Source organism: Hoplias malabaricus, chromosome 17 (genome assembly GCF_029633855.1).
Source record: "Hoplias malabaricus isolate fHopMal1 chromosome 17, fHopMal1.hap1, whole genome shotgun sequence".
NCBI classification, from domain to species: Eukaryota; Metazoa; Chordata; class Actinopteri; order Characiformes; family Erythrinidae; genus Hoplias; species Hoplias malabaricus.
This window is the reverse complement of record NC_089816.1, coordinates 21,206,776-21,278,864: the sequence shown is the minus strand read 5'-3', so window position 1 is coordinate 21,278,864 and position 72,089 is coordinate 21,206,776.

The window sequence follows — 72,089 nt, the reverse complement described above, 5'->3', positions numbered from 1 at the left end:
TTCCTGCCCACATCCAAATGTTCAATAATGTGTTTTTTTGCAGTGCCTAGTTCAGAGTAGCAGCGGCAGAGACTCTAATCTCCCGAAGTATATCAGAGTGAAGTATCTCAATGATTTTGAATCTATAATTCTAATGTAAAATTACAATTTTGTCACTTTAAATTGGTATTTTGTCTGGCACGGAAATATACCATGTAACTTCTGTCTTTACTAAAGCATTTATTTATTTTTTCAATGTGAATAGATATTAAATGATGAATGAGAGGTTTTGAAAGCACTTGGAGCATCCAGGCTTCATCTCCTTTGTCATTAACACATGCACACCTTAATAAAGCTTTTTGGAATAACATGTTAATGGTCTGAGTGTGTGATGCTGACATTTTCAAAAAACCTGGCGAAACCCAAGGGAAGTGTTCCACAAAGACCTGGTCACAAAGATAAACACGTTCAAAGATGTGTGCAATTACATTGCCCACATCTCATGGCTGGAACAGCGTCAGATTGAAGTTATTTCTCATTTGGATTGAGGTCCAGGGTTCCACCGTGTTCCACATTTCCCCGAAGAGTCAGAGGAGTGAGGAACATGCGCTTTTTAAAGCTCCTTAAAACCCCAGAGGTCAGGCCGAGGTCACAGCTGGTGAAATGAGATCCGAGACGAGAGGGAAGCACATCCGTCTCCGTGGCTTTTTATCGGATATCCGGATATTTCTTCCTCCTCTCTGTCCGTGATATCCACGCGTCTGCTGAGAATTAGCGGCTCTTATGAATTTTGAACATAATTTCCATTCGCTCTCTTTCATTGTCCTCTTGACACATGATTAATGCAGCTGTGCCCACTTTGCCAAGCAACTTTTTTGTCAATTTTGCAGGAATAATGGACGTGTAATTAAGCGGTAAAATGACCCTTTGTGAAGGCTGGGGATGCGGTGATTGCGAGTGGTGTTGGGTCCATTGTCATCTGGACACGTTAGAAGTTAGTGATTAGTGCTCAGCCATTCTCTGACTCTGTTTTAAAGCGGCTCCAGAAAACGGCTCCAAATATCCAATGACAGCAAAAGAACAAAACACTGAAAGAGATTAGCAAACAAACAATGAGTAAACAAAAACAAGTTAAAACAAAAAACAATTATCTTGTTACCTTGTCTGAGCTCAGACGCTGCCAGAACAAGGGCCAGTGATGAAACTTAGAAAGAACTAAACATAGTATAAGTGCAATACACAGAATCTAGTCAGTCCTCAAACTTATAAAGAATAGTTAAGTGCAGTATAAGCGCAGTACAGTCTGTCTCGGTGTGCACTTAGATTAGTGCTCACTTAAGTGGGTCACAAAAGGATGGGGCTTCAGTCTGGACTCTTCGGACAGCCAGTGGAGGTTTGCTTCACCATCTAGGAACCAGGACTGAGAAGAATCTTGATGCTAGTGTTTAATGTTTTGAGATTAGACAAAAATTAGACTTAACATTTAGTCATCAGTAAATACACAAACACACACACACATGGATTAATGATTGGGGCAGTAAACACACATTCACTAGAGATTAGGGGCAGTAAACTAACACACACTAGTGTTTAGGGCCAGTGAGCCAGAGCTACACTCTGAATCCTGACGGCTGGCCCACATCTGGACAAGCCAAAATGGACTCTACAATCACATTTATTAAAGTTGATGTGATTCTGGACATGGACCATATGTTTTTAGTTTGGTATGTAATTTAACCCCCACCCCATGTTGGGTAGATGTGTTAATTATTTAATTGTCATCAGACTTGGTGCAGAACCAAATCAGATCCAATCAGAAATAACTCAGTGGCGATCTCTGTAAGTGAAGAACATATCTACCCTGTAGTTCAGTTTTACACAAAGTAGATTTTCAAAATTCTGACAACTGACCCATTAAGTATCGTCAAAAATCCCCTCTGAACAACAGGAAGAACCACTGCGAGAAGCCTAGACCTAAAAGAACAATTCCAAGGAACAGTGATCTAATACAAAGGCTTAGAGGAACTCAAAGAACCACTGAGTAGAAGCAAGACTCAAAATGAGAACCTCCTTCAGAAAGGGAGTGCAAACAATTTTGTGGTTTGATGCAGATAAAGACCAACATTTTAATGGATGGATCTTTACTAGAACTTTATGTTCAGGCAAAGAATTACATAACTGTACTGTAACTGTTTCTTTTCATGAGATTGAAGTCTGAAAGTGAAGATCTCTTTGGAACATTAAGAATCATCTTTGAAGAGAACTTAGAATGAAAGGATATTTGTCCTGGGTGCAGCAAATTAAATATGAAACGTGACAGAGTCCAGCGCAATGTTGTGATGTTAGTAAATTCTCAGGGAAAGGAACTGAAGGGAAGGTTGCTGCATTTAATGAATTAAGAATCACAGAGTCAACCAGCTTCAAAGTTCTCGCCTACAACAGCAATAATATCCCATGGCTGCTTTCCACAGTGAACCATTACAGAGACCATGTCTCTAGCGAATGAATAAACCTTTCTAAAGCTCCCAGCAGAGATCACTGTGCAAAGCCTCAGAAGGAACTAAAGTTTCTCAAAGTGTTATTCGTACATCTCTCACCTTTACACCTCCCCTTCCTTCACTCCCAATTCTTCCAAACCAAGTTTACCACTACAAATGAAATCCTTATTAGGTCGATTATGAAATGCATCATAATGCTGATGTTATTCCGACTCTGCTGTTGCTCAGAACAGCAGATGGATCCATCGCTCAGATGGAAATTCATGCTCGGCTGCGTCTCTGAGATGAGGTTATTACTCTTCAGTTCCATAACAACCACACAACACTTTCTTAATCAACAGGAAGAGTGACAGCAAGCTAGAGGCGGTGATTATTTACTGCTCTGAGCTCCTGGGGAATAAAATATAAAATTTAAAACTCTTCCTGACAGACTTCCTGTTTCTTAACAGCGTTCCTTACATTCGCAGTTCTGAGAACCAAAAAAAATAAAAAATAAATAAAAAACAACGAACAGTGGAAAGCAAACGCTGTACAGTTCACTGTCTGTTTTCATTCTTCACACAACTTGGAGGATGATTCTCCATGTTTTGTTAACTACTGCTACCCCAAAACAAGCAAGACGTCAGGTCAACATGCTTTGTTTGTTGAAGCTGAACACATCTAACCAGGGATCCCAAGCTGGGGTGGAATGATCTAAACTAAAAGGGCAGAAAATCAATGAGACAAAATTAAGGGGATCAGCTGGAGACATATAGGCCCCATTGAGCTAAGCCCTGAAATTCACCCAGAAACATATCCAGACAATTAGGGATGAGGACGGGGGTTTATTTGATCTAAAGAACTCCAGTGGAGTTTTGTGAGTAGATGTGTGTCCATGCTGAAGTCCTGTGGTCATTCTGGAGTGGGTGTCATGCCCGTGTAAGGACTTAAGTGCCCTGGATTTTTCTTTGACAGACAAACAGTTCCCATATTCGTCCGAAATTATACCCATTTAAATAGGTTACAGAACTGGAATCAAAAAACTGTAGGTTTCCTCTGTGCAAAACATAATGGATAACATATTCATAACATTTACAGTGCCTTGTGAAAGTATTCGGCCCCCTTGAACTTTTCAACCTTTTGCCACATTTCAGGCTTCAAACATAAAAATATAAAATTAATTTTTTGGGGAAGAATCAACAAGTGGGACACAATCATGAAGTGGAATGAAATTTATTGGATGTTAACAAGTAAAAAACTGAAACGTGGGGCATGCAATATTATTCGACCCCCTTGCATTAATACTTTGTAGCGCCACCTATTGCTGCAATTACAGCTGCAATTACAAAGGTCATCTGGCCAGAGCACTTTCTTCCACATGTTTGGTGTGTCTCCCAGGTGGCTTGTGGCAAACTTTAAATGAGACTTTTTAAGGATATCTTTGAGAAATGGCTTTCTTCTTGCCACTCTTCCATAAAGCCCAGATTTGTGCAGTGTATGACTGATTGTTGTCCTATGGACAGATTCTCCCACCTCAGCTGTACATCTCTGTAGTTCATCCAGAGTGATCATGGGCCTCTTGGCTGCATCTCTGATCAGTCTTCTCCTTGTTCAAGATGAAAGTTTAGAGGGACGGCCTGGTCTTGGTAGACTTGCAGTGGTCTGATAATCCTTCCATTTCAATATGATTGCTTGCACAGTGCTCATTGGGATGTTTAAAGCTTGGGATATCTTTTTTGTATCCAAATCCGGCTTTAAACTTCTCCACAACAGTATCTCAGCCCTCCCTGGTGTGTTCCTTGGTCTTCATGTTGCTCTCTGCACTTTGAACAGGACCCTGAGACTATCACAGAGCAGGTGCATTTATACGGAGACTTGATTACACACAGGTGGATTCTATTTGTCATCATCAGTCATTTGGGACAACATTGGATCATTCAGAGATCCTCACTGAACTTCTGGAGTGAGTTTGCTGCACTGAAAGTAAAAAGGGCCGAATAATATTGCACGCCCCACTTTTCAGTTTTTTATTTGTTAAAATATTTTGACACATCCAATAAATTTCATCCAGCTTCACGATTGTGTCCCACCTGTTGATTCTTCACAAAAAAAATTCATTTTATATATTTATGTTTGAAGCCTGAAATGTGGCAAAAGGTTGAACAGTTCAAGGGGGCCGAATACTTTCACATGTGTGTCTTAAGCTAGTGGAGCTACAGAAAGAGCTCAGAGCCTCAAATAAAGCACTATCATGTAGTGGAGTTGGAGTGTTATGTTGTCCTGAAAGTTGTTCTGAGTAACAGACCAGCCAAGCAAGTGGAAAATGGAAAACAGGAAATTAAATGAAATAAAAAAAAGCATGAAATTGCTGTGTCTGTGTGTTATCTGGGGCTGTGGTCAGCACAACTCAAGGCACATTCACCTTTAGGCCCCTTTCCTACACTGTTCTCACAGTTCACAAACTCAGCAAGTCTGCTCTGGAACCATACTCCCAAAAACTTTAACAGAACCCTTATATGTGGTTCTCTGCTGGTGCTGTGTTCCACTCTGGAACATTTCAGAGAATGTCATGTATTGGCTCTTCAAATCTGGACCTTGGATCCAGCCAAGATTTTAAAATGACTGACATTGCTATACCTGCCACTGATAATGCACTTGACAGGCCAGGTGTAGGGTCATACCGGTCTGCCATTTTAAAATCCTGGAACTGACTTGGAAATTAGATCCAGTGATGATCTGAGGATAACTGTAGAAGATGAGTATACTCATTTTGCTATAAAGAGTATCAGCTTACTCCCAGACATATATGGCCATGATGGCCACTGTAGAATGACAACATGACTTTGGGTCTATGAGCACTGTTAAAGAACAGAATGGAAAAATTACAAAACAGCGTGATCAAATATTGTGCCTGGTTCCTTGGCTTGTGTCATGGTGTGTTTGTAAGTCCCTGGGGATTTTCTTTTCTTTTCCAAACAAATTAATTACACTTTGAATAAAGATATGACCCTGGTGTTAGCGTGGGTGGAAGATCTGTATGGGATGGCTAATGGCTAATAGCAAAGCTGAAGTTATAAATGTGAAAAGAAGGGATTTAAATTAATGGAAGGAAGGAAGAAAAAACAGTAGCTCTCAAATGAATGAGAAGAACAGATTTAGAAGCAGGGAGCCTTGTTTACACTCTGACAGAATACGTTTGTATATGAGCTCAGAAATAACCTGTAAACTCTTCAGGGCTGAAATGAACAGGGATGACTTGCAAATACAGCACCTTCAGTTTCGAGTTCATTCGAGCTGGAGATGTGTAAGAGTTGGGCTGGAAATGAAGTGAGACACAAGAGCTGCTTTGTCTTTTATAGGACGCTCCAAATCTGAAGAACTATGTTTATCACACTCTCAGAAAAGTGCATTCTAGACTCTGATAGGAAAAGGGCAAGGGTCTCTCTCTTTCTCTCTCAGCCCCCCACCCCTCTTATGGAATGTACACGGGCAGAACAAGTCCACTACACCAGCAAATATTCCTTTTCTCCTTCACCATTTATACTGCTCTCTCTCTCTCTCTCTCTCTCTCTCTCTCTCTCTCTCTCTCTCTCTCTCTCATCCTCTCAAACATCCAAATTTCACGCTGTTCTCAGAGAAGCTGAACATGGCACAATTACTGTCACTCAGCCCAGTTTGACTCGACTCGACTCAGCTCAGCTCAGGTTCAGCTCAGTTCGGCTCCACGTACAGGTCTGAGATACTCCTGAGAAACATGCACCTGAGAATAGAATCTCTACCTGCTTTAATTCGAGTTTAGTTTGCAATGAGAGTCAGATTAAAGATGAGTCGAGTCTGATTCTTCCAAATAAAATAAAATGCAAATATCACAAAGCCTTTCTTGAATTAAAAACTTCATCAGGGCTCAGACTGATGAACAACAGTTTGACTATTATGATTTAGGATAGTAATACAATCCGGATTCCAAAAAAGTTGGGACACTAAATAAATTGTGAATAAAAACTGAATGCAATGATGTAGAGATGGCAAATGTCAATATTTTATTCGTAATAGAACATAGATGACAGATCAAAAGTTTAATCTGAGTAAATGTAACATTTTAAAGGAAAAATATGTTGATTCAAAACTTCACAGTGTCAACAAATCCCAAAAAAGTTGGGACAAGTAGCAATAAGTGGCTGGAAAAAGGAAATCGAGCATATAACGAACAGCTGGAAAACCAATTAACATTAATTAGGTCAATTGACAACATGATTGGGTATAAAAAGAGATTCTCAGAGTGTCAGTGTCTCTCTGAAGCCAAGATGGTAAGAGGATCACCAATTCCACCATTATTGCGCAGAAAGATAGTGCAGCAATACCAGAATGGTGTTACCCAGCGTAAAATAGCAAAGACTTTTAAGTTATCATCATCAACCGTGCATAACATCATCAAAAGACTCAGAGAGTCTGGAACAATTGCTGTGAGTAAGGGTCAAGGCCATAAAACTCTACTGGATGCTTGTGATCTCTGGGCCCTTAAACATCACTGCACCTCAAACAGGAATGCCACTGTCAAGGAGATAACAGAATTGGCTCAGGAATAATTCCAGAAAGCATTGTCAGTGAACACAAGCCATCTGCCGTCACGATTCACGTTTTGAAGTTCTTTATGGAACACTGGGACGCCATGTCATCCGGACCAGACAGGACAAGGATAACCCAAGTTGTTATCAACACTCCATTCAGAAGCCTGCATCACTGATGGTATGGGGTTGCATGAGTGCTTGTGGCATGGGCAGCTTGCATGTCTGGAAAGGCACCATTAATGCAGAGAACTATGTTCAGGTTCTAGAACAACATATGCTCCCATCTAGACGTCATCTCTTTCAGGGAAGACCCTGCATTTTTCAACAAGATACTGCCAGACCACATTCTGCAGCAATTGTAAGAAGGGGGGATGTCACACAGTGGTAAAAAATGGCCTTGTCCCAACTTTTTTGGGATTTGTTGACGCCATGACATTTTGAAACAACATATTTTTCCCTTAAAATGATACATTCTCTCAGTTTAAACTTTTGATCTGTGATTTGTGTTCTGTTATCAATATAATATTAGATGTTGGCACCTCCACATCATTGCATTCAGTTTTTATTCACAATTTGTTTAGTGTCCCAACTTTTTTGGAATCCGGTTTGTAATAATACATTACTATTTTGCTCATTCTGTGTTATCTGCTGCTGTAATGGTCAGGGCTCAGCAAGACCCTTTGTCTTAGTACATAATGTTATTGAAATAGTGTATGAGTGTGTATCAACACTGGAGTCAGTTTGTGAATTCGGTGCTGGTCTGAGGGCCTGACTTCTTCTGAACACACAAACAAACAAACTTTGCATATAATCCGCTGAGAGGAAATTTCTTTTGTACAGATTCACATCGAGAGAACACCAGGATCAAATACTTTTCCAGAGAAACATTCATGAACACCCAACAGATGTTTCTTCTGACACTCTCCATCTCTCTCTTTCTGTCCTACTTTGCCTGTGGATATTTGAAGTCCAGAAATGATGCAGCGAGCTCTCCTTTATTTTCTGGAAGGGGATGATTCTGTTTAAAGGCTGTAATTGACAATGAACTGTCCACTCCCTGTGAACGGGGGCGGGGGATTTATTTGTATTCTACAGATTAAAGACCATCTGAGCTGGAGCAATATTTCATCAAAGAGGGAAATTACCTTATTGCATTAAAAGTCACTGTTTCTAACATTGCAGTCAATGGCCCTGAGGTAAGTGCTGCTGTGAGAGAGAGCCTTAATCTTTCTTACAGACAGTTTCTTTTACAGTCTCTAAAGTTCTAGGTAATAACACACACTTTATTTCTTAGAAGTTTCAATATGTAGGTATTCCAAACCCCAGAGTAGTGTGTACATATGTTGGGTACACTGACTTCTGGTGAAAAGAGCAAAGCAAATGCATGTTGTACCTGTTTATTACTGAGAAACTAAGCTAATAGACGAGGTAATGGTTTTAGTCTTTACATTTTCATTTACCCATTTTAGTGTGATTATTAAGATCATCCTGGTATTTGTCACTTTGTAACTCACACTTACTCGTACAATACCTACAACTGCAGCAGCACCACCACACGTCACAACTCTGCACAGTAGGAACTAATAGTGCTAGTGTTCAATAGCCTTTAAACCCTTTAAATGAGTGTTTGATATTTAATGTGGATGTGACTTTGTGCCACATGCAGCAGTGAAAATGCAAAGCTCTGTGCTCAGAATATCTGTGTCGGCCTGTGCCTCCGTGTGCTTGTGTTTGTGTTGTGTTCCGTGTCACTAACAACGCTGTATATTTTTGTTTTTATTTTTTTTTACTTTGAGTCTCCAGCAGCGACGCGGTGCCCTCTTCACTCTGCTCAGCTTCACGGAGCACAACCCGCTGAGAAGTGACAGCCAAACATTGTTAACAGGGTAATGTTCAAATAAAATCACACCAGAGTGGATGCGTCTGAGAAGCAGAACTCTACGAGAGCAGCTCGACTAAACTTAGACGACTTCGGAGCCAAGTTTTGTGCAGAGCTTAACAGAAACTTTTCACACAGGAAGAAAGTTTACAACAAATTGGAAACTATAGTAGCATGTTTTTAACATGTACTTGTTTGGGTCTTTTTCCTCTTGTTCTCTGTCTGCTGCATTATTAGATTTATGGATACCATTTTGAAATAAGTCAACACTTTGGACACAAAACAGGAACAGAGCCTGGACAGCACACTGCTCCATCAAAATCATTACCTAGAGATTCATTTATAACAAAGTTTATTAAACCTAAAAATCTATAACGATAAATTGTCTTTTTCATCTTTTTTTTATTTTAACTATGCTAAAATACAGACTTAATTACCAAATGCTTGCTATCAGCTTTCAAAGACTATTCAAACTTACAAAATTACAAGAGAGTAAACCTATAAATGAACCCATGCCAGCAGCTGGAGTACATTTAGAGTCACTGATTCAAGAACAGAACCCAAAATAATGAACAATGTTTTATACCAAGCTAGGCCTCTGTCTGTTTCTCTTTGTAGTCAGAATCTGTTTTATTTTCTCCTACACTGTTTGTAATTCTTCCTGGAGAAAAACACACCCTGATCATTTTGAACATGTTCCAGAGCAGGTTCTGAGAGAGTGGACGGTGTTGGACAGTGTTTTGCTTTTGGAGTCAAGAATAAAACAATTTTTTTTTGGCTTTGGAACATTTGAACATGTTCTTCAAAGCTTTTAGACTTGAATGAAGTGAGGTTTCAGAAAAGACAGAAAAGAAAATGCACCATTTTATTGTGGTGTGATGAGTCCAACCTTATTACCCACTAATAAAACAGTCCATGAGGCCTAGGGCCACAGTTAGAAGGGCTCAGAATGGGCTCAGAATTGTGTTTAGTTGTAATGTAGCATTGTGCACATTACACACTTAAAAATATAGTTACTGATTCCAATTAAAAAAACACTTTTTTTTTCTTTATCTTCTTTTTGGAAGATATTTCCTCACCATTTGCTGTTCTCCAGTCAGTTTGTGCTGGAAACAGGTCTAATGTATTTATGAAGCCCCAGTGTCTGTAAATTAGAACAAAAACAAAGTGTCTCAGTCTGGTATGGCAGGGGCATCTGGAGTTTTTTAGACCAAGGAAAACTCCAAACCTTTAAAAGCATGAACCAAAATGAGGATATTGCTCTATTCCTGCTCCATAGGTGGGTAATATTGACTTAAGGTGGAAATGTCTCCAAACTCGAGAGACCAAAAGTTCTACAAAACTAAACAACTCAAGTTTCTGTGGTAATTCAAACAGTGAATAAAAATGTACAGACATGTTGCACTTCAGACACATACAAAAAACAGTCTCATTCCCCCTTCAAACACATATTCCAGCTTATAAAATGCAGAGCTTACACCTGCACTTCCCCACAATTTTAGACTTTTCCTTTAAGTGCAACAAATAGGTGACACTGTCATTGCTCCACCAATGTGAATATTACACACTTTGTTCTGATCCTGGGTTCGAAGTGATGGAGAACTCTTTCGTGGCCCTGTATTATTCTTAGTTTCTTGTTTTTCTTATATTTTCTTGGTCTTTTTTGCTCGTCCTTGTTTGGAATGCAGGCCATCGCTCATAATATATGAAGCTTTCTCATGGATCTTTACCATGAGCAATTCACTGAGTGCTTTCCGCCTGCTATTAATCTTGTCAGCTGTAGTCACTAATTCAGTCAACTTGCTCACTCTTGTCCTTGATCCTCACGTTGCTGTGCTGACTAATGACGCTGGCTGAAAAAAATCACAAGCATTTATCACCGAAACTGTGGCATTTAGATGGAGAACCACATCCCAGAGGGAAATTTTATTGCTCAAAAGGGTGTCTTTGGGAGCTCAGCAGACTTAACTGTGATTGTCCCAAAACTCCGGAGGAGAAATAGTATCTGAGATGTGAGACACTTGTGTCCAGATCAGAATGAGAGAGTTACTCATAGCAAGTTCTTATTTGGGTTCTGTCTTTAGCTCATAAACACAGGTGCCATCATTGGCAAAAACAGTGTTTGTTGGAATAAGCCCTAGAGTTGGTCATGTAGGTTTATCACAATAGGTTTATGAAAGGCTTACGAATGTTCATATTTACTCACAGTATTAAGAGGTTTAGACGGGTGCAAACATGTCATAAAGGTTAGAAATGTGGGCCTGGGTCTGAAAAGGAAAGACAAAATGAAGGAAGAGCACTGTTCCCTCAACATCCACAGCTCAAGAGACTTTGGGCAACACCTAACTGCTCCTGGTGTGTGTGTGTGTGTGTGTGTGTGTGTGTGTGTGTGTGTGTGTGTGTGTGTGTGTTTTCACTGCCCATAGCAGAAAATGAATAGCATTTATTTAATGCTTGCTGTCAGTGCAAAGTAAATAAATAAAATATATTAAAAGAGTGTTCTCTAATTTGCGGACAGAACTAGGTGTCTGTGGATACTCTGTAAAATCCAGAAATAATGCTGTGAGCTCTTTATTTCCTGGAGGTGGTTCTTCTGTTTAAAGCAGTGACAGTGAGGCGATAATTGAAAATGAACTGTCCACTCCCTGTGAACAGGGGATTTATATTCAACAGAATAAAGACCATCTGAGCTGGAGAAATATCTTAATAATTGAAGTCTCTGTAAAGAGGGACGTTCCTTTATTCCATTTCAAAGACGCTGATTCTAACATTACAGTGAATAGAACCAAGCAGAACGTGAGGTGAGCTCTCAGACAAAGTGATTTCTTCTCTCTAACACATCACTGGTATGAACAATTATCTCTTTTCTATGGCTGTATTTTCATTAGTTAACTGTCAAAAAACACATAGAAATAACTAAGCTGTGTACACAAAGATAAGTTTATTAAATTTAATGAATGAATATCAGCTGGTTCTCAATGTGAAATCTTACATATTTGACAAAAAAAAAAAAATAAAAAAAAAGAGTTATATACAATGTTTACAAAATGTGCTTTGCCTTTTGTGAATGTGTGAAGCCTATCCATAATTTAAAAAAAAACATCAGCCTTAACCCTAGTCCTAAACCTACCAAAGGACTGAACCCAAATCCTAACCCTAATACAAAAATCGAGTAAAAAGCAGAGTAGGGTAGGTGCCATGCAGTGGAAAAGAGCCAAAACATTCTTTCAGTTTACAGCACTGTTTCTGTGATTCTTCTTCAGGAACAGAACAGACAGTTTGCATGGACTTGGTGAAATAGCTCACAATAAGCAATCACGTTAAACACACCTCAGTCCACTTTATTCTATAAGCTTTAGGAAAGAAAGAAATACCATTTATTTCACTGGGCTTTTGTTGTCATCAGTAATGAATGCAGCTGTAACTATTGGATCCTAAAACACTGGGATTATCATAAGCCCAAACCACAGAATCTCCATCAGTAACTCAAACACATTCAAAGACTCCATTTTCAAACCGCTTTAAAAATGGCTGAAACCTGCTGAACAGAGATGTGGCCAACCTCCCCTGAGGGAAACGTGTCGGGATGCTTACTCCACACCAGCTTTACCACACTCTGCTGGTCAAAGCCTTTTCTCCACACTGGAGACTGATTGGCCACAGGGAGCCAGTCCAGCTCAGAGGAGATTCATCAGAAAATGGCAGAAAAACTGGACAGGAATGAACTGAGGCCAGTGGAATTATGGTAAATGTGAGTGGGTCACTCCCATGGTCAGAGTGGCAAAATCAGGATTTGCGTCAGTCTCAAGAGGCAGAATGAAAATGTCAAGAGCAAAAATTAATCCTTCCAACCTTGGGCGACATTTCTACTCCCTGCTCACTGAAACTGCTGCTTTTCTCCAGCGTCTTGGATGCTGTGAATGGATTTGGGCAAATCCTTTTGGACAGAGAGAGTGCAAAGCTGACAACCTTCATTACAACGCAACGAGATACAAAAGGAAATGCAGGAGCTTCTGCGCAGTCTCCATGCAGTGTTGTGTATACAGATGACACTGGCTTTTTTGGGAAAGATAATAGAGGAACATTCGCAAAAAGCTACGATTCGTCACGGGACATGACTCAGAGGAACCAGGAACGAAACTCAGCTCGAGAAAAACAACAGGCCTGACAGAGATGTTTATGACGATGACCGATGACATGTTTGCAGCTCAGAACCCTCCTGATGTCTGGAGACACTGAGCTGTGGTCAGTGGAACTTCTCAAACATCCAGCATCTCTCAGCAAAGAAGCTGAACTGTGTATTTACCTATTTTACACTGCCTTTGGGCTCATTTACCGCTTTATTTATGACGTTTTTTGTGGATATTGAATCCTGTATCTAATGGTCACTGTTCAACACTGGAATAATGGTGATAACAAGCATCCTGAACCTGAGCCGTGTTGTCAACTGAAGGTTAGAGGTGATTTTGCAGAAAAGAGCATGAAGATATTCTTCCAGCAATGGAGGTCATGACCCTGTAGAGACCAGGTCTCCAGCAGGAACAGTGTGAAAATACAGCAATAAACTGAAGGATTTTGAGATCAACCAAGTTCTTAAATATAGAGGGAAAAGGTTCTGCACAAATTTCCAAAAAAAAAAAAATCTGTCTGAATACAGTCTTTACTGAAACAATAGAGCTGTTAAAATTATTACTGAGCAGGAATACACCCTGGAGGGGGCGCCAGTCCTTCACAAGGCAGCACACACACTCACACCTACAGACACTTTTGTGTTGCCAATCCACCTACCAACATGTGTTTTTGGACTGTGGCAGGAAACCAGAGCACCCGGAGGAAACCCACGCAGACAAAGGGAGAACACACCACACTCCTCACAGACAGTCACCCGGAGTGGGAATCAAACCCACAACCTCCAGGTCTCTGCTTTAAAATCACTGCTATATCCTCCTAAGGTTTAGGGAGAACGGAGTCTCTGTTGTTGCTACTCTGTGCTCAGCACTGCAGAAAGTGCACTATGTAACTTTTAAAGGAGGGTGGGAAACTACCCCCACCCCCACCTCTGAATTCAGGACCATTTTCTAAGAGACCAGTATTGTATTGTTTTGAGGAAACACCTGGAGCTTCTTTTGGTTTCTCTGGTTGTTTGTTTTATGGTTATAATGTAATATTTATTTCTGGATATTTTGTGCTGCACAGATTGTTTAATCTTTGTTTAATTGTTGTTATTGTCCTTGTGAAGTGTCAGCGAAGGGGCAGCTCTGTAAAGATCTTTTTAAAAAGTGTAGACTTTGCCTTTTCACAAACACCTTCATGTTCACACTCACACCTTTTCATAACACCTTCCCCTTTATCCACACATCGACCTGCTGATGTGTCTCTGCCCCGATAACAAAAAGCCCTTGTTAAAGGAAAGTGATGCTGCTGGGGTCCAATCAGAGTTCAGCCTCTTCTAAAGTACCTTATTTTGAAGAAGCTTGACCAACCAAATGTTCCTTTGTAGTTTGAATATATTTCTTTTAAGGGCAGGTTATAAACAGTGTTTACTGTTCATCAGTAAAAAAAATCAAGCTTTTTTAAGGTGGAGAGTCTGATAACACACAAATTAGCCACATTCATTCATTCATTCATTGTCTGTAACAGTTTATCCAATTCAGCGTCGCAGTGTGTTCGGAGCGTACTCTACTACTCACTGGGTGCAAGGTGGGAACACACCCTGGAGGGGGCGACAGTCCTTCACAGGGCGACACACACTCACACCTATGGAAAATACAAAGAAATTCAGATGTCATCCACCTTAAGAGTCAGAAGAGAATGTTACTGTGATAAAGAAGAACACACTCCTGATTAAAGTCCTTCATTTCAGAATTAATACGTGTTTGTGAGACAGTAATTCATTTAACAGCCATCTCCAGAGTACCACAGACTGTGTATTTATAAAATCTAGGATCACATGAGGATCATGACAGTGTTTTTGATTATTATTTATAAAGGATTACAGTCATACACCAGCTTTTACTTTTGAAACATGACAGACTTCCCCTCCAGAGCTCCTCCAGAGAGGATCCACAGAGAACAGGTTGTGTGAGAGAAAGGGGCGAAGGTTTATAGATGCTTTTAGGCTCTGTAACAAGCTCAGGCTTATCCTCTGAAGCAGCTTTGACTTCTCAATGTCCTCTCTCTCTCTCTCTCTCTCTCTCTCTCTCTCTCTCTCTCTCTCTCTCTTTCACCCAGTTAATTTTTTTGAGAATTGGACACAAACACCGCCTCATTTCATTGAGAATAAAACAGAAGTCATGGGACGATAAGTGCTTATTCTCAACAATGAAGAATGCAAAGGAGTCAATTCAGTGGAGAGTGAAATGTGTGTGTGTGTGTGTGTGTGTGTGTGTGTGTGTGTGTGCGCGTGTGTGTGTGTGAGTGAGTGAGAGAGAGAGAGACAGAGGAAAGCATGTGGCAGCAGATGAGATTTCTATCCTTCAGTTAAGAAGCATGTTCCACATTTTAATATAAATAAATAAATACATAAATAATAAACAACAATAAAAATAATAATAAATATTACTAAGAGAACTAAAAAATGTCAAGGCATTACAAATTGTTGCCTGCTTCCTTGCTGAAATTCACTGGTTAAATGTGTGGGGACAGGAGTTATATACTGTCCAGTGGAGGACATTGTGTCCACAGATTAGACTCCTTCCATTTAATATTTGTTTATATATTAATGTAGTTAAATTATTACATTAAATACTATAAAAATATTGAACATATTAAAAATATGACCTCAGATTTCCAATGCATTTGTTAAGGCCATGGTTTGGGTGAAAGGATGGTTAATGGGATAACGTTGTTTATTAATATTTAAAATAAATAATGCACAAATCAAAGTCCTCTGGACAATGTCTACAGCAGAGCAGCTGCTGCTAAATAATGTCAGTGAGATAATCCCAATTCTGGCTATTTAAAACGGAAACAATGTCAATCTCAGGCACCGGTTTTATAGATCCTGTACAATTATGATTTCACCTCAGGGAGCTGTGAACACTCAGTCATATCAGTGAATTGTCTGTTTGCAGCTGAACACTGCTGTTAACAACAATCAAAGCCCACACAGTGTTTCACACAACAGCAGCATTTCTCTGTCACACGTGTGGACAGGTCTCAAACTGATTCATATAAGACCTGGTTTACACCTTTACTGAGCTGACACACGTCACAACACAGCACTGCCTTTTACCACAGTGAAACAATGTCTCTCTCTCGCACTCTCTCTCTCTCTCTCTCTCTCTCTCTCTCTCTCTATATATATATATATATATATATATATATATATATATGGCGCAGCAGGTAGTGTCACAGTCACACAGCTCGAGGGACCTAGAGGTTGTGGGTTTGATTCCCCGCTTCGGGTGCGTGGGTTTCCTCCGGGTGCTCCGGTTTCCTCCCACAGTCCAAAAACACAAGTTGGTAGGTGGATTGGTGACTCAAAAGTGTCCGTAGGTGTGAGTTTGTGAGTGAATGTGTGTGTGTGTGTCTGTGTTGCCCTGTAAAGGACTGACTCCAGGGTGTGTTCCCAATGATTCCAGGTAGGCTCTGGATCCACCGTGACCCTGAACTGGATAAATGGTTACAGATAATGGATGAATAATATTCAAAATATATGTATCACAAAGCACCGAAGTCCATTAACCAAAATATACAAATTTCCACGTGTAACAAAACTGACTAAACCTTCATTAATCAGTTCCTCTGTTTAATAAACAGGCTGATAGTTGATGTAATGTGTTAGGCCCTAAAAATGATTTATTTTAACATAAAACATAGCAAAATAAGGTAATGTATCACAGTATTAACATTTAGTTGGTTTGTTTATAGCTGCTTTTCTCCATTTTACTGAGCTCTGAACTGGACAACAGGGGTGCAGATGGATGCAGAATGTCATCATTTCTTAGCGCTGAAGGCCCATAATCTGAGTTTTTAGTATATTCTGGCCATGGATTTCCTCACAGGAATGTTACATCCCAAATATCATAAATTTATAAGACCTTCTTTATTACGACAGGATTTACGATGCTCTTTACTGTGAGCAGATGCAAAAGCATGTGCAAATATACAGGACACTAATGTTTCATTATTATTTATTATTGTTTCCAATGAGATTTCCAACCAAGGGATAAAACTCTGGAGCCAGAGGAAACTTCACAAAACAAAAGACTCTCATTCTGTGCATCTGCACTCATCAACAAGACTATCATTTACATTATCATTATCAACAATATCATTTACACCATTCAACAAGTGGAAAGCGCAGTAGGAAACAAATTATCTTCAAACTGTTTGGAGAAAAGCATTAAAAATGTAACGGATCAAAATGTCTGAAATGTTTCTGTGATCATTTTGTTTCTTTTGAAGTGTTATCCTCTAATTTCTCTAATATTGATTTGTTTAAAGCTTCTCTTTTATTTGATGATTTATTTTATTTACTTTAATGTTGTTTTTCACAAAGCTCAGGTATCAACATTAAAATCCATGCCTCAATGAGTCAGAGGTGTTTTGGTAACAAGAGGGGGGCCTACCAAATATGAGGATGGTGGGTTTTAATGTGCGAACAGATAGGTCTACACACACACACACACACACACACACACATACACACACACACACACATTGCTATTAAATAATCTGCTGTATGGTTTGAACAATGCTCAGTTAAAAGAGAGAATGCCTCATAATGATTTATAGAGGACAGATTGAGAGAGTGAGCAAATATTGATGAGGGGAGCGATACGGAGAAATAGCCACAGGCTCCTGGCATCTCTCCAGCTTTCAATCACCCACCAAGCTGAGATTTCAGTGGGGAAAAAGTGTTTTGGTGTTGATATAAATTATTTTCTGTACATATATTCATAATGTGTTCATTTAATGTTAGATCTGTAATTATGGCATAATTCATGGTCTAAATTTCACACGTAATTTGTTGTTTTATCACGTCGGATAAAAACAAATATGATCTCTGCTGCAGCTGGAGATTTTACAGATGGGGAGTTGTTGATGGACGTCTGCGTTGCGTGGCGTAGAGTGACGACTCTCTCTGGACAATCAGCGCTCTGTAAGATTTACACACCACAGCTTAGTCCCTACTCGTCTCGCTCTGAACCACGAGAGAACAGCCACTAAACAACAACCCACTTCCAGAACCAGAACACCTGGCCTATTGGTGTCCTGACGATTGAAGAACAGGGTGAAATGGGTCTAACAAAGTATGAAGATCAACAGATGGGCTACGGTCTGTAATTATAGAACTACAGAGTGCTCCTGTGTGGTCAATGGAGCTGAGAGAATGGGCAGTGAATAGAGAAAGAAGGAGGTGGTCATAATTTTATATATAGCAATATTATTAATTCATTCATTATCTGTAAGCACTTATCCAGTTCAGGGTCACGGTGGGCCCAGAGCCTACCTGGAATCATTGGGCGCAAGGCGGGAACACACCCTGGAGGGGGCGCCAGTCACAGGGAGAACACACCACACTCCTCACAGACAGTCACCCAGAGGAAACCCATGCAGACACAGGGAGAACACACCACACTCCTCACAGACAGTCACCCGGAGGAAACCCACGCAGACACAGGGAGAACACACCACACTCCTCACAGACAAACACCCGGAAGAAACCCACGCAGACACAGGGAGAACACACCACACTCCTTACAGACAGTCACCCAGAGGAAACCCATGCAGACACAGGGAGAACACACCACACTCCTCACAGACAGTCACCCGGAGGAAACCCACGCAGACACAGGGAGAACACACCACACTCCTCACAGACAGTCACCCGGAAGAAACCCACGCAGACACAGGGAGAACACATCACACTCCTTACAGACAGCGGGACTCAAGCCCACAACCTCCAGGTCCCTGGAGCTGTGTGACTGTGACACTACCTGCTGTGCCATTGTGCCACCCTAGCTATATCATTGTTATGAAAAAGTGAAAAAAGACAGAGCTCACTCTTGTCCCATGGAGATAAGAGCTCTTCATCTCTGACAGGAAAATTAATAAATAAACACACCTGCTGCAGTGTTTTGTGTGTGTGTGTGTGTGTGTGTTTGTGTTGGAGGGGTATTGTGAGGGACTTGCAGAACAGAAAACACAGAGAACATCATAATGAGATAAATATTTTATCAGCAATGGCCGCGTAGTCTGTAAAAGCATTAGATTCCACTGGAGATGCACTGTGCATTCATAAGGCTTTATAAATGCATGGCTGAGGTGTTATTTACCTAACCTAGTGCTCTTAAGCAGTTACACTATCATGCGCTAAACACTGTCAGACAAAAGGATATGATTTAATAATATCAGGCTCCATAACACACTACAGCCTGAGAGACCAGACGAGATGTAATGGTATAGTGTAAAAATGAAACATAAAGTTTAGAAAAGAATCATTAACTTGATACCTGGACCCAAAGTAAATAGAGAGCCAAGGGAGTGAAGAAACAGAGCTTTCTCCTCCCTCAACCTCACGGCTTATGTGCAAAACACTGTACCCTTAACTGCTGCCTCATGCTCTGGATGTGTTTGTACTGCATCTACTGCATTAGTGTGTGTGTGTGTTCTCTGTCACAAATGGGTTAAGTAGTGTCACAACTTCCGTTTGCTGCTGTGCCTTGGGAATAAAAGCAGGTTTCATGTTTCAAAATGGTTACCCAACTGAAGTTAATGATGGGTTCATACAGTTTATAGAGTCACACAGGTACATTATTGTCATTAAAAGGTACAAACAGCAATTTTAAAATATATTTGTGCTCCCTAAAGGCACATTAAATTCTCTTCTCCAGAAAGAAAGGTGAATATTTGTAAGCTTTCATTGCAGAACTGTGTGGAATAAAGGACATGGAGAGGAAATGGGGCGTATGAAATCATCACGACTTTCAAATCTACAATTATTAGATTATAGTGCAGTTATGTTCTTTAACTAAAGTTACCCCTGAGGGTACCACCACAGCAACAGCAAAAGCTACCACCACAGCGACAGTTTTTCTGACTACTCAGCCATTCTTGTTTCTATGTTAATCCTCAGGAAGGAGCCTGGAGCCTTGCAGCCCACAACAACAGCAAACACTTTATTCCAGGTGAATTCTGTAAAAGCTAACAAGACTTTATTCTAATCCTGTCAGATATTTAGCTCTGACACTGGGAAAACAGAAAGCAGTAAGTGATCCTGTGATGAAAGGTCACAACACTCTGCATATAAATATCCACAGCTTAATGTCATTGTTGGTATTAAAGTTTAGTTGGCTCTGTACAAACTGACGCTTCTTGTTTCCCCATTGTCTTCTGTTTCTGTGGTGTGAGCGTTTATGCTGCCTTTTCTCTGTGTGTTTTCTTTCAACTTCACTTCTCTGAAACCTTAGTCTTAGAAGTATCTCGCCAATGTTCACAGTTCTCTGGGATTCACTGTGGAATGATGAGCGCAGAGAAACGTCCAAGTAAAAGTGAGTTCAAAGAGAAATAGGAAATTGTTGGTGGGCGCTTAAGCATTAGAATGAAAACTTATTTTAATCAGAGCTTTGATGAATCAGTCATGACCAGTGACTCAGAAAGTGCTTTAACATTTCTGGCTGTTTCTGGGCATCAAAGGTTTGGAGATGGCACAATCCATGAGATTCGTAATCCTCCGCCTCGAGAGGCACAGAAATTACAGCCTAATATATATATATATATATATATATATATATATATATATATATATATATATATATATATATATATGTACAGTATATGTGCCATGTGGCCTGATATTTCTGGACATCACTGATATGAAGGGCATTCATCTGGGGTTTGTGTGTTCCTCTTTGCTGCAGTAAGAGTCTCTAATTTTCTGGGAAGTCTTCCAGGATGACATTCAGCCACATAAACATTACTGAGGTAAGGTGCTGATGTTAGATGCTATGTTCTGGATGCCAAACTGTTCCTCAAGGTACCGGATGAAGCTTCATCTCTCCAGAGCACACAGTCCCACTGTTCAGGAACCCATGCCCCTCTTGGCTTTGAACCCGACGACTTTGGACATTTAACATTCCGTTCTATGCTTTTCTATGAGGATTATATGACAATTGAACGTGTGTCCTCAGAGCTGAACCTTAACCAAGCTACATTTACTCAGTATAAAAGATGTCTGCAAATATCTGGACATGCACACTGCTGTTTAAAGCCGCTGTGAGCCGAGAGAACGGGAGCCCAGATGCCGTCTCAGAGACGCTGATTCTTCCTGACTGTTTATCCCTGTTTACTCAGGTTTGCCTCCACTGATTAATCTCCAATAACAGCTGTGTCACTCCGGCAGCTGTGCTATTAATGGAAATTACGCAATTAACTGTACTCCCAATCGCATGCCATCAACCAGTGAAATGTTCCTTAGGGCTGATATTAAGGCAGCCTTCAGTGGATACATATCTCAAACAAATACACACACACACTCGTCTGGACCTCCCTCACAAACTTGTCTGCACTAAGCCGATGGCAATCAGACTTTTCCCTCTCAGTCTCTTTGTGAAGTTGTGCAATGTGAAATGTCATTATCTCACGGCGTTGAACACAGAGGACAAACGTTTCTCTGAATTGTATCAGCTTTGAAAGCTTGCTCTGTTTTCTCATTTTTCCTGACTCCCATTTCCACAGTTTTCCAGCTGCCTTTCCTTACAATGATTTCACACGGTCATAATTCTGTTTAAAGAGTCTAGCTCCTGTAGTTTATAACCTACATCTTCATCAAAGGTACTTTCATTAGGCAAAAGGACATACACCAATCAGCCACAACATTTAAGCTGCTTGCCTAATATTGTCTAGGCCAGTGGTTCTCAAACTGTGGTACATGAAGCAGCAAGAGGTGGTATGCTGAATGACCTCAAAAAATTTACTAGTAAAATTAAGGAATAAATTCATAACTGAAAATCTAACATTTTTATCTGTAAAATTCATTTCAAATACAATGTGCTACACATACACCATAGTTGATTATGTCTGAAAGGGAACAGCTGTTCCCCAGCTTTTTTCCCAGGGAGGGAATGCTATCCCCCAGTTTTTTGAGAAATCCATGTAAGAAAAGCTTAGTTTCAGTTAATCACTGGATATGAGCAACAGCCGTGAGCAATTTGGATTTTATTGTAAAAAAAGGGCAAAGCAAAAACGAGAATTCTGAAAAAGTGAAGACAGAAAAATAGAAGAAAACACTCGGCTGAAGGAAAATGTAGCCGTTCTTTGCATCATTACAGCCCTAAAACACAGTTTAACACAGTGCTGCCCCTCCTTCACCTACTACTACAAGCGCAAAGAGCCACTGTAACCTGCCTCCAGCACCACGCTGTTTTCACCTGGAGTCTATTAATAACTGATATTACATTTACCTCGTCTCATTTTTATTTCTTTCAAAACGCTTATTGCCCATACATTTGTGTTCTCATATATGTTTTCATAAATTTATAATTGTGTTTAAAACATTCAGGCCTATTGTTATTTGTATATTCTCTATAATTTAAAATAATTATTCTAGATAATTCTGAGTTAAGCATGCACATTTCAAGTAAATAAAAAGCAACAAAAACATTCAAAAATTCAAGCAAGATTTTGTTTTATGCCCCTGGAACAGAGGGAGAACCAGCGGTGCGCATGTTTCTGTGGTAAAAATCATAGGTGGCACTTGGTCTAAAAGTCTGAGAACCACTGCTCTAGGCCCATTGTCGCACAGCTGGAGCAGGTCTGACCCAAGGCATGAACTCCACAGGGAGTCTGAAGGTGTCCTTTGGTATCTGGCACCAACACATCAGCAGCAGAGCCTTCACAGAGAGCACGATGATTCTAGCCCATATCCTCCATTTTCATTGGCCCACTTGCCTCAAGGTTTGATGGTGCTTGAGGGGACCACTCTTTCTCACCACAAGAGGGCCACAAAAACAAAAAACTAGGGCCAAATATCAGGCAGAGGTCAATTTTTGGACCACTTTGTTTCATATGCAGCTCATTTTTCACCATATTTCACATCATTTTCATCATATCCATTTCTTTGTTAAATTCTGTTCCAGTGTCTGGACGTTCAGCTTGATGAATGAGGAATGTGTGCGTGTGGGGGTGGGGTGGGTGGGGTGTGTGTAGTGAGACTATTGGCCGGAACCGATCACAGCAGATGCTTTAATGGAGATCTGCTGATAAAATGGCGTCCCGATGCATTTGGAGCACAACACGTGAATGCACTATGATCTTATTAATCCACTGTTCTCTGGTGAAAATACACAGGCAGAGAAAACAGGAACACCCAGAAACACTGCTCCACAGACCAGCTTTACACCTTTCCTCCCCACCCTCACCCCTTGGGAAAAACAGAGCATGGGCTTGTTGTCCATATGTTTTTCTGTAGAGTTTAAATATGCTGTGGAATGGCTGCAGTTTGAAAGAAGAGAGAATTCTACAATTTTTTGGAGGTGTATTTTCCTTTAACTCATGTCTGAGTTCAAAAACTGTTAAACTCTAAAGTGAAAAGTTCTGAGTGTTGTTCTCTGACCTGCAGAGTTCTCCACTGCAGCTGCTGACCGTTAGATTTTTATTAATGTGGCCCTCAGTGTGTAAACCCGGCCATCTGTGGTCACCCTGTCCTTCAGCTCCTCACAACACAAAGAATACTAATGTACACGTCTAACTTTACATCACACTGTTCTCACACTGTAGTCTTGCACTCTTATAATGCATTCCAGCCTGGTATTACCTTGTATAACTGAAGTATTACCATTCTACTGTATTAATATAGTTGAGTATTACATTGTTTTACTGTACTTACATTATACAAACTGTACTATTCTAGCACTGTATTACGTTGTTTTACCAAAATATTTTAACATTATATTACATAGTTATACTATTATACTATAATGTTACTATTATGACATTATATTACATAATAATACTCTAGTATTCCAGTACTGTTTTACATGGTTATGATGTGCTTTTCTAACATTCCATAACACGGTTATAATATATTCATTCAAATATCATATTTAAGTTTACAAATATATTTTTGTTATTCTGTATTAGTCAATTTGTAATTATATACTTACATATTTCTACATTTTCGACCTTGTATATTTCCCCTACCAGTCTGATAAGTGTTCATTGCTTTGTGGTGTTTCTTCCTCTTTATTTTTGTGTGTGTAATATACCCCTCCATGATTTTGTTCTGTTGTATTTTTTATCTCATACTCACCGCTCAGTCTGAACAAACCATTAAATAAAAAGTAACCGGACGAGCTCCGGCACAATGGGCTTTTATTTCATTTCAGTCTTTCGTAATCTTCCTCCACTTAATCACAGAGGATCAGAACTAAGCGCTCTTCAGGAACTTGTTAAAGTTCAAATACTTGTTAAACTCATTATTTTTCGAGGGCCCTGTTTAAGGCAGTATCTCTCAGTAATTCCTTTTTCATACATGTATTCATTCATCTACACGCGAGACTCGATTAATATGATAATTGTTTTATAAACAGATTAATTCATTGACTTTCTGGGACCTTTACACTGCACTTGTGGGTCATCCATATTCATCAGGAAGCCACTTTATTCTTAATATGGTATTAATTTACAAAATGTAAATAAACAGAATGAGTTAGTAAAATGTGGAGTTTAATATTTAAAACTAAAATATTCCAAATGTGTTTATTTTTTGTGTGTATTATTTGTTCATTTTTATGTGTGTATATTGTATACATTCATATTTAGCATATTCATTCATTCATTCATTATCTGTAACCGCTTATCCAGTTCATGGTCACGGTGGGTCCAGAGCCTACCCGGAATCATTGGGCGCACACACCCTGGAGGGGGTGCCAGTCCTTCACAGGGCAACACACACACATTCACTCACACCTATGGACACTTTTGAGTCACCAATCCACCTACTGTGGATTGGACTGTGGGAGGACTGCTCACAGACAGTCACCTGGAGGAAACCCACACAGACACAGGGAGAACACACCACACTCCTCACAGACAGTCACCCAGAGCGGGAATCGAACCCACAACTCCAGGTCCCTGGAGCTGTGTGACTGCGACACTACCTGCTGCATCACCATGCCGCCCTATATTTAGCATATTGCTCTGTATATTTGGAATAGCTGTATACTGGGAATTGTACAGATGTATATTGGGAATGTTATGGTCTCGTGGGAATTGTATGGTTATATTCTGGGAACAGTGGAGCTATACTGTGATGTGTTTGGCTCTATGTTGGGAGCTGTATGGCTCTTTATAAGGAAGTGTGTGGTTCTAAATTGGGAATTTGTCCAGCATTACATCAGAATTGTATAGGTTCAGTATAGTTAATTGTATGACTGTATACTGGGAATTGTACAGGTCTGGATTGGAATTTGCTTTACCATGTCAAATAAATGTGTTTATGTATAAAGGAAAAGTTTCCTATAACTGGTGTTGTCCTTCTGCATAGAAAGGAGCAGTGCAGGCTGACCTGTGTTTATGTGTGTGTGTCTGTGTGTGTGTGTGAACAGAAGAGAGTGGGAGAGAGGAATGAGTGTTGTCATGACTCCCATGGTGCACTGCTGCTCTGTCTCTTGGATTTTCAGAGATCTTTGATGTGTTTATATTTTTATTTACAACTGTGTAAATGAAATGTGATTTGTTTATGTTTGTTGTGTCTGAGTTTGTGTTTCTGCGTGGTGCTGGTCACTAAGTGTGATACACAATTAAAGAGCCAGCGCTCTGGAAAACCTCAGCATCTTCTGTCCAAACACAGTGTTATCACTTGCTATGTTCACACGCAGTCACGTGTGCACCGGTATGAACATGTCCTGAGACAGGGAACCAAATCATGACTCAAACCATGGGGAAAATCCATCAATCCTCTACGTTTCATGCTCTTTAATAACCATCTGATGTCAGTAATTGGTTCTCAGCGAACGTTTGCTCAACAAATGCTCAGAAGTCTCCATGGCTAATTATCCAGGGCTTCGATTTGAAATTAGCTTCTGAGAAGCTCACGTTGGTGAAGGATCTCAGCAGCTCAGACACAGCCATCTGTTCCTGTTCTGGAGCAAGGGTTGAGGGCGTTTTGGTTTTGTTTTCATCCTTGTTTGTATTATTTTTCCAGAGTGGTGGATGTACCTCTCTCTCCACAGGCGGTAAAGGTGAGTGTGTGTGTGTGTGTGTGTGAGAGAGAGAGAGAGAGAGAGAGAGAGAGAGAGAGAGAGAGAGAGAGAGAGAGAGAGAGAGAGAGAGAGACCACAGGTGGAGCTGGGATTGATGTTCGTCTGTGGAAAGCAGTGATATTTATTCATTGAACATGTCGTCCACTGCAAGATGTATGGAGCTGAAGATCCCCAGCAGGAAAAGCTCCAAACTGCAGCCAGTGCAAAACCTGTAATCACTGTTCTTGTGTGTGTGTGTGTGTGTGTGTGTGTGTGAGAGAGAGAGAGAGAGAGAGAGAGAGAGAGAGAGAGAGAGAGAGAGAGAGAGAGAGAGTCTGTATGTTTGTGCCTGTGTGTGTGTCAGATCTGGAAAGAGTTCCAGGTTCTCTGCCTTGGTGCTACCATCTTATTGGTCAGTCCATTGTGAAGAAAATGAACACACACACACACACACATGCACTAGGGGCAGTGAGAGCACACTTCCATAGCGAAGGCACCCACCCTAACACCCAGGGAGTAGCTGGCTGTGCTTTGCTTAGCTGCACCTCAGCTGTGGATGTTGAGGGAGGATATATCACTGTTCTTTTCTTCTGTCTTTCCCCATTTTCCTGCAGGACAAGGGGATTGAGTCTGTAACTTTCCCCAACCCAAGCCCACCTCTCAATTTTCAGCTCAATATAAATTTTCCTCCTGAATATAAATGAAAAATAATTAATTAAATAAATAAATAAATAAATAAAATGTTCCCCAAAAAGGACCTAAAAGGCTCTGAGATGTTGTGATGAAGCCTCTAATGAAAGAGTGGCACAGACTTCTCAATAAATAACATTTGCTGTAGCTTTAAAGTCTCTGAGTGATCAAAATGAACGAAATCTATGCGCTGCTCGCTCAGGGGGAGCATCGGAGTGGCTCTCCTTCAAAACTGATCTCACTCCGGATTGTCCAGGCCTCTGAAAGCCCTGCCTCACGTGAGACTCGGGACACTTCACACGCAGCTTCCTCTCAGATTGGTCCCAGCTGTGTCACTACTCCACTGCAAGCTGCCACACACCCCTCGTGAGCTTGGAGACTTTAGAGTTCACTGACTGCGGACACAGTCTGCAAAATCTCCTTTGAGGAAAAAGCATAGAATGAAATGTGACACTGTGGAGCAGCTGCACATGAGCCTAAGGTCACGAAGCCTTATATGATTGTGCTGTGGAGCAGTGAAGCTGGGTTCTCTGAAGTGATGGAGCTCCACTCACGATCCAGGGTTAATCCTCCAACATCAGCACCTGCCTTTACTACTGTTTATGTGGCTAAATGCCATCAAACCCTCACAGCAATGGTCCAGCACTTAGTATAAGTCCCTCCCCTGTGGTCACGTTTGGTCAGTGTCGTGTTTATTTATCCCCTGCTCTGCTGGCTCTCAGCTGAATGCTGGCTCTCGGTTATTTTAAGGCACAAAGGAATGATAAAGATTCCCTGATTCAGAGTAAGACCTGAGGCTGATCCACTCCGGAGGGAAATGGAGCTTTTTTTTTTTTGCTTATTTTGCCTCCACTCGTCCGTTCCCACTTTTCAAAACTCTGTGAAATGCGTCACTCGGAGGAAAGAGAAACTGCAACAAATTTATTAAAGCCACCAGTGTTTTCTACTATCCTCTGTTCATCAGACTCTCAGCACTGTGCATTTAGCACCATCTCACCCTCTATCTGTCTGTCTGTCTGTCTCTCCCTCATTCTCTCTCTCTCTCTCTCTCTCTCTCTCTCTCTCTCTCTTTGTCTGTGTCTCTCTCTCCCACAGTCTCTCCCCTACATCACTCTTTGCTTTTGTTATGAATGTAAACACAGCAAACCACCTTCCCTCCCTCACTGCCCTCTCTCTGTTCTTCATTCTCTCCTCCTCTTCTCCCTGTCTACCTTTCCCTCTCACTGTAATGAATGTGCACAGTCGACCAGCATCGCTTGCTCAGTGATCCCCTCCCCTTCTCTTTTTCCCTCCCTCTACCACCCCACCCCCTCCACTCCCCACCACTCTCCTTTCCTCCCCTCTCTCCCTCTCTGTGTGTGGTGAATATAAAGTCAGTGTCCCTCGCTCGTTTTTTAGAGTCTCCTGTTTTTAGCCGAGTGACTGTGCGGCAATTAGAGAGGAACACGGCTCCCCTTGCTCTAAAATCCCCCCTCAATCACAAACACACACAAACACACACACACCACTCTTGAGCAGCTCTGGCGCATACAGATGTTGGGGGCGTCGAAATAGATGCAGCTCCCAGGCGAGAGAGTGCTCTGTGTGACGTGTGGATGAAGCGGAGGAGGAAAGAAGAATAGAGCAGTTGTAGAAAGAGCGATGAGAGAAAAGCGAGTGATTTCAGAATGTTCTGTAATAATTTACTGTGATTCAACACATCGGTGCTAATGATTTAAACGAGTCCAGCCCACCACGGTCAGACCAGCACTTTAATGCGAGCTGTGTTCTGATTGGCTGCCTCAGGGAAAAGGAGCCCAGGCAATAATGGTCTCTATAAATTAAGCATGTGTGGAGATGTAAATATAAAAGTAAAGATCCCAAAAATAAACTGAATACAAATCAGGCTTTTTAAACAGCTTAGGTGTACGAAGTGGAGAAAATAGTGATGCATTTTAGCATTACTTACTTAGTTTTAATACATGGGGCAGATGATTATTTTTAAGACAAGCGGGGTTTCAAATTAAAATGATACTATATTTGAGACTGCATTTCATCATTTAATGATGCAGTTTTGTGTCCATCAGAACACAACAGTAATCTATAAGAATAAAGAATTAATTAATTCAGATTAAACATTAACATCAGATGAGTACAGTGTTAAATCTATGTTTAGGAATTATTATTTTAATATTGGCTGGTGGTCTGGTGTGGCACGGTGGTGCGGCAGGTAGTGTCGCAGTCACACAGCTCCAGGGGCCTGGAGTTGTGGGTTCGATTTCCGCTCCGGGTGACTGTCTGTGAGGAGTTGGTGTGTTCTCCCTGTGTCCGCATGGGTTTCCTCCGGGTGCTCTGGTTTCCTCCCACAGTTCAAAAACACACATTGGTAGGTGGATTGGCGACTCAAAAGTGTCCGTAGGTGTGAGCGAATGTGTGTGTTGCCCTGTGAAGGACTGGTGCCCCCTTCAGGGTGTATTCCCACCTTGCGCCCAATGATTCCAGGTAGGCCCTGGACTCACCGCGACCCTGAAGTGGATAAGCGGTTACAGATAATGAATGAATGAATGGTGGTCTGGTGTGAAACCTGTATCAAGGTGACTGTATGGATAGAGTGGTCTGCTGTGATGACCCAGTACAACAACTATATATGCTGCAGATTTAATGATACATATGTACACAGCTCAGTAATGCTACAGCTGATCCTTTTGTCACAGTTTAATAATTCATTTTTGGCCCCATTAGACCAGAGCTTTAATTATTAATCAGTGTTATGTTCAGATGATCTCATTGATACATTTCTGTAAATATGGTCAAAATAATGCATACTTCTTATCAGGCAATAATGACTTTTTTATAAAACAAACTGAATTATCAGATTGACAATGACATGAAAAAGTAATATTTTTATATTTGACTAAAAACAGGGCAAATCAAATTAGGACGAATGACATAAACCCTCATTAAACCACAGTTAAATTTCTAAAGAAGTCCCTAAGGCCCAGGAGTAGTTTTGGATTATTGATCATATTGATCCCCAAGGCTTAAAACTCAGTTATTAATATTACAGCCTCAGTAATAATCATAATAAGTGGAGAACGGTTAAATAATTCAGAGTCTGATATGGAAGTTGTGTAGTTATACGACGGTTCGAAGCTTGGACCCACACACAGGTTTTAGTCATTATTTCCCTTTAACTGGCTTTTTAAAAGGCATGGATATTGAAGTGGTGACAAAAGTGTGGTATAATTCACTGTTAATTATTCATGATAATATAATTATGAATATTTCATAACTTACTTTTCCCATTCAGCTGTTTAAAAATCCTGTTTTGAATTTTGAATATGTTTTTTGTTTGAAATTTAGCACCTTCACATAAACCCACATATTCAGCCTTCAACAGTGTAGCCCCGCCCACTCCCACTGAATTTATACATTTAAACAGCCTAAGGATAGATAGATAGATAGATAGATAGATAGATACTTTGTTGATCCCCAGGGGAAATTCAAGTTAAGTTAAGGTATAAACTCCCCAGCACTGGGCTGTAAAACAACTGTGCAACCTTCACTAACTTCGCTAATGTGGCTGAATACAATCACACCTTCACAGCAGTGTTCAAGTATCTAGCGTAAAGCCTTTGCAGAGTATACTGTATATATATATTTAGTGGTGTGTATGAATCTGTGTGGACTGAAGGAGAAAGGAACCGAACCTGATCCAGAGGCCAGTAAAAGCCCTGTGGACTAGAGACAGCTATGCGGAGAGTTTGATGGATAGCGGGCGTCTCCAGCTGTCACAGCAATGACCCGGCAAAGCTGAGTGTCTGAGCATCATCCGTCCATCGCTCGAAGGAGGGGAGACACAGGGGAGGAGTGCTTTACCTTGATGTATTTTTCAGACCTCTGCCTGGTGCTGAACTCCAGGAGCCAGAGAACTCCAACAGGACAAAGAGGTGGAGCCCAACACACTTATACACAAAAACCCTGCAGATTACTGAGGTTTATATACACAGAACATACATTAAAGTCCAGCCATGAACCAGTGTAGACCCACTGGGTTACTACTGTGGTATTGCTGTAGAAATAATAAATGGATTTGAAGCAGTATTCCTGCTTAAATTTAACCCCATGACGCAGAGAGAGTTTGGCTCATTTAATATTCCTATTTAATACCAGACATAGATCTACATACAGCACACTGATCGTTCAGGGCTTAGGTTTGGGCAAGATATTTATTCGCCTCCAGGCTTTAGTTTCCACCATTTAATTTCCATACGGGAGCCTCACAAACAGTGAAAAAAGGAAGTGCCTATTTTAGGGTTCAGTTTTTTATCAATATATATATATTTTTAGGTTCACAATCTACAAAACTGTAAGCAGATTTAATAAAGTGTCCAAAGTAACACTGGAACGTAAGGAACAACCTAAGCTTTGACTTCATGAAGACTTTAGGTAAAAACGTTCCATTGCCTGGTGCCTCAGGAAATAAAGGCATGCTTACTGTGTTTCTGTGAGCGAGTGAATACAGAGCTTTACCGATGTTTCAGGAGCTTTTCGCTGGTGCGGCTCCCCTCCTGAAACCGTAAGTGATTTTTAAAGACAAAATCTGAAGTGGTTTTACATGTCTGTTATGGTTTAAAAGGCTGAGTTTTAAAAGATTGAGCAGGGAGGGTTCAATTTGTTTATTCCCAGGAACAGTTGAGTGTAGACGGCTGAAAATCGATGTGTAGGTTGTTGGATTATGTCTGAAAAATCTGAGGTGGTGTTGTTTACTTTGTGACTAGAACATTTGACGCTATCAACTAATGCACTTATGCACTAATTGATTTGTTGTTTGTAAAGTAGTGTTGCCCTTGATTTCCTATTCCAGGCAGCTACATGGTTGTCATATATTCATTCATCAATCTCCTCTCTCTTCAAACCACAAGCACGTCACTGGAAATCCCTGTGGTTTACGACCACTATCAGCTATGGGCTAATAAATAGAACACGCAATACATGTGTTATTGGGCCCAAGGCCTCCACTACTGTGTGGGATTGCAGTGTATACAACCCCCACATCTAGGGTGTGGAGCAGTGAAAATGTGTTCTCTGGAAATACAAAGCTCCATCCAGTACTTCTGGGAGTAGTTGGAGCAGTGTTTGTGATCCAGAACCAATCATTCAACAGCAGCACCTGACCTCAGTAATCTTAATGTGGCTGAATGCCATAAAATCCTCACAGCGGGCACTAAAAACTCTTCCCAAATGTGTAGTGACTGTTAATGCAGTGAAGAGAAACACATTTTGACAGACCTCATAATGAGAAATCTCCTCAGTCTCAGACGAATATTAACCCTTATGATGATGCTCCAAACTGTCTGGCGTCTCTCTCTCTCTCTCTCTCTCTCTCTCTCTCTCTCTCTCTCTGGAGAAACAGAACTAAAAGACTGTTGCTAGGTTCGGTTCATCTGCTCGGTTCACCTTCATTATCCTAATGAACTGCCAACTCAGACCCCAGAGTCCAGCAGCTTCAAGCATCCAGCTCTGAGCCCAGGCTGTTTCTGTGGTAAGTGCCAGTCAATTTATGTGCAGTGAAGAGATTGCATCGATCGGCGGGACAGAAACCAAACAGGAATCAAATGTACAATTGACCAAGTCTTAATTAAGCACAGAATGAGCTTCAGATTCATGCATTTTCTGAAGGCCACACAGATAAGAAAGTGGTGGACATAGAGTCCTGATTATATCACTCTTAACTTCACTCTGACATTATTAAGTTTAGATGTACAGGGGCAGTTGAACGCTAATAAATGCCTTTTACTCCACATGCAATGGATTTGGAAAAAGTGGAACCAATAACAACTCTGCAAGCCCAGGCGTCACCCATCAGATAAACATCACTTAAATTTGTCCACACTGAAATAACACTGACGTAGAGTTGGTGTGTCTTGAGCTGTGTGGATCAGACACAGCAGTGCTGCTCGAGTTTGTTTTGACACTGCTGGACTAAGACCACTCCACCAACCAAAAACATCCAGCCGACAGCATCCTGTGTCACTGATGAAGGACTAGAGGACGACCGACACACATTGTGCAGCAACAGACTGTCTCTGACTTTACATCTACAAGGTGGACCAACGAGGAAGGAGTGTCTCCCAGAGTGCAGCACCGCTGTGTCTGATCCACTCATACCAGCACAACACATGCTATAACTTGATGCACAACCCAAATGATATCAGGTCAGTGTTGGTCCTTAAACTGAAAAACAATGGTTTAATGGTGTAATAATGTTAAAAAAATCCAGATTTTAAATTAGGATGTAAAACTTATCATTTCATCACAGTAAAGCAGGACATTTTTCACATTGAAAGGTTATGGAGCCCCATTCTCAAAGCTATTACAGTGTCTCACCTTTCTCAATATCCTGCAAATTTCCATAAGCCTTTAATAATGAAAAGAAAACACGAGTGTCCGACCTGGTGTGGCTGGCTGATCAGAGCCGATGTAAATGGGATGAGATCTGCGGTCAGAGTTAATGGAATTCTTTCCAGGTGCTTATTCTTTCCTCAGCAGTTTTTCTTTGCACTGGATGGAGTTTGATGAGGCGAAATTAAGACAGACTCAATGTCAAAGATTTTTTTTCAGTGTCATGAACTTTTAATGACGGAATTCAAAGTGATTGCAGCAGAGCAACAAACCTCAGAAAACCTTAGAAATAAATGGGAAATTGTCTTTAATTTTGTTGCATCTAGACTCTGAAAATGTCAAAACAAAACAATTATAAAACATATCCGAGCTAGAATCTGTTAAAAAAATGTAAGTAGCTCACAGAAGATTCATATTTAAAGCTCTTAAAAACAAATCTGTGGTCTTATGTGACAGATCTGGGCAGTTAGCCTTCTCCATTGGTGTGTTGAGCTGTCCAGTGACACTGTGGTAGCAGCAGTTTAAACCCTCCCAAGGTTTGTGGCAGTGTAAGTCAGAAAAGTAGGGCTGGTTATAACTTGAGAAGAAAATATTTCAACAATTTAGAGATAAAAACCTTTATTTAAGAAAAAAAGAGTCACCCTCATGGATTATTATAGCATCTGTTTTCAGCTGATTAACCAAATTGTGATTTAAGGTGGTATCACCATATTTAAGGTGGAACAGGGCAGCTCCATTTGCCTCTGGGGTAAACAGCTGTTGTTTACAGTGGGAATGTTTTTTTGTTCTCTATCTGTTATCTGTTTTTATTGGCTGGATACGGTTGCTAGGATACATGTGAATTTTCACAGAATAACTCTCAGCCAATCACACTGCATGTCCAGAACATACCATGTCTTGTAAGGGTATATATACAATTCTCATTACAAAATAAAATAAAAATTTACCTCCAGAATTCTAGACTCTCTTCTGAGCTTCTGAAAAATACCGTTCCAGTGCTCGCCTCCTGGGAGAGCCTGAAAAATAGCAAACACATTTTAATTGAATGAATTTAATGAAGGGAAGAGTTGAGGATATAACCATGGCTCAGCTGTAGTAAGAGGCTCATTTTCATAACGGTTACACTCCAGGCTCCAAACTGCAGCAATAAAATAAAGGTCTTTCTGGTCCTGTACTAACTGTATTGTCATTGCACTTTACTTTTTTAATTCCACTGTAAAAGATGTCCCCTTTTACATTAGTGATGTTCTTAAATCCCTGTTTATGCAGCATAATATATCCAAGATTTTCCAGGACTGCTGTATTATCTGTCGCTCTATAAATGGAGCACTGTGTTGCATCATTTTGCTGCAATTGTTGAGCTATGCGACAATTTTCTGAACAAGCGGCATCTATATTCATCCAGGAATTCTCATCATAAACAACAAGGATTTCTTTACATTATTAAAAATAACCCCACCACAGAGGAGCCTGTAGAGCCCCTAAAGAGCTGCCTGGTGGGTGGCTCTATAAATAAACCTTCTTTATTTATTGTTTATGTTCTTGTAAATGAAAGGTGTGAGGAAAAATCATTTCCTAATGAGAGCTTTTTTTTAAAACTTGCCAAGAACCATCGAGGAACTGAAATACTGATACATAACTACTTTCTACATGCAACAAATGTAAAACACCTCCTTAGATGAGCGGCCTCCACTATTTTAAACAGTGGACACAGTGTGTATAGTGTCTGTAGAGAAGCATTAACATGAAATGGGGCACTCTGAAACAGCTGCATGTGAGCCTAAGGTCACTATGCACAAGCATGAGCTAAAGGCTGAAGCCCAACCCCCTCCCTATTTGGGATTTGGAGTGTAGGCACTGTCTTTTTTTGGGCGTGATGGATCTCCATTTGATACCCTTGGGATCTAGATATAATATAATATAATCATGTAACATCAGCACTTGACCACAGGAATGATTATGTGGCAATGTGGATTATGAAGATTATGTGAAATCTTCACAGCTACATGTGATGTCCAATGTCTAGTGTAAACCTTCCCAGAACAGTAAATGCTGTTGTTGTAGCAAATAGACACTCAACTGATGCTCATCATTTTACAAAAGGATGCTAGTCAGTATCACAGGTGGTTGTTAGAAGATTGACAGGTCACTACTGCATAGTACCAGCTCTGCTTGACTGTACTCTGGTTTTTTACTTTTCCATTAGCTTTATTTGGTTCTGAGCTGTGTTCAGTCCCAAACAACAACACGTGAATACATGATGAGTAAACAAGGCTCAACGTTACCACCGCCGTTGTTGTGGTTTCCAAAGCCCATTGTTCCCATTACAGACAGGGTTTGCAACAACACTGACTACATTTTGGGGGAGTATCTGTTGTAGTGGAAAAGTAACCACATACCAGGTCCCAAAAAGCAAGCAGAGGCAAGTCGAGCAGTGTAGGTACTATGCAGTGGAAAAGTGCTATTAGCTGGCAGTGTATTTTGAACTCATGTAATATGTTCATTGCTCATTAATGCAGTTTGGTTTGGAAATACACAATTTTACTGGTGTATGTTTGAAAGCCATCAGGCTGTACATCTGTTTTGTTGATGTTAACATATAATCAACACATTCTGTGTTTCGCGAAGCTATAGAAAGTGGAGACTGACGTGCATGAGATTTTCCTAGAGCTGTGAGCAGAGAATCCAAGTGGGAGCTCCCGCTGCTGTTGGTGTTTCTCTGCTAAACTGTAGCTGCATAGTGAAGTGATGCGGTCATCCCACACACCGCACTTTTGCAGCGCCGGCTAACTCCAGTCACAGCTCCAGTGCATGAGTCACAGCGAGGGTCATGTGACTCCTGTGAGTCATTCCAAAGCCAACAGCAACCTGCAGAGTGTGTGTGTGTGTGTGAGAGAGAGAGAGAGAGAGAGAGAGAGAGAGAGAGAGAGAGAGAGAGAGAGAGCAGCGGGAAAAAGAAACAACGGTACCTCTAATAAAACAAGCATTTCCGTGGGTTTCGCTGCCAAAAGGACACTGGGAAAGAGAAGGAATCCTAAGGAGCCTCATTAAAATGCAACAGAGTTCCCTGACGCTCATTTACATTCGACCCAAAGCTCGCATTCATCATTGTCTTGTTGTGCTGAAGTCGGATCAAAATGCAGCGCTGCGAGTCGTCAGCAATAACGTAAAGAAATTGCTTTGGTTGCCATAATAAAGATCGAACAAATAGGACGACGTCGATAACACACCCAAGGTTAGAGCTCAGAACCAAACGAGTCCATCTGGAGAAATGAAACAATTTCCTGCTGTTGTCAGGAGCAGCTTTAATGGAGTATATTACACACTGACCCTACACTCCTCCCATTTCTTTCTAAAACTGCCAGATGAACTGATACTCAGCAAAACTCCACGACCTTCAACAATGGCCCTACATTTCCTGACTGACTGACCACATAATTGCGTTCTGATTCATTCTGATATTTCACATCTTGCTGTTTATTTTATTAAACATCCATCAACAAATATTTATGGCTGCTTTCACTCAACACCTCATAAAAATCTACAGCCGTGGAATGGTGAAGAGTGTCATTTTTTTACTGAGTGAAAACCCAGCAGCCTGAGTGTCAGATCAGAGGAGATGCACCAGAAGCTCACGGTGGGATCAAACAGATTGGGATTTTTAGATTTTCTTTTAAACAAGATTTATTTTTTTTAATATTATATCTAGGTCAACATTCAAAAAATCTGATTGTGCTGTTCTCCAGGTTCAAGTGCTGTTTTCAGACTACATGGATTGGATGGTCAAAAGTATTCACATGCAGCTTTGTGATGGACTGGCACCATGTCCAAGATGCATTTTTGCATTGAACCCAATGACTCAGTGTAGGCCTCGAACTACTGGGAACCTGAAACTTTAGCGTGGTGCTACAGCTTTTGCACATGTCCAGGTTTTCCATTTCAGGTTTTCACTGACTTGAATGCTTAAGAGAATCCAGCGACATTTCCATGAAAACCAAATATATGTTCTACTGTAAAGAATGGCATATTTTCATTCAAATTCCTATTCATTTCCTTCACAAAGAAATCCATCTTATAGTTGGTATGTGGGAATGAGTTTAGTGCTGTTTGCAGAGAGTGCAGTTGATGTTGTAAATGAGCCTCCATTATATTAATCCTTTGTTTAGATTTGGAACAAAAGCTTATTCAAAAATGAAGGCGCTCAAGTGATGAATGATTAACGCCAGTGTTTTGATGCTGTTCTTCCTTCTGATTGGTCAATTGGTCTGTAATCACATTTCTCTGGGTCCTGACTCTGAATAATATAATACCTTGTGGTGGTTTGCCTGTTTTCCGGTGGCGTGTTGCTGGCCTTTGTTGTGGTGGATCTTGTGTTTCTGTTGTTCAGAGAGAGCAGAAATGACCTGCACGACTCAAACCCGTATCAGATCACAGGCGGAAGTGTTCAGAGATTGGGTTACTGCTCAGTGGAGGTCAGATTCACATCCAACAGAGCTCTGCTTCTCTTTATATTGAGCTGCTTTAGATCCCAAATGTTTCAGAACTTGCCGAAAATGTGGTAAACACTCACTGGGGTGGAACCTTCCAGGGATCACCTCTTATATTTCAAGTTTGTATTAATATATATATTGAATATGTATGGACTCTTACACCCTGCCCTGGATTCAGCCTTATTTTTAGTTTTAACACTGATTAGATTTTGTGAATTCTTAAAAATGACTTACATTTACAGTTCAGTGAGAACTCTATTTGCTGATTTTACTGCAGCAGAAACAAAAACAGCTGATCCATTTCAAAGTTTATGGCACAATTATCCCTTATATCATTTTCAATCCAGGTGTAAACCGCATGGTGGTGTTGCCCATTTAAGGAGGAATGCAAAATATAAATTGATGGTGAACAAGAAGTTGTGTTACAACTTCTGTTAATTGTAAGGAACATGCTGAATTTACAGCAAGACATATTGGGCATATTTGCATAATCATTCATATATCTATTTTCATAATCATATAAATGAAACTACATAAAAAATAAAAAAGACAGAAATAAAGTGTAGGTATAAGAGAACAAAGCAAAAATGAGAAGAGAGAAAAAAGAAAAACGAGTGAAAACGGCTAAAAACTAGAGCTTCTGCTGCTTGCTCCTCACTGCTGTGCGCTCGGGGTCAGGGTGAACAGCGAGCGGCTCATTATCATTTAAAGGAACAGGTGCTGAAAGCGGGCGTTCTGAACAGGGCTGTTTACACACGGGGAGAACACTGCTGTGGGGCTTCTGTTCCTTTTTAAGAGAATGTCCAAGACTTAAATTTAATCAGGTTTTGCTGAATGCTAGTGACTTTCACTCTGCTCCATTTTTATGGTTGTTGTTCATATATTTTGATTCAGAAAATGTCTTCTTTATTGTTTGTGAACCTGAACTGGAAAGAGATTTAACCTATGTTATTTTCCAAAGTGAGAATCCCATTATCCAGAGCTCTGTTATAAAGAGGGAGGACGGCCCCGAGGTACAATCTCTCCATTCAACCATTTCATCGACTCAAGCTGCTGCCTTCCTTTTAGTTCTCTCTGTAATTTTCACCACAGTGTCTTGGTATATGGCTCTTCACCTCCTCCAACATTAACTTTATTGAATATCTCATGATCTCAGTGAAATTTATCTGCCGAATAATATCCGTTCTGTTTCTGTGGCAGGAAATATCACCAGAACTAAAGACAGACACATTCTGTTAGATTTGAACACCGCTGATTCAATTGCGGGTTTTGTTGATGCGTTCTCTGTTGGAAACTGCACTTTTCTGCACATTTTAGAGAAAAAAAAAAAATAAAAAAAACATTGCATTTACTGAGCAAAATAAAATTGGGGGAAGGACACAAAGCATTAACATAACATCTGCACCGGCCACTATATCATGATGGTCCAAAAATAAACATATACCACATACACACCAACACTGACCTGGAATAAAAAAGTATCTTTAGTATTTTACTTTATACTGCATTAGATTTAAGCAATGTTTGGGGATCTGTATTTGTTTTTACACACATACATACATATATATAACCCCATCATTGATTTTAATAACGTTAAAGGCCTATTAAATTTCTCCCACATAGTATAGAAATATGAGAATAAATGTTTAGAATGGGACAAGTAATCAATCACCTTAACCTTTTATATATCACAGCGTATTCTCATTTTTCATCTCTGTTAAAAGATAAACAACACAGACTCAAAGAGACAGAGAGAGAGAGAATTACAGGTCGAGGGTGACACAGACAATTTAAGCTTTGAGGTAGAAATGGATGACCATCACATAATGAAATTGAACGTAAAGGCCAGGCCCTCGATGGAGAGAGAGAGAGGACAATGACTGGAGCTTAAGAGATGTTTATCTGGACCATGATACGCTTTTAAAAATGTTGCTTCATGACAGAGAAAGAAAAGGAATGATAGATTCCCTCTGAAAGGTAATCTGCCATCATCCACTATTTACACTGGTACAGCAGCGTAATAGCTATAGAGAACTGAAATAGTATCATCACTCTGTCGTGAGAGTCATGCCCATTTAAGGAGATCCGGGTTTAAGCTGGAGCATGAGTTCCAAATATCATTGTAAACAACACCAAACCAAATACATTTTATCATATACTGACAAAACTTCAACTCCCACCCTGGATTGGGCCAGTCCAGTTCAATTCATTAATTTATTCATTATCTGTAACCACTTCATGCTTTCCAGGGTCGCAATGGGTTCTGTAATCATTGGGCACAAGGCGCCAGATAATCGCAGATAGTGTATATAACAGTCTTTGAATTTGTACTGGTATTGTATTGTATTGTATTGTATTGGCCCCTGCTGTAAAACGACCAGGTATGTAAATTAATAAACATGGCAGCCATGATGGAGCCCCACGCAGGTTGAGAGTGATGGAGCATAATTTCTCTCAGACTTGGCTCTTTATTCCCTGAGTGTGAACAGATGCCGTGTTTTAGAGGGGCTGTTATAATGCTGTTCTCACGTCAGCTGTGTGTGGCTCTCCACTTTGAGATGGGAGCCACTGAACTCCACTTTGGGAAATAGACTCCGTTGAAAGGAATGAGTCTGTGTTTTGAATGACTGACGGAGATTTATTCTTTGGGACGGATGCTGTCATGTAGCCGTCCGACGAGTATGAACACCGCTCTAAATGGGACGATTTCCACTGGGCTCTTCACCGCTGCTGATTGGACGAGTGTCTTCAGCCCCAGGGATGACTTGTCACTAGAAAGAAGACCATTACTGTGTCTTGGAGAGAGTGTGAGAGTGTTTGTGTGAGAAAGGGGTTTAGGTTAAATCCTCCTGGAACCAAATGTCTGCAGTTGGCTGACAGTTTTATAGCCTTCATACATCTGAAAATGGTTAAATTACAAATATGACACACGTCAAAACAATAAGCAGGAGATAATATATCTGATCGTAATGCAATTTAGCGCCAAAAAACCACCCCAGAATTCACATATTCTCTTGATGCTAGACCCTTTGATTAAAGAAACAAGATGCCTTAATGTTTGTCTGTTGGAAACTGCCATAATCCAGTTAATTTTGGGTGGAAAAAAAAATCCTGGATTCATAAAATCAGGGAACACAATACTGGTTCTTAATGAAACATCTGTGACCTGCTTTGCTCAAAACCCCACAAGCCCCACAGCAGCTTTCTCCCTGTCTAAACCCTGTTCAGAACACCCTCTTTCAGCGCCTGTTCCTTTAAATGATAATGAGCTGCCCTCTGTTCACCCCGACCCTGAGTGCACTGCAGTGAAGAGCAGAACATAGTGTTTTTAGCCATTTTTGCTCATTGTTCTCTTGTTTTATTTTGCCAAGCTCATTGTGTCTGTTTTGCACACTCACATAAATGCAGGTCCAGCACTGTGATTAGACAGACTCTAAAGTCTCTGCACTTGACATCAGAAGTGGAGCAGAATGAGAATGATTCATTTTATCCCATGTTTCAGACTTAGGCAACACACAGAAAACTAACAGGGTGGTCTTGTTTCAGAGTGTATGGTTTGGTGGACTCCAGATCTCTACTTCAATGCGCACATGCACTGAACAAGTTTGTTTTATCATAATAGGTCTCCATTTAATGTTACTTTGTAACAGAAGCCAACTGACACCAAGTAATCAGGCAGATTGGAGTTAAGGAATCATCTATTAAAATGTTCTGTTTATACTTTTATGACATGATCTCTGAAGACCACTTTTTGGCCTTTAATTTAAAGATAGTACCCTACATTTGGGACAGTAGATTAGGACAGTCTTATAATGGCACAGTGATTATGCAGGTGCTCATCATAAACTAATTCTCTCATTGTTTTGATGAGTGAATTTATTTTTTATTAATATTCATTACAAGAGTAGGTTATTACGAGTACAGTCATTCAATCCAACCATGGATTGAAACATTTCAGAAAGTTCTAAAACGCAAGATTGAATCCTGACACTGGATCTACCCAAACAAATCACTTTGCTGTAGCCCCCTGCCATTTCATACATCCTACATCTCTCTCCAGCACTCGCTGTTTGAGCTCTGATCACCTCCCATCACAAGCTACAATGATTGTGTTCTGAACGTGTACCGAATATTTTCTTGTTATTGTTCCCTAAACAATACAGTACATGAACCTGGTACAGCATTTCCATTGTGTTAGGGATGATCAGTGATGTAGAGATGATATACAGTGAAATAAAGGAGGATGTTCTGAGGTTAAATACACATCTGCAGAGTTTGGTATCCACAGCGGTCTTAGAGCCTAATCCCCTGCGAATACAGAGGGACGACAGCTTTGCCTTGTGTATCTTATGCAAAACGTGTGTTTAATTAAAATGTCATTCACTGAGAACAAAGACTGCTTTATCCAATTAATGTCAGTGATTTAATTGAGTGGAAACAAAGGGAGCATCTCAAGCAGAAGTGGAATTTAGATTCATGATCAATTTGCATGTTTGATTTTATTGTTTTTGCTTGTTGTAATGGCTGAGATTCTCCTCAGATGATGGTTAGCTTGAAACTATGAGGCATTTTTGAAGAACAAAACCTTGTTGTAACAAAACCTTGTATCCACGTTTTTTAAATATAATTTGACAACAATAAGTACCTTTTCTTAGTGGATGAAATGTTCATGATGAATGAACCAATAAGAGAGATTCAGGAGTCAGATCATTTTAATACTAACTTTCACTGAAAGTTAAAGGCATGTTTCTCCCTCTCCTGAAGCCTTATCACTGTAGAAATATAAGATCTGTGTCCAGCAGAGAAGGAATAAAAGAGTGTAGCTAAATACTTTGAGCACACTGGGATCCTGATGGGTTCAGAGACTTTAAATTTAAGGTGTACCACCTTCACAGCAAAGGTGCAGAGTTTGTGGTTCGTGGGTGGGAGTTCAGAGCAAAAATAATTGGCCTTATTCCCAGGGGTTTGGACAGTAGGGGTCACTTCTTTGTGGCTCAGGTGAGTCCATACAGCTGTAACAAGTGAAGTGGAAACACTTCTCATGGCTGCTCACTGAAAACATGCAAAAATAAAAAATAAAGAGCATATTAGAAAAGACTAATAACATACAAGGTCAGTGCAGAAGTCAGAGACCACCTTTGGCAAGATGGCATGTTTTGTCGAAACAGCTGGATGTTGAATGTATTAGTTTTTACTCTAAATTATAATCCACATTGTTCAGCGTTTACTGTGTCGACTCTGTCTTCATCACAGCATTCGTTCTCTTCAAGAGACTCTTCAACTTCTCAAACAAATCTGCTGTTCAGTGAAGTTGAGGCCTGAGCTCTGGGGTGGACAGTCCACTGTTCTGAGAAACAGCAGCTTTTTCTTTGTTTGATTTTGTTTTATTCCTTTTGTGTCTGTTTCCTTTGTGCATTGTGAAGCTCTTCTCACCAGCTCTACATCCTTTCAGACCCACAGTGTTGCTTTGCTCTTCTCACAGCGAAGTGCGGACACACAGCTGTGGATTTTACAGATAGAGCCAAAACACTGTAGCATTTCAGAAACAAACAAAAGGCAAGGACATAAGAATAATAAAGGTACAATAGTCATGCTCATGGGTGACTCTTCTTTACTTTCTTACACTGACACCTAGTGGCCTGGATGCATTAGAGGTTCTGTACTAATTTGAAGCATGGCTGCCCTCTCTATGGATCATAAATGAATTAAATAAGATGCATGTATAACAAAATCTGAAATAATAAATGATTTTTTATGATACAAATAACAATAATAATAACACACACACACACACAAAATACTAATATTCATACACACAATGTGAATGTGATTTATAAAGCATACTTGGCTGAGATTGTGTAATCACAAAGTGCATTGCATTAAGAGAGCAGGGTAGAGTTTATGAAACTATAGTCATCTAGAATATAATTATCTGGGAGATAATGGAGGGTTGCAGAGAGGTACAGGTCAAAAACTTGTTCCTGAGCTCTTCCACGACAAAGCGCTGCAGTGCTGTAATTACAGCCCCAGAGGATGTGGCGAGTCTGCTCGGTCTACCCTCCCCCCTGGCATCAGCCAAACTCTGGGACGGGTTTATAAAGAGCTCGGCAGAACCTACAGAGAAACAACTCTATTTACGAGCGCTAAGGCAGTGCAGTTTGCAGCTGTAGCGTTTTTTTGTCCATCAGCTTTATTATTATGAGCAGGAAACAACAAGCTTTATGGTGCGTATGATCCTCCATTTAGAGTCTTTAAGAGAATTTGAGAGCAGAAGTTTAGTTTCTGAGTAAAAATGTCAGCTTTTTAAGCTCCTGATGTCCTGAGTGAGCTGTGGTCAGCGGAATATTCTCAGAACCACCAGCTCTCAGCATAGGACCACTCTGTTCTTCTGGTCCTCAATCACCGTGATATAAAACAGCACAGAGTATGACTGCAGAAAGAGATGCTCAGTAATGTGAATGAATAAACAAATTTAAATACCTTATAATTAAACATGATTTCAATACTTATTCCAACCATTTAAATCAACGACTAGAACTGAAGTCTGTAATGTTTCTTCACACTGACACAAGTCTCGTTGCTAAAAGCTGATAAATGGATGAAGTCATTTACAGCTGGTGATTAACTAATTGCGTGGGTCCATGCTGAGCACAGCTAGAACAAACCATGAATCTCTATTGGTGTTGAAATGTAATGAAAAACACAACAACACAAATTTTACATTAAAACTTACATTGAGAAATAATCGTTAATATTTAATATTTAATTTATGTCCACAATGTGAAAACATGAACTCAAAAAATGACACAGATTTAGTACTAGTTTCTTTGAGTTACTATTCAACGTACTTTAAATTTACGGGTTTGACACACACGGTGTTGTTCCAGTTTATGTCATTTACATGACATTATCTACAATCCCATGGAAAAATACTACCGAAAGGGAAACACTGATCTTTAATAAAAAAAAAGGTAATCATCCCTCTGTTCTCCAGCATTTTCCTCAGAGAGTGAGGGACACTAAATATATAGCCTTTAGCTGTAGGAGGAATATTACAATGTCACTGTTATTATCAACACAGCTGTTAATAAGGATTTCTTAATGCCCACCCAACTGTAAACACAGAGAGGGATTCACACAGATGGAGGTTTTAGTTCTTTATATATATATATATATATATATATATAGTTTGTTGTGACGTATGAATCAGGTCAATTATGAATGTAAGGTTCAAAGCAACTTCACTTTTTTTTTTCTTCTGTAAAACTAATTGAGTGTTTCCGGCCTGGTAGTCCCTGGGACTGAGTGTTTTGTTTTGCTGTTAGAACAGTCAATCTCCAGAATCATAAACTGCACCTTTAAGGAGTTCAGCTTTCATTCTTTCTCGTTTAAATTTCCCAAATGCAGATAATGGTCTTGACATGTATAAATGTATATGATGCATGCTGTAATCCAGTAAGGTTGTGCATGTGGTTCTGGCACTATCAGAGGCTAATATTAATTTAAATTGTGTCTCCTATTTCATACAGAAAAGAATTAGGTTCTTAAGGCTTTTGTAACTGGCAGTAATTCAGGGTCCACACCGCCATTATTCACCGCTGAAAGCTCCTTTTTCATTCAAAGCTGTTCTTCTATTTCTCCAGCTCCTGAAGAGCACCTGTAATTCTGTAAGTGCAGTGCATGTCTTTGTTCTTAGAACCATTCACATAAACACACCCCTCAACTGCCCCAGGTCTAGAACATTCACGGAAAATAGACGGAGAGTCTGCAGGAACTCTCTTCTTATGAAAATAATCAGAGAACTCAACTATGGTCATCCATCAACTGTATATCTGTATGTCTATCGCGCTGTCCATCGGTCTGTCTCTCTATCATTCAGAAACTAATCATATATATCAGCAGATGTCACTCACCAATTGTCTGCCCCTCCATCTGTCTGTCTGTCTCTCCATCTGTCTGTCTCTATGAAAGTAATGAGATGTAGGTAGAGCACAGTCAGCCATCTTTTTCTCTGTCTGTCTGTATGTCCATCGCACTGCCCATCTGTCTGTCTGAATCTCAGCCGGTCTATCTGTCTGTCCTACAGAAACTAATCAGACATATCAACTGATATACATCTCAGCAACAGTCTTTCTGACCATCTGCTCGTCTCTCTGACTGTCCATTGCTGTTTGTCTGTCCTAATCAGAGTAGTCAACAGTCATCCACCAATTGTCTGTCTGTCTTTCCGAAAGGCTCCAAAGCTGTCACTGGAATCATCCAGCTGCTTCTGTTTTTCTGTCTGTCTTTCCATCTGTCTGTCAGTTTCTCTGAGTCTGTGTCTGTCTCTCAGCACAAGTGCAAAATAGAAAAAAATCAGATCTTCAGTTCCCCCGAGCCTTTTTCCGTCATCGTAATAACTCCCAGCAGCTTATTACCAGCTCAGATTAATCTGATTTATCTGATTTATTTGACAAAAATAGCACATGATTCAAGATGAGCCGTTATTGCCTGAGAGCTGAGGCTTATAGAAGATCTGGAGGGGGTTTTATTAGCGGATGAAATGATAAAAGTTCCGGAATAGTTTTATGATTTGTCTATCTTTAGATATTTAATAGATCTTCCATGACATCATCATCATCATCATCTTAATCAATATCAAGAGGGCATGAAATCTGACTCTAACACTCAAAAGCTAAAGTGAAATATATTGTTCTGTGGATCGGTCAGACAACGTTCTTCATTTATTTCATCTCAAGGTGGAAAATGACAATGAAATAAATTATTAAGTTCTCAGATATTGCAGATATTTCTAATGAGATTCAGTATAAAATCTCTACTTTTATAAAACGGGAAGCAAAGTGAGTGAGTGATGTCCAGTGATGGACTGGATCCCTGTCCAGGGTATGTTCTTGTGTCCAGTGATTCCAGGTGGCTCCAGCTCCCACCGTGACGATGATCAGGATGAAGTAGACAAGACAAATAAGTGAATTTAGCTTTGAAACCCATAGTAGTCCAATAGTCATTATTCCAACAGTCGGGAGCTCATTTTTACTGAACTCTTCTATCTCCAGGATGTAGAAAAAATCTCTTTTAAATACTCAGGTTTTATAATCACAACACGACTGTTTTTAAATCCTCTCCCTGGAAAGCAACTTTGAGAATCTATTTTAAAGACAATAATAGCTAGAGATCATTGGAATCCATGGTGCTGATGTTATTAATTTAAGTGCTTTGTTATAACCTCCTTGTTCAGAAAGATGCTCTTCTCTTTTTATTAGCCCTGATATTGACAAAGCTCTCAAAACTCATTAAAGTTAATCCATGACCCAGACCGGCTCCGCAGGGTCCGCTGGTGTTTATGCTGAAATTTTGGAGGATTATATTCCTGGACAATAGAGCACAAGCAATCAAAACCATGCTTAAGCAGCAACCATTGACTCTTTCACATTATACTGACACCTAGTGGCCTGGAGGTGTGAGATATTATTTATTGTGCTGCACTTTAATCTATTTTATAAATAGCTGGGCTCACTTGGGGGACCTAAGTAGCTCCATATCCTGAGAGATATCTTTTGAGTTGCAGTTATTAGAAAAGATGCAAAACTAATAAATATTGTTAAATACATTTCAATAGCAAAAATTGGCTTATTGCCTGTTTAACTGCGAGTGAAAATACATGATTATATTCTCACAAAGCAAGGCAAGCCAATATAATAATTAATGTTATTATTAATCACACTGACAAAATAATTCCAGTGCCTTTCAGCAATCAAGCTGTTTTATTCGTCTATCTTTGACCCATTCAGCTACAAAGGTTGAGTTAAATATTTGACGAGATTGCCTCTGACAGAGCTGCGTTTATCCAGGCTGCACTCGTGTTTCTGTGTGAAAGGCAGCATTAAACCCAAAAGGTCAGCGGTGATCTGTTGTATTTAGCCGAGCTGATAGCAGCAGATTCTGTAAACACTGGGAGCCCCTGAGCTTATTGGGCGTATCTATATTTAATATAGTTTTGAGAGTGGAGCATATGGCAACATGGCTGAGATTATCACCCCCCACTGAGACCCAGATCGGCGTCCACCATGTTACATCTAAATCAGCTTCATCTGCAACGTCAACACAAGCAGATTAATGGGGACTGACATGATTGTGGATATTGTGATAGCTGGCCATTTCCAGGTAAAGGAAAAGCACACAAATTAATAAATGCGGCACTGTGCAAGGTTTAAGCATCTGGGATTTAAAATGAAATTTTAAAAGCTATTTATTTGAGCAGTGAGTGTTTATTTTCTCAAAACACTAAAAAGACTAATATTAGAAAACATATGAATCCAACTATTCCAGCAGTGTGTGACAGTGTGTGGTTGAATGTGTTGGTTTAACCGTTTCCAAGCCTCTACTCATGATAGTCCAGTATTATTTGAGGCTGTGTGTGTCTGGAAACACACTTTGTTCTTCACTCGCTTTCTTTTTTTGTATTTATTATAATGATAAATTATTTAATACAAGCTACACACTTAATATTTAAATCATTTATCTTCCCAATAACAATAATAATCATCTTAAGCTTGTGGCCAATTGCTTGTCTGACATTTGTTCCCACTTTAAAAAAGTTTGTTCCCACTTTAACGCAGTGGCAGCTTCTGGGAAGGCTTTTGAAACACTGCTGTGAGGATTTGATGTCACCTGCTGCAGCATTACTGAGGTCAGGTATCAGTACTGAAAGATCCTGTTGGTTAAAGACCCAAAGACAAAGGCACTCAGTGTGTTCTCAAACCTGAGAAAGCCTGGTCCCACTGCTCTACAGTCCAGTTCTAGGGGGGTCTATATTCCTCTAGTCAATGCTTAGTATTGGGCATTGTGGTTTTACACTCACATGCAGCTGATCCAGTTATCTATGAATATTATACAAGATGCATGTAATGTTTTCAAAATAAAAGCCGTTTTAAATAGCAGACTGCTCTAATTCAAAAGGAGAATTCACACAGTTTTGGGAGTTCACTGGGTCTCAAATCTTAGATTGATTATGTGTGGCATTGATTACAATATTGTACATACTATTAACCTCATACATCTAGGCTTTGCACACAATTGGTGACAATGGGCTGTGAGTTAATGGCCCCAAACCCAGATGAAGGAACCAAGCCCCAGAAGAATTGGCATAATTATGCATTATTAAAATTTGCATGCAATAATAATCAGTCCCTGGTTCCAGAGCACTGCAGAGGAATGCTTTGATGGCATGAAAACATGTTCTTCTGCTGAGGGGCACCAGCAGGGGGCAGGTGCCCATCTGGAAAACATGCCTTTATCACTTCAGAAAAAAGAAAAAAATCAAGGCAAGACAGAGGCTGATCTCCAATTTCTAAACACTGGCCTTCCTCCCTTGATTCCTCCTCTTCCTAAAGTTGATTTGGAATAGACCACCAGAGTTGTGCTTTTCATCTTATTTGTGACAAATCAATCAATTTCTGGCAACAAATTTATTCAAAAACAGAAAAATTTCCCCCAAACACCCCTAGACCCTCCAAAATAAGGGGTCATTGATGAGCTGAAATATTAAACATAAACAAAATTTGCTAACACACACATCATCATCCAGACGAGTCCTGTGTGAAGGTTAAGAAGTTTTGCCAGTGTCAGACTCAGATTTGAGCAGTTGCTGTTGAAGCAGAAGTGCTAACTGTAGCTTGCCACAGAGATGTAGCATTATTCATATTTTGTTCTTTGTACATTTTGTGACAATGTGCTTAGCAATAAATAATGTGCATTTATTTGTCATTTTACAATATACAATGAAATGTGTCTTCTGCATTTAACACATCAGTGGCAGTCAAAATACAAGACGTGCTAATCCATTTACTCATTTCAATCCCGATTGATACACACACATATTTGTAAAACATCAACATTAGGTGAGACAGAGGAATAGATGATTTAAGGAAATAGATGATTTAAGAGTTAAAGGTTAAAGGTTCCACAAAGAAATAAAACAAGTCCTGAATCAAGAAAACACTATGACATTTAGCATGTATGTGTGTGCAGCTTCAGTGGAGCACTGTACCATAAATGGCAGTATTTTCTGCATCCTAAATTTCATACAGTTGTTGCATAATTCCCAAGGCTTTCATATTCTAAAAATGTCTCAAAGATTGCTTTTCAGATCTTACCCAAGGCCACATCATCAGAATCTAAGCAGCTCATGCATGAAATTAATGGAGGGAATGGTTTACTGTATCAGAGAAATGTCTGAGACAAACATCTGGAGCCAAACTGTTTACGGCACATTTTCCTTCCGTACTTCACTTAAAAACTCCTCAAATGTCAAAGCGCCACCATCATTCTTCTGATTTATGGAGAAATCAGGGGAACACTGTCTTTTACAGTCCCATAAGGCTTGGGCATTTCCTGGATACATGTGGACTGCAAATTTCAAACAGAAGACCTTTATTTTGGATGACATTGTTGTAAGTTCACAGGCTGTCTATGAAAACTACGGTGAAATGCCAAACAAGTTTTAGATAAAAACTGACCAAGTCCAGAGTAATGTGCTGTTACTTGGGGTATGAGTATGATTCAGGTGGGATCCTCTCCTTGTGTCACTGTCTGGCGGAGTGTGGTGTGTTCTCCCTCTGTCTGCATGGGTTTACTCCAGGTGCTTTAGAGACCTCTAACAGTCAATGAGGTATGAAATAATCCACAGGTTTGAGTGTGTGAGAGACTGGGTTAAGTCACCCCAATCAGGATAAAGGCCTTCTATAAACTAAGCTGAATCTTTAAAACAAACAATCTGGAAAATAGAGCCTCTGTTGTTGCTACTCTGGGTTCAGCTCTGCAGAAACAGAACTATTTAGCTCATGGTGGCAGGCAGGAAAACACTTCCCACTCCCTCCCACTTGCTGTAAAAGTGAATTACACTCTTCAACTGTAGGGGGAGCCCTGGATCAAAATATTTATTCTGAATGTTCCTTTAACATTACATTCAGAAAACTCTTTATTTCTTTTTTATCTGTTTTTTTTTCCTTTAATTTGTTGCAAGACTTGTATTGTCCCTCAGTCAAAAAGTAATCCAGACTAAAATATACCCTACAGCTTCACATCACAAAAGCAGCAGATTCAAAATGGGTTGTTTTTGGAGCTCTGATTATATGCATATACATGCTACAAGTGTCTCTTTTTTCTGTGATGTGGCTCCTAGCTCATTCCCAAGTACATCACACTGAAGGAAATGGTTTGTGGGATGGTCTTGTTCATAGTGAAATCTTAAACAAAACAAACGTCTGCCATTTTAGAAAAAGTAAACGTCAAAAGTGGAGGTCTGTTCTTGTCTCGTCTGAGTGTGAAAATGCTGCAATAGCCTTAGTTCTCTCTCGCTGTGAATCTAATGCTGATGAGAGCTCAAAAAAAAAATCTCCTATTTGGGACTAATTTGCGTGGTTTTCAAGAAAACCCTGTCATCTGCAGCAGGTTTGGTTCAGGTAATGAGAAAAGATTAGCTGCCTCCATGCGATTAAAAGACTTGGCTAATGGCAAAGCTCTGGCCATTATTTGCCACGATGCAAAGTAGTGGAATCAATTAGTTCCAGAGACTCTGTCACTGCAGTAAATTACGGTGGGAAACAATTACCCACTTCTTTTTAGGGACTGATTACTATTTTTCTTGTTTGGATCAAGTATTGTCTGGCTTGCTGTTTGCTACTTCATCTGTATATTTATATCTGCTTTTTTATTACGCCACATTTATTTCCAGGCTCACAGTATGATTGGCTGAGGGGCATATTTTAAAATCCAATAATGGCACTCTTAATTAAAATAAAATATTACCCCACCATATTTGCCTGCCAATTTATAACAACGACCAACAGCTTACCAATAGTACAGCCAAAGATTAAATATAACACCCGAGGTGGAAGAAGATCTTATCTGAAAGAAAACAACACTTAAACCAAACACACCTCAATTATATTCAGTGAAGTTGTTAAAACCAAACAGATACTAACCTGAGACACCCTATAAAAAATATCTGTTTGTGTTGTTTGGGTGTAAATGAAAAAAAATCACACAGAGAATCAGTTCAGTTTAATGCTGTGCTTTATTTATTCTGCTCATTTTATGATGCGTTGAACAAAAAGTTTGTAATATGTTTTTAATTTAGAGCTAGACAGATGTAGAAAGAGTGGGGTGGGGCAGGGGGTGGTGAGCAGGAGAGTGATTGAGCATGTTGTAGATCCATATGACTCTCCACTCAGCTTTCTGTGATTGATTTTGGAAGCTGTGAGTACAGCACATCCATCTGGACCTGGTTCTGTTCTTTGTGTAAAAATAAATAAAATAAAACTCACACACTCACACCTATGGGCACTAGTCGCCAATCCACCTACCAACATGTGTTTTTGAACTGTGTGAGAAAACCCACATGGACACGGGGAGAACACACTACACTCCTCACACACAGTCACCTGGAGCGGGACTCGAACCCACAACCCAAGGTCCTTGGAGCTGCACAACAGCAACACTTGTGCCACAGTGCCACTTAAAAATGATGATTCTACAAGGGTTATCATCTCTCACCATTGTTACAAAAACAAACTAACTATCTTAGCATTGCACCAAAAGAAGAACCATTTTTGATGCCAAAAAGAACCCTTTCTGAAAGGTGATATATAGGAAAATCTTAAGCACATTCTTCATCTTAGGAACTCTTTCTGGATTAAAATAGCTCTTTATTCTAAAGGTTCTTTATATGTTCAGGGTTCTATATAGAACCATATTCTTCACCAATGGACCCCATCAGCCCTACTATTGGAATGACCTCATGTATCTACAGTCATTGTCCATTTAATCAGCTCCACACATTGACTATTGTTTTATATTTACTGACTGTAGTCCACTCTTTTATCTTCATTGGTCAGGACCCCTGAAAATATCCATCACAGATCAGGTATGATTTGGATGGTGGGTCATTGTCAATATTGCAGTGGTTTTGATGTGTTTGTGTGCTCATAGGTGCTCAGAAGCAGCTGTACATGAGCTGAAGCACACCATGTCAAATGCAAAACATAGGTTAGGGGGCACAAGCAGTTCTCCATTGTGCCATGGAGCAGTGGAACTGTGTTCTCTGAAGCGATGGAGCTGTTTCTTGTTTGGATCCTCTTATTTAAGTCCTCTCTGAGCTATTACAATAGAATTCTTTCAGGCTGAAATGCTTTAAAGTTACAGAATATCTGTGGGATGCCGCAAGTTTTCTGGCTCAAACTGTGGCTTGGAAAACAAGCAGAGAAATCAAATGACTGAAATGGTCACTTGCGAAAGCTTTTAGCAGCAAGCAGAACCATTCCATGATGAGAAAATCACTAGTAATGATATGCTCGCCATTTTAAAGTGGACTGGAACTGACCCATGTTACTGTAAAGGAGGAAATAGGTACAGTTATGTTCACACAGTGGTTCTTGTACTATTTATCAAATTATAATCGGACAATAGCCGTTGGGATTAAAGCAGCACCACAGTTAGGGCCAGCCTGCAGGTGCAGGTCAGTGTGGGCCGACAATATGTGCTGCTTGACATTTTAAACATAAAAGGAGAAGTATGTGGCCCTGGGTTTTGATCATGTGGGAGACAGGTCAATTGGTTGCTGTCACTCCAGAGAAAGGGCAGAAATCAGAGCGGACCCCAGACGCTTTCTTGGAACGTCATTATGTGTTTGATAATGAGATAATCATATGCGCTGACCCCTTTCTAAAAGGTGCTGACATTGACGAGCTCTGAATGAGATTCATTTGGATAGGGTTCGATCGACCAGTGGTTCATTCTGTTCCCACAAAGAAAATAACGTTATCCTTCAAGGTGAGCCACGTGAGGCACAGAGAGCTGACATGTTCTTTGTTGTTGGAGGCAATGCTACTTTACCATGCTGAGGTTTTATGCTTTTCCATCAAGGCAGAGCTAAAAGAAGGTCATTTTATTCACTGTACAAGCACAACCCTTATATTTAGGGATTCAGCCTCTAGAAGGCTCAACTATTACTGACACAGCTTTTATTTTCTCAGTGAATGAAAAGTAAATGGGACGTTTCTGCATATAAAGGGGACTGCAGAGGTGGAGCAGTGAAACTGTATTCAGTACCACTGGGACAGGCTGGTTCCAGAACTAATTATCCAGCATCAGTTTATGGCATCAAATCCTCACAGCAAATGTTCCTACATCTAGTGGAAATTCTTCAGAAAAGTACAGATTGATACTGCAGCAATGAGGGCCATGCTCCTGATTAATGACCTTCGTTTTGGAAGAAATAACACTGAATTAGGAGGCGTCCAAACACTTTTAGTCATATATAAATATAGAGACTGAAGGAAGCTGTGCTATCTTTTCTGACTCCAGGCAATAACTAATAAACGGCTGAAGTATAGAGCGTCTAACGACATTCTTATAACACATCTCTCCCAGCTTTGCCCTAAGCTCTTCCTCCAGGCAAAAAAGTCTCAGTGAAGAAGTCTTTGCTTCCTTAAAGCACATATTTGATCGCGTGATGACAGCAGGAGGGCAAGATAATGGGGCGGTTAAAGACGTTTATGACACATACTGGGAACCCAGTGTCCATAATGCTTTATAAATAGGTTTACAGGAGAGATGTAATGCCTTAAAAGGTAAATTTACAAACACATACATATTATATGTTATATACATGGACACATTGGTGGATTGGCGACATAAGTGTCCATAGGTGTGAGTGTGTGTCGCCCTGTGAAGGACTGGTGCCCCCTCCAGGGTGTATAACTGCCTTGCGCCCAGTGATTCCAGGTAGGCTCTGGACCCACTGCCACCATGAATTAGATAAGGGTTACAGACAATGAATGAAAGCTTTGACTGAGCAGCATGGCTGTGTTCCCTTTACCCACCAAGTACAAGCTCATATCAGATGTTATAATGCATTATACATTCCATATAAAGGCTTATTAATGAATGGTTCATGAATACTCTTATGAGATTGCTGACCTCATAGTTGTCAATATTTATAATTACAGTAAAGCTTTAAAAACTGTCACAGGTTTAAAGCCTAAAGGCCTTATGCCGTGTGTACATCTAATATCCCTCAGTGTTGTAGATAGAAACTCATCCACATCAGTGAAACAGAGCGCTGTGATAAAGCCATTGGCATTTACTCTGGTCACGTGCCTCATGCTCAGGTGAAAGGAGTGCATTTCTCTGAAGATAATCTAATTCAGATCACAATCTTGACAGGGTTTAATTTCCTCTGTCAGGTTAAAAGAATCCAGTCTCCAACTGTTGGATAAACTGATGAGAGCCTTGTGTTTCCAACTAATGAATAAATAAACTTAAACAGACCAAAATTCAACCATAATTTATTGTAATTATGTGTGTATTTTCTAGTATGATTTATTGAAAATAAAAAACAAAACCTACAAATAAAGATATCTAGTCCTCTGAAAACTTGCATTAAGCCTTTCGTTGTTTATAATGTGCACTGGTCTAAACTGATCTTGTCCTCATCCCACATTTCTTCTGAAACAAAAGCATTAATCAGGAGTGTGTTCCTCTTCACTGGAGATCCTAGATGTCGGAATATTGCTGTGATGATCTGATGGCATTCATCCACAAACATTAGAGAGGTAAGGTGCTGATCTTGGACTATTAGTGGATCTCAAACTCTGCTCAAACTCATCCCAAAAGCAATGGGGTCACTGGATCCCTTCAACTGCTTCACAGTCTATATGTATCTCCTATTTTAATAAATATGGATCATCCAAATTATGAAAGCAAGTTGCCTTTGTACAGAATTGTTTCTGAAGCCTAAACCACAAAAGCCTTGATTATTTGATTCTTATTTCTAGGTTTTCTCTAAAACCAGGGAGCTGCTGTGACTCCGGAGACTCTCAGGACAGGGAGGATACGTGGACGAGATCCTCAAGCAACACCAGAAATCATTTCAGTTTCCTTGCGAACACAGTCCAGTCCCTGAACGCTGTTTAGCCATTTGTCAGTCAGAGAGCAGACAGGAGAAAGGGCATGTTTGCCGCTGGGTTCTCTGGAGAGAAAGCTCTGAGAATTCGGATCCTTATCTCTTTTCGGGGGTTTTAACGGGGGAATTTAATTAAATGTCTGGGTCAATGGCGTGACGCTCCGAATACTCTCCGAAGGGCAGCGGTGTCTAATGAACACCCAATCTCCTCAGACACACCTGCCTTTACTCATCATTTCTTTCCAGCTGCAGAGATACAGATGTACGAAGATCAAGGTGTAATTTTCTCTTAAATTCTCCTTTATCGCTGGGTGTCAATGTTGTTATACATTCCTTATGCAGTAGTAATCCGTTTATTACACTTTACAGGTCAATATCACTATGGAGAACAGTTCCACTGCTCCACAGACCAATGGAGGATTAGCTTTGAACATGGCGCCTAGGCTCTTGTGAGATTATACAACACATGCAGTGCAATGTTGATGAATTCAGTCTTTCAAGGGTTTGCTACAAATTTCTGGACATTTATTTTCTCTCCTTTTTACATAATTTTAAAATGCCACCTTGTGCGTACATTCTGAAATTCATGGATGAACTGAGATGGTCCAGAACGATTTGTTACATTGACTTCCATTGGAAGTAAAGACCGTTTTTGCCACCCTCTGTAAAACTGACCATTTGAAGTTGTAGTCACTTTATAGTGCTGGGTTTTACAAAGTGTCAGTTTCACAACGGCTGCTTTCTGTGCCCTGCCAGAAGACAGCCCCGAGTGTCCGACCTTTAACTCGTGGCCTTTAATGTGACGTGGGAGAAGGCAATAATATTTTAAAAGGCGGGAACACCATGAGCAAGTCAGGGTTGGCAGCGTGAGACAGGAGTGAGTGGGAGCCGAGGTTTATTTTTTGCCTTAAATGAACGCAAAGAGGTTTAAAGCAGTGTCACATTTCCTTCAGAGGGAAGAATCAGGGAGAACGCTGCAATCAGAGCTGAAAGGGCTGCTGTAGAATTTACCTGACGTTAAACATATTCACCACCATAATCCTCTTTACCTTATAGTCCATCATTCCCTCGCTTTTCAGACGCAGTCATCAGGTTCATGAACACACTTAAGACGCATGAGATTTCTCCAGCCAAGACCCTGCTCCCTGCAAAATTCATGTCTTAATAAGTGAAAACGTCTTAAACTTGTGCAATAACAGTGTTCCCTATTATGTAATTTCTTAGAACAATATATTTGATTTTTTTGTCCCATCTCTTAGTGTTTGGACTTTGTTTTAAGTGATTAATCCAGTGATTAATCCAGCTGTTAAAACATGTCAAAGTGTCTTGTAAATTTAGAAAATATTCCCACAACAATCACAAAACCAGATATATTCATTATATTTGGGATGTTTTCTCTTATTAAGAGGTCATTTCTGGGAGTGGATTTCAGCTCTGCAAAATACAGTGTTCCCTATTGTGACGGAAGCTTGTTTAATTGAAATGGAAATTTGTGTCCGCGGATGCCTTACAGTAAAGCGCTCAATCCTGAGAGTGCGCTGGCGAAAGGCCTTTGGTTCAGAGCTTCCCGGTATTGGGCCAAGCCCATAATCAATAACACTGTAAATAAGACACAGAGCAAAGCAGCATGTGCTCTGGACCCTCATCAAAAAAGAGCCAATAAAACCACTGCAGTCCTCATAGATCACCAGCATTCAAACCAATCTGGACACCTGCTCGTCCAGCAGTTCCTCGGATGTGAGGGGCATTAATAAGGGGTGTGTTCTTCTTTACTGCACAAACAAGGAGTCTGTACACTTCTAGGAAGGGTTTATTTTGAGATGTCAGCACATGGTTGTGAACTTATGGTAGCCACAACAGCAACAGAACCTGAAGTCATGTGCTGATGTTGGGGGATTAGTTCTGGATCACAAACATCACTCCAACTCGTCCCAGTGCTGGTGGGCCCATGGTTTATAGTGGTGTTGGACCTTAGGTGTTTCTATAGTGTTTATATCAAAGTGTTGCATATGACTCCACCCAAGCTGCTGAGTAACCTGTGTCTTGAAGTGTGTAGGCAGGACTCGATCTGTTCCAGAGCCCAAAACCAAGCTGAGGAATGTGTCTGGGCTTTTACAAAGCATCAGTGAGGGGCAGAATGATGGTGGAAACCTCTCGTAAAAAAGAAGCTGCTCTGTGTATAAATAATCCACCCTGCCATGTTTTATAACTGCAGATAAAATAGTTTTGACAGAGGATTTACGCTGCTCTGCTGCTGCAGTGTTTGCGGATGGAGGAGGAACGGCTGAATTCAAATAAATATAAATTTGGAAGCACTTCCAAGGGGCAGTAAAAGCTCTAATAAAACACAGCGGTTGCTGGTGGGCTCAACTATTAATTAAAAGTGCCTTTAAGTCAATAGTGAAATTCCTACTAACTCATGGCTATTCTGTGGTAAATACATCATTAACTGTGTCACATCATAAGCGATGGAGCTTCTCTCTGCTGATTGTGTGCAAATACAAATGCTCGTGTGTGTAGGGTTTATATTTATTCTATTTTATTTTTTTTTTTTCCTTTCTTCTTTTGTTTTATCAGGAAAATGAAAACACCAATTAAAATGCTGGAATAAATGTTGGTTCCCAAATTATGAGGTTCATAAAGGGCATCTCTAACTGAAACGCCCCAAGAGCTGGACTCTAAAAAACAATATACTGCCATCCACATCCAGCGCGAACCCTGGATATTTTTTTTTCTCAGCACATTAACTGCAGATTCATTAACCTTTGTTTATGAAGGGGCCTTATTTGTTTCACTCTGCCGTTTTCTTCGTGTGAGCACCGGTAATTGAGAAAGCACCAGACTCCCATAAATCTCCACTTTTTCCAGAGTCAGCCCTCAGTGTCAGGACCACAGCCTGAAACAGGGTTCCATGTGTTTTTGGTAGAGCTATAGAACCAGAGAGTGTCACTCCTTATGGGTTTATGTCCCATGTTTATGGCCCACTGTAGCAGTGAAGTCAAACTAGGGCTGCCACCCACTAAAACACAGAACAAAGGATCAGGTTTGGGAGCGTGCTCTCTAACACCGTCACACAGTAGCTAATGTCCCCAAACATCACCCCATTCATTTGACATGGAGGCAGTGGCCTATTAATCTTTATTGTCCATGCAGAGAACACAGCAGTAAAACAATAAAGTATCCTTGGGATTTGTTTAAATTAATAATTTTTGAAACGTGAGCAACGTATCATACTTGCAATATTTATTACCTGCTTTTAATTCATTCAATGCTGCATATGAATACATGAGCATACCTTCACATATGCACCAACACATATCAAATATTGATGGACACGTTGTAAGCAGTTGTTCTGGGGATTATTCTCCATCAACAAAAGCCTGAGGATTGCAGTGCTGCATTGGTGCTTTAGGAGTGTTATGTACTTAAGTTCCCTAGAAATATACATTTTCTCATTCATTCATCGTCTGTAACCCTTATCCAGTTCAGGGTCGTGGTGGGTCTGGTATCTACATGGAATCACTGGGAACAAGGCAGGAACACACCCTGGAGGGGGCGCCAGTCTTTCATAGGTGTGAATGTGTGGGTGTGTATCGACCTATGGACACTTGAGTTGCCAATCCACCCACCGACATGCGTTTTTGGACCGTGGGAGGAAACCAGAGCACCTGGAGGAAACCCACACAGACACTGGGAGAACACAAACTCCTCACAGACCGTCACCTGGAGTGGGACTTAAACACACAACCTCCAGCTCGGCAGAGTGTATACTGGTTATTTCAGGGACAACAATGTAGATCCATTCTTCATGTCATAAGATATTGTTTTTACATTTTTCTGTAATGTATACAAATTTACATTCATAAATATCTGCAATTGTTTGGTGGCGCAAAATGACCAACTGCTCCTCTTTCCAAACTCATCCGAGCTGAACACCTGAGTTGTGCGAATGTGCTGTGGCTCTTTATAGTAAATCTCCCGCTCTGGATGTGATTTACTGCAGCGGGGGAGCTCCCCCTCTTCACAAACCAAATCATAATGGAGTGAGAGCGTGCACCTCGTATCTTCTCTGGTCCACACTCGTGTTTTTATCCGTCAGCTCCACAGCGGGATATATATCTTCTCCTCAATGAAGACAAACTCCCAGCTCAAACACAGGGGTGTTGTGTCTCCAGTCCAGTGATGAGTCACAAGTCATTATTAAGGTTATTATGGTTGAAAAGGAATAATGTGTTTTCCCACACATTTGTTATTATACCTATTTGTGTTTGTACATTCCTTTTAAATCGGCAGGGGGTTGGTTTCAGGACCCTAGTGGATAACAAAATACACAGGTGCACAATTCTCTTACATACACACAGACACACACACACACACACACAGTATTTGCATAGAACTGCTACATTTCCTCCAGATCACCTGTAGGTCATTGACACTCTGTAACAGTGTAGTGCTACAGATGGCGCTACTTCTTGATGATTTGTAAAATCAGTGTGTGAAATTCATCTAATATTTCTCATTATGAAACAGTTGTATTGTGACTATTCTACTTATTTCTGGATAATTTGACTTGTTTTGAGTGATTTTATCTGGGAACATTTTCCCCAGCAGCAGACAATTTGACTTCAAGGAATAATGCAGTTATTCTTTTAAACTGCCTTGTCTTTTTCATGAGTATGATTCTTAAAATGTAACACAAAATATACACCGTATAGTGATGAAAAATGACTTCCTTCTCCACAGGTGTCATGGTTCCAGTCAAGTGCTGAGTCTGACTGGACGGCTTGCTGAGGAAAATTTAATTTGGAGACCAGGCCAGAGACACGGCTGTATAAAACTGGACACCCACACAGCAATATGTCGAGAACACGGGGGGAAATAACAAGTCTGAGATCAACCGGACGAGCAATCAAGGGCAAATGCACTCTAAAAGATGAGGATCAAAGGTTCCACTCAGGAACAAGCTTTCAGCCAATGACAAGAGAAATGGCTCCATGCTGGTGTCCAGCGTCATCCTCTCTGATCTTTTATTTATTTTATTTCCTCAAAACAGGACACAGATGTTTCTCTGTAATAACAGACAACGCAGAAGCAGAGGCTTTTACAACAAACACATGATCTTTGTCAGAGAGAAACACAGATGACCTGGAATTCCTTCTATGGGCATCGCACCCACCATGGAGTGCAGACATTATTTCTAAAGTCTGTTATATATCTCAGCATTAGCTTTACAAAAGACACAGACCAAGGGCGGCACGGTGGTGCAGCAGGTAGTGTCGCAGTCACACAGCTCCAGGGACCTGGAGGTTGTGGGTTCGTTTCCCGCTCCGGGTGACTGTCTGTGATGAGTTTGTGTGTTCTCCCCGTGTCTGCGTGGGTTTCCTCCGGGTGCTCCGGTTGCCTCCCACAGTCCAAAAACACACGTTGGTAGGTGGATTGGCGACTCAAAAGTGTTCGTAGGTGTGAGTGAATGTGTGTGTGTCTGTGTTGCCCTGTGAAGGACTGGCGCCCCCTCCAGGGTGTATTCCCGCCTTGCGCCCAATGATTCCAGGTAGGCTCTGGACCCACCGTGACCCAGAATTGGATAAGCGGTTACAGATAATGAATGAATAAATGAAAGACACAGACCAATAATGAAAGTGCTCAGAGTGGCTTTGAACAATTTATTCTGTCAAGAAATTGTGAGAAAAAAAAAAATTGAGCTTAGGCATGGGGAATAGGAGGACCATCCTATAAACAGAGACAGAGAGGGAAACCCATTATGTAGATTATAAAGGGTGGGCCATTTATATGGATACACCTTAATAAAATGGGAACGGTTGGTGATATTAACTTCCTGTTTGTGGCACATAAGATGGGTGGAGACCATGGTGGCCATTTTGAAGTCGGCCATTTTGGATCCAACTTTGTTTTTTTTCAATGGGAAGAGGGTCATGTGACACATCAGACTTATTTCTCCCGTGGTGTTGCTATCAGTGTGTGAAGAGTGTGAGAAGAGGGTTGCACTGACAATCCAACACAATGGGCAGCACTTGAACACATTTTATAAGTGGTCAGAAACTTGTAAATACCTCATGAAAGAATAAAATTACATTAAAACCAAGCACACCATTGGTTTTCTGGTGAGAATCCCAATACATTTGATGTGTCACATGACCCTCATCCCCTTGAAAAAACAAAAGTTGGATCCAAAATGGCTGTCTTCAAAATTGCCGCTATGGTCACCACCCATCTTGAAAAGTTTCCCCCTTCCCATATACTAATGTGCCACAAACAGGAAGTTAATATCCAACCATTCCCATTTTATTAAGGTGTATCTATATAAATGGCCCACCCTGTATTATGCATATGTAAACAGTAAAATAGATGATCATGGAGGTTCTACATGTGGTAACAACAGCTATGAATGTGTCAATACTGACCCTTACATCCTTGTAGATGCCACTGGATCCTTTAAAATGTAGAATAAGGTCTCCACTCTGGTTTGAACACTACTGGACCCAGTAAAGTCCGCATGTGAGTCACACACTGAAACTGATCTGAACATTGTTGTTGATGGCGGGTGTTTATTTCAGCGCAGAGGTGTTACGGAAATGCAGATCGATAACTTCCTGTGACCTTGTGTAAGGAGAGAGGGAAGTAACATTAAACTCGATTCTGCTTCTGCTCTGTGTGGAATTGTCTGAGCCCCGTCTCCATGTCTTTCACCTTTCCTTCCGTCTCAGTAATCATGAGGGCATCATGAAGACTTTCACCTCTTTTTGGAGATAGACAGACACATCTGGGACTGATTTTCATTTCACAAAATATTTAATGCTCAATAACACCAGTAATTCTCCCTGAATAAAATAAACCCTCATTCCCCAGTCATAGAAAGGGTTAAAATAATGTGTTTGAACCCAATATCAATGCCCTGTATAAAACTTGGCTGCTCTGTGAGGACGAGTCTTTCCTCCTCTCTTTTTAAAGCCAATGCGATTTTCCCCGCAGCTATTTTTGCACCAAAATTAGTGGTATGCAAGACAGCAAACAAGTTGAGGAGGAGACACACACACACACGCACACACACACACACACACACACACACACACACACTGAGAGTGAGAGTGAGAGAGAGACCATGCATTATGCATTAAATTCTTCCTTTCTCTTCTCTTCCTTTTCTTCTTTTCTCTGACTAATGGTGGCCTGCGTGACTCACAGGACAAAACCACCACTGAGAAAAAGTTTATCAGCAGTGACGCAAGTTCACAAGAACAAGCAAATGAGATATTTAAAAAAGTGCAAGAGAGAGAGAGAGAGAGAGAGAGAGAGAGAGAGAGAGAGAGAGAGAGAGAGAGAAAGAGAGAGAAAGAAAGAATAATAATAAATGCTGGAGTAAAAGTCAGTGCTGTAAATTTAGCTTGATTCTGATTGGCTGTGGATTGGGCTGTGTAGTGCTATTGTTCTGATTCATTGCAGCGGGGGCTTGTTTTATTTCATCTGCTTTTGAACAATCAAACATGTTTTAGGGTAAATACACTATTTAATAAAGTATATTACTTAAAATAATAATATCCTTCTCTTAAATATTCTGCCATTTTCCGTCTATAATTGAGTTCTAGGGATTTCCTTGGAAGGGGGAAAAACTGAATATCATTCATTCATTCATTATCTGTAACCCTTATCCAATTCAGGGTTGCAGTGGGTCCAGAGCCTACCTGGAATCATTGGGCGCAAGGCAGGAATACAAAAACTGAATATGTAATTGTTTAATCCATAACTTGAGCTGTATCTGGGTTCCCGAGTGGCACAGAGGCCCATGTGTTATTCCTGACATTGGGAGATCTCGGGTGATGCCTGGGTGAATCTCTAGGGCACTGCCTCTCTGTTTTAGGGTGTGGAGGATGGACTTTCCCTCTCCTGCATCACAAGTACAACGTTAGCGGCTAAGGGCATTTGTTAGTTGCCATAGTAGATCTGGGCAGTTAGCATTCTCCTCCAAGGGCGCTGAGCTCCAGTACTCCTCACGCTACAGCTCTCAGAAAAAAATCAAGACTTTCCTCCTGAGTCTGGTGAGTTCAGCAGAGAGAGAAACAACAAAACAGACCACAGTTTTCACTCTGACCATCGTGTGTTGTCATATCTTATTAATCTCTCCATATTCAGATCCATAAACATCATCCAGAGAGAGAAAATTGGGAGGCAGGGGTGGGGAGAAAGAGAAAGACAGTCCTAAAGAGAGAAGAGGGGGAAAAGAGGGTAGAGAGAATATGTCAAATTTATTCTTGCTTTTTTTTTTTTCTAGCTGTCTGGGACTGTGTCCTTCCTCCAGCCAATAAATGTCAAAGCTCTGTCCAGAAACAGTAGAGAGTGTCCATCTCTTGGAGAGAGCTTGTTGCTGTTAGCGCTCCTATGGGACTCCAGTGATTCATTGGCCCCAACCATGGATTCACTGTTTTACACAGTTACTTTACAAGCACTGACATAGCAGTCATTAACATCCAGGACCTGTTGGACAGTATGGTCTTTACTCTTCTGGAAAGACTTCACACTAAATGTTGAAACATTTCTGTGGGAATTTGATGGCTTTTGGACACGCAGACATTAGTAAGCACTGACTAGTTCTGGATCCCAAAAGAACACAAATGTACTGTGATGCTGTGAACTCTTCTCCAGTCCTGGGGGCTTTGTACCCCACCAGCCAAAGCTTGGCATTGAGCTTGGTGACTTTAATAATACGAGCATCTCACATCATGGCATGTTTCTCTCTAGTGGGTGCAGCTTAACCCGCACCGTTCTCTCACTATGAGGGGTGTCTCCACACTTTGAGATGTGGGAGATGGTCTGTTCTCGTCTCATTCTTCTGCTTTGTGCTTGTCTAATGGAGCAGAAGGCCAGCGACACAGAGTTCATCAGGCAGTGATTGCGAACAAATTATGATGTGTTCATTACATTTGGCAGAGGACTCAGTTGGACAGAAACATCAAATTAAAACTGTGAAATAAAATACAGCAGGGAATCTGTTTATTTGCTTATTTTAAAACTGAGAGAAAAATAATTGGTAATACATCTACAGTTGAGCAGAAGCCAGAGATCACCATTTGTTCATTCCCTGTGGCCATGTGTAAACACTTGTAAGTACACATTTATATGTTTATGGAAGTTAATATAAATGGTGACATAAGCATAAACTTGTTTAAAACAGTGTGTCCTCTGTGACAGTGAACACAAACAATCACTAGTGCAGTAGGGAAAGTGAGCACAAGTGCACACACACACCCCTGGAGCAGCAGGCATCCATCCCATTAACCAGGAAGGGTTGGGGGTTAAGCGTCTTGCTGAAGGTGTCACACATCAGCTGTGGATGCTGATGAAGGAAAATAATAAATAAAACGTTTAACTCCTCCCACCTCCAGCTTACCTGGCAGATCTAACTGGGGGCAGCCATAGTCCCATGATCAGCTGACCAGGCTCGGTACCAGAAGGGTGGGACTATCAGCGCTGATGGGAATATCCATGGCTGAGGTGCCCGTGAGAAAAGCACCTAACCCCCCAATTTATTATGTGATAGTTGGCAGAGGGGTGGGTTTGAACCAGGGACCTTTTATGTAAGAAGCCAATATTAATTGAGCGATCTACCAACAGAGAGGTTTGTGAATGGATTCAAGTGCAGAATGAACAGAAAACTGAAAAATAACAAAAGGCACCAACAAGGTGTTGGTGTGAAACACAACAGAGAAAATAAATTCAAGAGAGCAATCTGAGAACTGCCCTGCTCCAGATTTGAGCTGCCAATCTCCTGGTTTAGAGGCCAGTGTAATCCCACTGCACCACTGGGGACAGCATGTGAGTGAAAGGACTAAAAGAGGGAAAACCAAGACTATCAGGGGGATAGTTTTTTTTTTTTTGAATGGCTCAAAAGCTGAGACCAGAAAAAGACTTAAGTAAAACGGGACTTCACAAACTAAAGAGGGAAAAGGTGGCTAAATAATCAAAAGCAAAGATACCAAACACAATGACTGGTGTGAAGCAAAGAACTAGAAACTTAGAGACCAGAATTTATTTATTTATTTAAGATAAACAAATGGTTAAAGATAAATAAGAGAGAAACTGAGCAGGCCAAAGAGTCGACAGGACAGGGACCCAGGAGAACGCTCGAAGGACTTTACCAAAATTACCAGCCAAGCTTGTGTGGCATTCTTCAAAAGAGAACCCCAGGACTGAGGTGTGTGCTAGCTTCCATTAATTAGGAGAGTAACAGGTGTTATTGATTTCTCCTAATTAAGGTGTGGTGGCTCTATGTCTCCCTCTGGTGGCCGGGAGTGGCTGGCCCCCTGTCTGGACTCTTACAGAAACACCCCCTGGGTCCTGAGGATGGTTGCCCCCAGGTCCAGGTGTGTCTGTGTTCACTGTCACTAATCACTAGTATTCACTGCCACTGATGGGTTAAATACAGAAATCAAATGTCTTTGTGCAATTGTACAATAATCATAGAGTGTCACTATTTCTAATTCTAATTAAAAAAAAAAAAAAAAAAAAAAAACTGGTGAACTTGGCTTACACTCCAGCTTCTCTATCCTGTAGTCTACAGCTTCCCCCGCAGAAACAGGGAGAACACACCAAACTCCTCACAGACAGTCACCTGGAGGAAACCCACGCAGAAACAGGGAGAACACACCACACTCCTCACAGACAGCCACCAGGAGGAAACCCATGCAGAAATACAGAGAACACACCACACTCCTCACAGACAGTCACCCGGAGGAAACCCACGCAGAAACAGGGAGAACACACCACACTCCTCACAGACAGTCACCCGGAGGAAACCCACACAGAAACAGGGAGAACACACCACACTCCTCGCAGACAATCACCCGGAGGAAAGCCACGCAGAAACAGGGAGAACACACCACACTTCTCACAGACAGTCACCTGGAGGAAACCCACGCAGAAACAGGGAGAACACACCACACTCCTCACAGACAGTCACCCGGAGGAAACCCACACAGAAACAGGGAGAACACACCACACTCCTCGCAGACAGTCACCAGGAGGAAAGCCACGCAGAAACAGGGAGAACACACCACACTTCTCACAGACAGTCACCCGGAGGAAACCCACTCAGAAACAGGGAGAACAAACCACACTCCTCACAGACAGTCATTTGGAGGAAACCCACGCAGAAACAGGGAGAACACACCACACTTCTCACAGACAGTCACCCGGAGGAAACCCACGCAGAAACAGGGAGAACACACCACACTCCTCACAGACAGTCACTCGGAGGAAACCCACGCAGAAACAGGGAGAACACACCACACTCCTCACAGACAGTCACCCAGAGCAGGACTCAAACCCACAACCTCCAGAACCTTGGAGCAGTGTGACTATGACACTAAAAAAAAAAACACGGAGGGTGTCCTCTAAGTTTAACCCAATGCTGTAGACTCGTGGTATGTGATGAAAGAGTTTGGAGCTGAGGATTTCAGGATTTATAAAAGACTTTTAGAGGAATGTGTGAGCGTTTGTGTGTGTGGGCTGTGTTTTATATAAACTCTTAAACCCAGAGATTACAGCACAGAGGTCTTTCAGATCACTCCGTCTTTGCCAAATCACGGTAAAGCTGCTCACAGCACGTGCTTTTTTGGATGTTTCTGCATGTCTTTAATGGCACATTTTGATGATATTTCTTGTTTGTGTCTGTGGAGTGTTGTTTACTGGTGTTGAGGTCACAATGTGATTTTTACAGAAGATAAATTATTCATAAATTTCATGTTTTAAACTTATGCTATCTTGTGCAGGGAGGGTAAAGAATTGTTCCTTTACTCCCTTACCCCATTTCTCCTGCCTGTCCTTTCACCCCAAGCCTACTTCCCAAACATTTGGACCATGGCTCCCAGATCTGTTATGTTATAGTGATGATAGATACTGAGTGATGGGGGAGAGGGAGAGCTCCTACCCACCCAGAGTGAGACTTTATCTAAATGGGAACTAGCCTGTCCAATAATATTTCCTCCTTCCCCACATATTTCTCATAGCTTAGATCCTCACTCTCATCATTTATCCGTGCTGTGTTTGGTGTATAACAGCCTCCACAGAGTTGAAGACCAGTTCTATTCACTAATCCTTATATTATTCACTATATAGTGCACTATTACAATTTTGGAATTCAGGAGTATATAGTGAAAGATTTCGAAAACATCCTTTGTTTTCACAGAACAACACAGTGGATTATGGGTAATCTCATGCCTGCTAGTGTTTTGCAGTACATTGTGGGATTGTTTGAGTGCACTGAAAATTGTCCACTATGTTTTCGGACACAAAATGGCGGAACCCCAAAATAGTGCACTATATATTGAATAGGGCACAGTTTCAGACACAGTGCAGGACTTATTTCTTGTTTATAAAGCAGAACTGTGAGGTCAGAAACTGGTGATTCCTGTTTCTTTAGCTGTGTCAGTGTGAGCTGTAAAGTCAGAGGTGTTTGGACAGTTATTGGGGGTATTTATCGGCGCGTGGGCCTCGGCTGATGCCCGACTGTTAATTGAATTGATTGACCTCTAAATCCGTGGAGACCGCTCTGTTATTTTGTTAATTAGTCCTCCATTGAACTCAGAATTAATGGAGCATCATCTCTTCACATCGCTCCGTTTGCTTGTTGGATGCTTCAGAGTCTCAATTAGGCTTTCACTCCTTCCTAATCAAACATGAGAAATAGGAATAGGGTTTGAGGTGCTCAGTGGTAAACATAAAGACTGGAATATGTCTCTGGAGTAATACCTTATAACGTGTACATTGTTATAATGTGTTAGGCATCACATAAAACACCTTATACCACTTCATCATAAACACTCATAAAACTGTTAGTATACAATTGTTTGATATTAATCAACATATATAATATTGCCACACCATAAATATGACTTTATGTAAACATAAACTTGTTTTGCTATGGTTTTTAGAAATGTATTTGTTTATAACAACTTCTAAGCAAATAAACAGGTTTATTACATGTGTTATACCCAGAATACAGGGTTCACAGTCTGTGTTACCACAGCGTTTTAGCAGAAGGGTCAAGAACAGCTTGTGGAATGGAGCAGATCTGTTTCTGTTTCTTATTTATAGTTCATACTTCTCCCACATGGTGACGGGTGTTAAATCATCAGCGGAGAGTGAACAGGTTCGTGTTGGTTTCTGTGACGCATCGCCTTCCGTCTCTCAGAAAAATGAGCGAGGTGAGAGGGAGCGTTATTCTTTTTCATTTTATTGAACTCCCGTGCAGCGACAGCAGGAATCAGACATTTCGCTGCAGACTCATAATTGGGGGTCAGTAAAGAGAATGTCAGAGGTAATGGCCCTCCAAATCGTTCTGACACATCACACACCGGAGATGATTTTAACTGTTTCTGGACAGAAAAAAAAAAGAAAACCTCAGGGCCCCAAGACTTGGAAAATCGAGATCTGAAGATTTATTGAGCACTGTGCAAAAGTCAGAGACCTGCCTTCATTCAAAGTAAGTATGTCATTGTATTTACATTATCGGAAATATGTATATATTAGTATATTGACAGTTAAACATAATATTACATTGTTTATGTCACCTCAAATGTTCAGGGTTAAAAGTTCATGATTTAAGTTAATCAAGTGCACGTTGAAGGTTGAGATTGTTCTGAGAAACTGCAGCAGGTTTTCTACCTTTCTTGTCTATTTCCTTTTCTCAGTGCAGGTACTTACCCAACAATTCCACATCTTTTCAGATTCACAGTCCTACAGTTGTTCTTCTCACTGTGGAAAGACGGACGGATACAGACATTGTGTACGTGGTCAGGTCTGAACCAAGACTGGAGCTGGATTGTCTCCTCTGTCTCAGAGATGGAAGCTCTATATGCTGTTAATCTGATTCCTCCTTAAAAGCTCTGTTGGTTTAGACCATGCGATGGTTTAAAGAGCTGGTAAGTGACCACAATTCTGTTCAAACCTGATAAACCTCTCTGTGGAGGCCTTGTGAACCTGGATTTCATCCCCACTGCTGTGGACCATCTCTGCGTCTTTTTCTCAGAGGTGAGCTAGTATTTCTGGGCGGACTCAGCTCCAGGTGGAGAGCTTTATCAACTGTTTGGAGACGAGTGAGGGAATTACGTGTTACGGTAATTAATTTGTCTCAGCACCTGCTCACACGAGGAATTAGACCAAACAAAACATTGTAATGGTGGAGCCAATTAGGAGCTGATCTCCCTCTCTCACTTTGAAGTGGATTTAAAGGACGGATACCACTTTAATTAAGCAAAAGACTGCAGTTTAGAGCCCGGATAAATAGACCTTCATTAAAGATCTAAAGGTAGCGATAGATTATTTAGAAGTGAAAAATACATCGTGAACACAGATCAAAGGGATCTTCAGTGAAGGGGCTGATGGGAAACTGAGAAAGTCTTTGGTGAACAGTGCTGAGAGCTGATGAATTATCTTTGTGCTGCAAATGACTTGTCAATGTGGTACTAAAGACTTGATTTGGTGTCTTTAGGGCAGAGGAGGCTAGTGGTCAGTTTAGGGCTGGATGGAACCTAGGACAAAGTACTTACTGGTATTTACAAATTGAGGATGTTCGTCTTGTTGTTTATTGTACATTAATTCTTACTTATACATTTGTGTGTGTGTGTGTGTATACACCTTAAAACATATTTGCACACCTATAAAAATGTTTTTGTCTAACATTAAAATTGTAATTCCAAATGTAAAAAAAAAAAAATCATCAAAATTAAGTATTAATAATATGTGTGTATATATATACAGCTTAAAACCTATTTGCACACCTAATATATACATGCCTCATCATCAAAACTGCATCTCCAAAGTGGCAGGTCTTGTGGGGTGTTATTAGTATGCAGTGGTTTATAGAAGGACAACTGCTGAACCAGCGACAGGGTCACGGTTGACCAAGGTTCACTGATGCATGAGGGGAGTGAAGGGTCAGCGTGGACACACAGGCCCATACACAGCAAGCCGTGATGAATTGTATTCTGACCCGTTTCTATCAGAGCAGCATTAACCCTTTCTGCCAATGACCCTGTCACTGATTCACCGGTCGTCCTTCCTCTGTCAGGCTTGGTAGATACTGACCACGGCTCACTGGTAACACATCGCATAACCTGTCATTCTGAAGATGCTCTGACCCAGCCATTGTAAACTTGCTTTTACCACCCAAAGTACCTGTAGACTTGGCACTTGGTGAATAAATATTGGTGTTCTGGTTTGGTATGTAAATCTGAACCTGATGATACCTACGTAAGCTTGTCATAACAACTGACAGAGACCCACGTTCAAACTGGCATCATCTGACATGAAGACTGTCAGCTCTGATGTCAACTTGTGTCAGGTGAGACTGGCTCGTCACGTCTGAAATACTCAGAGTTGCAATTCTGAAATGGATATGTTTTTATTTATTTATATTTATTATTATTTTCCTGCATCATTTGTTTAAATCTCAAAGAAGCCTCAGCTTCCGAAGGAAACATAGCAACATCTGTCGAAGCTGCAGGAGGCCTCCTGCTGCACATCTGGAGCAGAAGCAGGTTGTTTGTTAAGATCTGACACCTGGGAGCATGAGTTTTACATCCCTTACTCATCAAGAAGAGAGAGACATAAAGAGATAGAGAGAGGGAGAGAGAGAGAGAGAAAGTCCCAATGAGCAGGTGTTCCATTAAATACTTGGACAGCTCTGTTCTTCCGAAGGCTCTGGACGGAGGTTGTGATGGTGGCTGGCTCTACGCATAATGGCCCACATATCATCCACAATTCTCGGGCCTAATGCTATAACACTAGCCCAAAAGCACTGCCAAAAATTAAGACTGCATTAATGGTAAGAGGTAAATCAAGTCGGAAGATTGCGATTGGATTTTCCTGCCCAGGCGTTACTTTGGGAGTTGTCCCACAATCCAATTTTACCTCTAGAATAATCAATCACCAGCACTTGGATACTCTTGCTATAGCATTGTTTGCTATAAACAATGGTGTCTGAAAGCAAAGCAGGGTCCGGTGCCCCGATTAGTGCCGATTTTATTTGGCTGGGTTAATTAGCAAGCATCAGCACAGAATAATCTCCCACAACAGGCCACCGGGTTTGTTTTGTTTTGAACTAAATCACATTAACCTTTCAGGTCAGAGAAGAGTATTATTTGGAGACTGGGATCAGGATTATTGCCTTGGATCTTCTCTGTTCTTTATTTTCTCACAGGAGGATTTCTTTGGTCTTTGGGACTAAACTCTATAAAGATGTTGAAGCATCAGGAAGCCTTTTAAATGCTGTAATTGCCAGGGTCCACTCTAATTAATCACTCGTTAATAGAAAGGGCACAAGTGATGATATACGCTCCCCATATCAACTAGAGATTGTTGACCACCACATATAATTAGAAAGTTCAGCTGCCTTAAGCTGCACCCCTCACAGACACAGTGTGTAAAAGATCTTCCAGCTAAAATCGGACAAGCTTAA